The 60,948-nt window shown below is 33.2% G+C and overlaps 2 protein-coding genes across 2 annotated transcripts; one reads left to right on the plus strand and one right to left on the minus strand.

The window, feature by feature from the left end:
• Positions 1-7,940: 7,940 nt before the first annotated feature.
• On the plus strand, positions 7,941-19,700 carry LOC126733596 (GPN-loop GTPase 2). The gene is made up of 4 exons (XM_050436949.1): positions 7,941-8,970; positions 14,308-14,618; positions 14,682-14,918; positions 19,536-19,700. Exons 1-4 carry the CDS (start codon positions 8,730-8,732, stop codon positions 19,644-19,646), a joined length of 900 nt encoding a protein of 299 aa, XP_050292906.1. The 5' UTR covers positions 7,941-8,729; the 3' UTR covers positions 19,647-19,700.
• LOC126733575 (nuclear pore complex protein Nup155) lies at positions 19,690-46,986 on the minus strand. The gene is made up of 19 exons (XM_050436926.1): positions 46,421-46,986; positions 44,499-44,750; positions 44,291-44,442; positions 43,958-44,229; positions 42,138-42,386; positions 39,376-39,520; positions 39,147-39,321; positions 38,904-39,095; positions 36,553-36,818; positions 36,184-36,487; positions 35,882-36,087; positions 34,692-34,966; positions 34,482-34,632; positions 27,335-27,594; positions 27,036-27,276; positions 20,541-20,775; positions 20,360-20,480; positions 20,089-20,217; positions 19,690-20,039 (listed from the first exon to the last, which is right to left on the minus strand). The coding sequence occupies exons 1-19, from the start codon at positions 46,707-46,709 to the stop codon at positions 19,913-19,915; spliced, it is 4,041 nt and encodes a 1,346-aa protein (XP_050292883.1). The 5' UTR covers positions 46,710-46,986; the 3' UTR covers positions 19,690-19,912.
• Between the last annotated feature and the right edge of the window lie 13,962 nt (positions 46,987-60,948).

Here is a 60,948-nt window from a genome sequence, read left to right on the forward strand (position 1 = left end):
CATTATGTCTATGCCAAATACATAACATACTTCCAAATAACATACATGCAGAAGAAAATAGTTGCCTCTAATACATGTACGTTTCTGTGATTTCACGAATAATAATTTATTATTGGTGAAGATAGATATAATAATATACATCATTTTATAATGAACTTGTAAGTAGGACTATTAATATGTTTTAAGAGGTTTTTAAAATCTGTGGCATTGACATATTTTTCAGCAATACCTATTCTCTCTTTGTAAGATTTAATTTTTTTTTCCATTCCATATATTTCACTCCTCCAAGATGTTAATTTGGTATATAATTTTTTGGCCTTCGGTATCAACTCAATGGAACATGAGCATTTAAACTTTTTAATGAAAACCTTCTTTTTTCAAGACCTAAAAACATATTTTTTAAATATTCAAATAATGCATTTGTTTAAAGGAATATCAATAAAATTGGCAATAAAAAAACGAATAAGAACTAGTGAGGAGAAAAAAATAAATAAGTATAATAATAATAAATGAATTATATAAAATAGATATAATAAATGTATACATTTGTAAGTATACTCACGTTTCTTAGCAGATTCCTTTTTCCTTGAGGCATTAGGCATTAGGTACAATTTGTAATGGTACTTTTTCAATATCTATTTGATGGTTGGAATTTTCTATTATAGCAGTTATTTCCATATAAGATGAGGTATTTTCTGGAATATCCTTTTGATTTAAAGCATATAAGGATTTCTCATCAGCTATTTCCATAGGTACCTCTAAGATATTTTCTACCATATTAGTTTGGCTGATAGGTTCTAAAAGATTAGTGACTTTAGAACATATGGACCCATCGACGGAACCTTTAAAAAAAATGTATTATATATTTTTAGATACATATGAATAATTTTTTGGTGGGAAGTGCTAAAAAAAACTTTTGGGAAAAGGCAATAAGCAGTACTTGTTATTTTAACAAATGTTAAGTTAAATGAAAAGGTTTTAATTAAAATATAAATAAAATCCAAATCTAATTGAAACATAATTAGGTATCAAAATGCATTAATTTAAAAGCATGGTCGACGTCTTCTCAACGTTAATTTTAAAAATAAATATTTCAATAATTATAACATTAATTCGTTAATGTCATCATTAGTTAATAATCATTATGTAAAACATATATTTAAGCCATTTCATATATTAGAAGTGACAAAAAATATGCAGAAAATATCAAAAATGTATATAAATATATTCTATTCTGACTTTTGAAGAAATCTTACTTTATTGCTTAATAATAGCTCAGCATTATAAGCACCATACCCTAAAAAATAAATATTGCTTTAAATATAAAGTTGCTTCCCAGATGATATAAATTAATGTAAATAATTTTTACTCTCACAAAATCAAGATGTTAAAATTAATTTATTTATATAAATAAGACCTTCATATATAAAAAATCTTGCAAAAAAATGTTTTAAAGCAAATTAAAATGATTCTATTAAAGCTTAAGCCTCAAAAATTAACATGATATTTTGAACCTCTCCTAACATAATTTAATGAATCCCTATATAAATTTGATACCTAAACCAAAATTTTATTGTTTTGAATGTTTTAATCCACCTCTCAAACTCAGGATTAAGTCATATCACTCTAAAAGATATAAGTCATTTTTTTATAAAGTACCTACTTGATACTTTATCATTTGTTTTCAAGTTTAAAATCTATAGCTTTTCATATTTTTTAAAATCAACTAAAGACAGATCCATTATCATTAATATTTGAAATTTAATAATTTTAATTTTATATTTGAAAAGCTGCTCTTGGAAACAACAATTTGAGGTAAGTATATACTATGTAAGCCCCCAGTTGAAGATGCAGGGTTTAAAATATCAAGTTATTTTGTTCCCCTCAGCCAAAAGGTAATATTGAGTACAAGATACAAGCAATGTTCACTTTTTCATAAAAAATACTTTAATGCCCAATAATCAAAAATTTATTTTTAATAACTCAGCATTCTGTTTTATTAGTATAAAAAAAAAAACAGTTTTCAAGGTGAATGTTTTATATCCAAAGCCCCCAGTGGTAAGAGGACTGAACTTAAGAACTTGAAAGATCTTTTGCTAGTAAAACATAATTTTCTATTTAAAAAATAAAATAGTAATATCATTCTATATGTAGATATATATAAGTAAAACATGGAAATTTTAATTGCAATAAATTCAATATGGAAAACCCTGTTCATTGAAAAAAAAAATAAAAAATATGGGTCCCATATTTTAGGTTTGCCACCAATTTGTGCCAACAATTTAAGGAAAAAAATTAAATAATAAAATAACTTACATAAGTATATATGTAAATCTTACTAAATAAGATTTACATAGATATTCTTTTAATAGTAATTCATTCATTTACTTACCTTTAATGTTAAGACTAGGTATTGCTGCTCTTTTGAGTCCTCTCTTACTGGTTGGCACTTTGCAGTACTCTTTAAAGTGACAATCGCAAACATAAAAATGATTATAGATTTGTTCCAAGGATAAACAATGATAATTAGGTGGATTAATAATGGAAATCCATACATTGTATATTTCTGGGTCATTTTTTGGAAATCTATGCCTCTTATACCATCCTGAATCAGACACCCAGCTACACAACATTTTTTTGGGTGTGACTGTGGAGCAGTAGAAAACATGATTATTTATAGAGAAACTAAAATTTTAAAACCTTAATATTAAAATAAAAGAGAATATATAGAATCTTACCTGAAAACTAGGTCTTTATTAAACAAATAATAATAGTTTTGTAAATTGCAACCCTAATCTGGAAATTTACCACAGGTTACAGCACTATAATCTATTCTATAATGTCCTGTTAGTTTGTTTTTTTAATAATAAAACACAACACAAATTGTCACAACAGTATATAATATAATAAGAAACTAATCACTATTCACATAAAAAGAAAGTCACTTGCGTGGGGCATAAAATAAAGACTGTTACTAATTACTAAACTGGTTTATTGAAAAAGAAAAGACACCAAAAAGCGCCCCAAAACGAACCGTATTATGTAAACCAAAACTGCTAAGAGACTAAAAAAAAAAAGACCCGACGTTAACCTCACATTTTTACAAAACATGTGTCATTAAAAATAACTTTTTAGTACTAGTAGCGTCATCTCTTGAATGGTATACTAAACTTAACACACTAGCAAACTGTAATATTATTTACCATTGTATTCTAACACCCCCCCTCAATGGTAAATCCCTTATTCTAACCCTAACATATTCCTAAATTTACAAAATAAATCATTTCCAAGTGGTTTTGTCATAACATCAGCTAACTGCAGATTACTAGGTATATATTTAATGTTGACAACCCCACCGTTTACCTTTTCTCTAACAAAATGAAATTTAATGTCTATATGTTTTAAACGTTTATGAAATTCAGGGTTTTTAGTAAGTTTAATAGCGCCCTGATTATCTTCATAGATAATTACACAAACAAAGCCGTTTAGGATCTTAAAGTCATTTAAAATATTTCTTAACCAGCACGCTTCACTTACAGCTAACGCTAATGAGACATACTCTGCCTCAGTCGATGAAAGAGCCACGTTACACTGCTTTCGCGACGACCATGAAACCGCACAGTTAAAAATTCTAAAGACATAACCTGAAGTTGACTTTCTGTCCAGTTTATCACCGGCCCAATCCGCGTCCGCGTACCCAACAACGATGTCACTTTTATCAGTCACTGATTTTCTTTTATATACTAAACTATAATCTAAAGTACCCTGAATGTATCGCATTACCCTTTTAAGCGCCTGATATAAATCTAAAGAAGCACAAGATTGATATCTACTTAAGATACTTATACAAAGACATAAGTCAGGTCTTGTGCAAAGCATGGCGTACATTATCGACCCTATTAACATTCTACATTTATGTTCGATTTCGGTACTCTCAGGACAATCTCTTTTTAAAACATCATGGCTAAAATTCAAGTCCATCGGAGTTTTACAAGGCTTGCAGTCTTGCATACCAAACTTTTTAAGAACGCCTCGTAAATATTTACTTTGATTTAAAAACATTTTGCCCTCAAGAACATCATGATTCACCTTAATTCCTAAAAAGTTACTAAGTCTACCCAAATCCTTCATTTCATAACTCTCTTTTAACCTGCATTTAAGATTTTCAATCTCATTAAAATCATTTCCCGATAATAAAAGATCATCCACGTATATTAGCAAAAACACCTTAGACTTTTCAGTAATTTTAGTGTATAAACAGTATTCAAATTCAGATCTCTTGAAATTTAAAGCCAACATAAAATTATGAAACTTTAAGTTCCAATTTTTCGGAGAACTCTTTAAACCATATAAAGACTTTTTAAGTTTGCAAATTTTTCCCTCATTATCTTTAAATCCCTTTGGTAATTCTATAAATACATCATCATTGATATCCCCAAAAAGGAAAGCACTGCAAACATCTAACTGAAAAATTTGCATCTTATACTCATTACATATAGCTAGAAACACTCTTATGGAGTTTAACTTAGCAACAGGACTATAAATGTTATCTAAAGACATGCCTTCAGTTTGTTGAAAACCCTTAGCAACAAGTCTCGCCTTATACCTCACAATATTTCCAGCATCGTCTTCTTTGCGTGTAAACACCCACCTGCACTGGATAGTCTTTTTGCCAGCACTGTCTTCAACCACATGCCACGTACTGTTCTTCTCTAAGGACTTGATCTCCTCGTCTATAGCTCTGGCCCACTCTGCAGCATCACTTCCACCCATGGCTGCCTCATATGTCACAGGTTCACCCTCAACAATACAAGCTGCAGCGCCTAGTATGTAGTCATTGGTCAGACCCTGTGGTGGACGAATCACTCTCCTTAAGTTATATCTGCCTTGCCCATCTCTGACTCGCTCTCGCTGCGCCTCACTGTCTCCCTCTTCAGTAATTGAGTCCTCGGTTGAGTCATACTCTGAATTTTCAAGCTCAAATTCAGCTACTTCAGGTTCTTGGCCACCATTTTCCTGAGGCTCCTCTTCAACATCACTATATGGAACTTCTAACATAGGGGGCTTGGGTAACTCACTAGTAGGGATCTTGGTTGGTGTTTCTTTGACATCTGTAGAAAGATCTGGTAAAAAGATTACATCTCTGTAAATTTCAACTTTTTTTCTATGAGGAAAAAATATTCTGAAGCCCTTAACATCATGGCAATACCCAACAAATATACCAACTTCATTCTTAGCATCCCACTTTAATCTTTTCACCTTTGGAACATGAACAGACACTCGACTACCAAAAATGTGAAATTTTGACAGCTTACATTTTTGTTTCGACCACAACTCACATGGTGATTTGTCTTTTATGTATGTGCTGCCTGACATATTGAGCACATATACTGCACAATTTAAGGCTTCAGCCCATAATTCCTTCTGACCTCCATTTAATAGAGTTCTAGCTGCCTCAACTAGAGTTCGCATCTCTCTCTCAGCACGACCATTTTGCTCAGGGGTGTACACAACTGACCTCTGATGTATAACACCCTTACATCTCAAAACTTCAGAAAGGGGATGGTTTATAAACTCCAAACCATTGTCCGATCTCAGCACCTTCAACTTACACTCGGTAGAGTTCTCAGCCACAGCCATAAAGTCCTCAATGCATCTTTTGACCTCATCTTTATGTTTTAAAAAATAAACAAACCTATATGATGAAAAATCATCCTTCAACAACAAAAAGTACCTGGAACCACCCAAAGATGTCACCTCCATGGGACCACAAACGTCAGCATGAACTAGTTCCAAAGGTTTGGTAGCTCTAGAGCTGCTTTTAACATAAGGAAATTTATGTTGCTTACCCGCCAAGCACTGCTCACACAATTCTTTATCCGCAACATAAGGAATGTTGTGCTTCTTGAGTAGATTCTTTACATGTCCATAGCTTTGATGCACCAATTTCCTATGCCAGCTACTCAAACTTTCCACACTTTTGGCCTGATGACACTCTACAAAGTTACTTGTACCCCTATTTGCACCTACAAATCTCAACTTGTACATATTATTGTCTCTGGTTGCGACAACACAAACATTATTGTCCTTGTTAACAATTTTGCACCCTTTATCATCTGAGACCATCTTAAAGCCCTTGTCCAAAGCACGACCCACAGAAAAAAGATTGAATTTCAGCTGCGGTACATAAAACACCTCATTTAATGTAATTTCTCTCCATATATTTCCTGTATAAGCTTGAACTCTTATAATTCCAATGCCTTTAACCTCCAAAAGATCACCATTGCCAACTCTCACTTTCTGGCTACTTTTAAGTTCTCTCAGAGTCTCAAACATGCTTATATCTTTACACATATGTTCACTAGCCCCTGTGTCGAGACACCAATCTTCACATACCTCGGTTTTGGAGTTACCAACTAAAGCAACTGGCTGGTCACCATCCTTTTTGCCATTTTGATTCTTATTCTTCCGGTGCCAACAATTTTCTATCTTATGGCCTGCTTTTTGACAGAAAAAACATTTCCTTGAATCACTTTTCTTTTTACTTGGGCACTCCCTTGCCATGTGACCAACTTTATTGCACGTAAAACATTTCCTGGCTTCGTTTCCTTTAAGTTTTATTTTACTAAAACCAGCAGCTAAGGCTGTATGCTCCTCTGTGGACTTATACCTGTCTTCCTCAACCAACAACCTTGAGGTAAGCTCTGCCAATGTTTGACTCTCTTCTGGTACAGACTCCCAAGCACTTCTAAAATGCTTAAATCTGTCCGGAAGGGACATTAACACCTTTGTAATAATCATTCTATCTGACAAAGCTTCCCCGGCTTGTTTCAATTTAGTCTTTAGCTCTTCAATTTGTGAAATGAAATCAGAAACAGTCATACTGTCACTAAAAGACATATTGAAAAATCTTTGTTGAAGTAAATGTATGCTTACTTGAGATTCTCTCTCAAACACTGCCTTCAACTTTGTCCACATCTCACAAGAGGTTTCACATGATAGCAGATGTGTTAACGGACCTTGGTCAACCCTCAATACAATAAGCTCCTGTGCCTTGGCATCCTTGCTTAGCCAACTTTCCAGCTCATCCCCAGAGGCTGGTTTCTGTTTTTCACCACTTACAATCTCATAAAGCCCTCTGCCTTTTAACATCACCCGAATCTGGAACTCCCACAGAACCCAGTTTTCATTGCCACATAATTTGACCGTTGCACTTTGCTCTTTCTCCATGACTATTTACTTTGAACACGACACAACAACCGCCCTTGAAACCAACAGCAAAGACGTACTTTTTATCGACAACTCGAAACTGCCAAACTACCGGCTCGCGCACTTTTTTAACTAATTCACAACGACCAGTCTTAATTTCCGGCGATCCGCGATACCTGGGCCCATAACCACTTGCGTGGGGCATAAAATAAAGACTGTTACTAATTACTAAACTGGTTTATTGAAAAAGAAAAGACACCAAAAAGCGCCCCAAAACGAACCGTATTATGTAAACCAAAACTGCTAAGAGACTAAAAAAAAAAAGACCCGACGTTAACCTCACATTTTTACAAAACATGTGTCATTAAAAATAACTTTTTAGTACTAGTAGCGTCATCTCTTGAATGGTATACTAAACTTAACACACTAGCAAACTGTAATATTATTTACCATTGTATTCTAACAAAGTCTATTATGCGAATAAATATAAACTCACACAAAAATATGAATTCTAAATGTTTTCTGTAATTCCCAGCCAACTATAACCAGGAAACGAAAAGTAAGCACACTTGTTTCTGTTTGCATATAGTGCTGCCATCTGTCACTCAAAATAGAAAAAAGAAAATAAAATGGGACAGTGTTACTAGCGCCAAAGTGGACGCGATCCGAACCTTTTCCGTGGCGCAAATCCCCATTTGTGTTTTTTTTTCTATTTTTTTCTTTGTGTTCTGTGATTTGACTATTTAATTAATTTTCACAACGAAACCTTGGTTTGTCCGACATAATTTAGTTATTCATTGTTAATATCTGGATACAAAAATCTTAAAATCGCTTGGGAATTTCAGGAGTTATGGGCATTATATTGATTAAGTAAGAGCAAGCGCGGACTATACATAGGTTGTTGGCAACCGACATATGCTGCGTTCTCGATTTTGATTGCTGAATACGATACGATAGTCATTTCGAATATAACCTAACTTTCGAATATTTTCTTGTTTTGTTTTGTTTATCGCTTTTAACAAAAAAAAATCCTGTTTAAGTCATTTTTGTTAACGCACGATTACCAGAGGCCCTTCCTAAATAATACGGAGCCCTATGGCCTGCCTTTAAATAATGGATCTAACCGAAAACCTCAGTTCAGTGAATATTTCTAAAGAAACCCCATTAAGCACAAAAATATTCGCCGCTAATATCGATAATACTCACACCGAATTCGTTATTAGTTACTTCACGAATAAAATTAATTATATCATAACGCAATTTGGTAAAATCGGTAATCTTTACTCAGTGGAAACTGAACAAGTGCAAAACGGAGTGATAGCTGAGGATCCGGTTTACAATATCCGGTCATTACTAGGGGCTGATAGCATTGAAGTTGAGGCTGCGGTCAGATATATTGCTGAGCAGTTAGATATTAAGAAACCCCTAGTTATTTCTTTAACTTTAAAGAGTTACAGAGTGGCCCATATAAAACTTATTGTTAAGGCGATTCAGCACTATAAGGCATAATTAAGTTTATTATGGCTCTAGTAAAAAACACTAAGGTGGCCCAGAGCTACTTTGGGCAAGTAGTTATAGGCCCACCGGGAAGTGGGAAAACTACTTACTGTGGCAAAGTTTATACTTTTTACAAGGAAAAACTGAGTAGGCAAGTGGAAGTTATCAATTTAGATCCGGCCAATGAAAATATGAACTATAGTCCTAAAATTGATGTCATGCAGCTTATTACAGTGGAAGATGTCATGGAGTCTTATAAATTAGGTAAAAACTGCCTTAGCTATAAAATTATTGCTTAAATAACATATATAATTTTTTTTTTTGTAAAATACATTTTAAGTTTAAATCCAAGTTCCAATAATAATAAATGTAAATCTAGGATAGTACAATTTTCTTATTAGCAGTGGACCAGATTCTATTGACTGGGCAATAAAGTAAATAAGGTTCTACAGTATGGAACATGCAGGATGAATTGGTTGTGATTCTGGCAAGTTGGTACATAAAAGTTAATAGTCACTCATTACAATGACCTTATTAAATGACTATCTATTAGATATTTTTCTATATACCTATTAACCACTTTCACCAATTAATGGAATTGGGCTAAGGTGTTAACTTTACCACAGAAAACAACTGTAGTTCATATTCTAATAAGACCTATTTCTATTTTGCCTCCATTCTTTAAGGTATTAGAAAAAAATTTGTGTTTGCAAATTAGAGATCATATGGATAAGTTTGGTATATTGCCAGATCGGCAATCTGGATTTCATCCTGGATATGGTTGTACTCATGGCCGAATTAAGGTTTTATGGGGCTCAGGGCTAATAAAGGATCAAGGAGCCCCTTATAAATAAAATGCAAAAAATATTATTTATAACACTACATACATATTACTTATATAAAAGAAACAGTTTTTTTGAAAATAGGAATATTAAAATAAACTCTTTGCCACCCACTTTTTATCTGTATTTAACAAGAATACTAACCCTTCTAATGCCTCTGACGGTCTCGATACCTCATGTAAATTTAACCATATCAACCACGTGTTCCTTAGTGCTACTACAATTGAAACAGCATTAGCTAAACTGGACAGCAGAAAGGGAGCGGGTCCCGATGGAATTCCAAACAGGCTTTTGAAAGAATGCAGCCATTCCCTTTTCCTTCCACTTTTTCATATTTTCAATTTGTCCCTAACTTCTGGAACTTTTCCAGAGAACTGGAAGCTATCTCATGTATGTCCTATTTATAAATCTGGGAATAAGAGTGACATAACTAACTATCGTCCCATTAGTATCCTCTCGGCAATTCCTAAGCTGTTCGAGCACTGTGTAGAGGTGGTTCTATCTGGCACATTTCAGGAAATAATTGGAGATCAGCAGCATGGATTCACCAGAGGTCGTTCTGTGGATACAAACTTGTTTGTTTTTAGCAACTATATCTTCAAATCTTTTGCCGACGGTAATGAAACACATGCGATATACACGGACTTTAGTAAGGCCTTCGATAGGGTCAACCATAATATTCTTATCTCTCATATTTCAGATCTCGGCATCAGCGGATCTCTTTTACTTTGGATCAAGTCTTATCTGATGGATAGAGAGCAGCGTGTTAAAATTGGTGGTTTTTTGTCCAACCCATTTTTGACAACTTCAGGGGTCCCTCAGGGCTCCCATTTGGGACCATTGTTATTCAGTCTCTTTATCAATCACCTCGGCTCCCTACTGGAGTCTGAGTTTTTGCTCTTCGCTGATGATTTGAAAATTTTTCGGCGGATTTCCTCCTCTCAGGATCAGTTGGTGCTTCAGAGAGATATAAACAGAGTGTTTTCCTGGTGTAAGTCGAATGAAATGTCATTGAATGTTAGGAAATGTGGGTTTATGAGGTTTACTCGTTTAAGGGTCTCCCCTCCTTGTCAATATGTTATTGATGGTATCCCCTTGAAGGAGCTTGACTCAGTCAAGGATTTGGGTGTCTTTCGGGACCCGAGTCTTACTTTCTCCCACCACTTCGAAAATACTGTAAATAGAGCTAATAAACTGCTTGGTTTTATCAAAAGATCTTGCAAAGACTTTACTAATGTGTCAGCATTGAAGACACTATATATTTGCCTGGTGAGATCTCTTCTCGAATTCTCCAATATTGTTTGGTCACCTCATTTTCTGATTCACATTGAGAGGCTTGAAAATATCCAGCACAAGTTTATCAGGTTTGCCAGATATACTCTTATGAAGTCAGGCCTGGATCTTACCTGTTCAGAGACCATGTCCTACCTGAGCATAAACTCCTTATCAAGTAGAAGGCAGTTCTTTGATGTTTGCTTTGCGTTTAAGGTTCTGAATGGTATTGTTAGAAGTCCGGAATGTCTGTGCCTTTTCTCTTTGCATGTATCTTCTTACACAACACGAGGTCAGGCGCTTCTCCACATTCCCTTTTGCAGAACATCCTATCTACTAAACAGTCCTATAAATAGAATAGCTTCTACAGTGAATAGATTTGCAAAAGATCTTGATTTTTTCAGTACATCTTTAAATAAATTTAAGTCGTCAGCTAGGGCAACTATCTTGGGATAGTGCCCTACTCCCACTCTTTGGATTATGTTTAGTACAGTATTGTTTATTAGTATTATAGTTTTTACTTAAGACTACTGTTAATTATTAATAAGTACTTGAAATGTTATATACGTTGATGAATAAATAAATAAATAAATAAAATACCTTTTTTCATAATTTCAGTTTTACAAAATCTTCTATTACGTCATTAAACTCTAAATCCTTCAAAACGTCCCTTTCTATACACATTAATGTTAAAGAAGACAGACGTTCCTCCTGCATTGTGGCTCTATATTTATTTTTTATATAAACTAGCTTGGAAAAGGAACATTCAGACTCACAATTTGCTGGTATCTGGATTGGTATCGATAGATAAATTTTCAAAAGCGTATATACGTTAGGAAACGTGTCAATTAATTGGGGTTCTAAAATATATCTTAAAAGATCAAGTGGATTGCATATTTTTTCGGAAGAGGTTTTAAGAAGTTCCGAGAAAAATACCAGCTCATCTGTTAAATTAATATTTAGGTCATCTGCGTACACGCTTATTACTTTTGCAGAAAACTTTTCAACTTCTGATTTAGATAAACATACATTAGAGCTAAGTTTTGAAATCAAACCAAACAACTTAACAAGATCTGAATATGCATTACACCGTCGTTCTAATTCATTGACCAGCTTATCTACTATTACTAAAAATGACTGCGTGCGAAATAATTCTCTTTCATTCAATAATATTTCATTTTTACCGTCCGGATATTTTTTTTTGTCGCTTTGACCTACCAGTAGAATACTCATATTCTTCCTGTGGTAGTAAACGTTTGGCTTCTTCTTCAAACAAGTCAAATTGGTCTCAGAAACAGGAAACACTTCTGATTAGCCCTTTTAAAATGTTTTCACCAAACAACAAATCTAGACCTGGCTTTTGAAGTATATTGGAAGCTTCCCCAAAAAGTCTTAAAATTTTGCTCCAAAAGGTAGCCATTACAAGAGTCTCCATTTTTATCATTTGTTTAGAAAGTCCCATGGCTTCTAACTTGGTGTCTTTTTTTTCTGATGGATCATCCGACATCATTTTTAAGCAGCTGTTTATTTGGACATAGCTTGTTACTAACGCTTTTGCTGCATCTTCTCTACAGCTCCAACGAGTGGTACTTAACTACTTGACAGTAAGGTTTTTGCCAATATTATCTAAAAGCAAATGCCATCGATGCGTGGAGGACCCAAAAAAAGCATACAATTTTTGCAAAAAATTAAAAAACTTTGTAGCATCAAGGCAATTGTCAACAGCACATTCTCCAACTAAATTTAAAGAGTGTGCAAAACATGGCACGTAAAAAGCTACCTTGTCATTCAGAGGGGTCCCTCTGAATGACGGGGCCCGGGGCTCCAGCCCCTTTAGCCCCATGGGTAATCCAGGCCTGGTTGTACTATGGAAATGGTTGTACTACTTAAATAATGGATGATATTGTAAGGGACTTTAACATGGGTGATTGCCTGATTTTGCTGAATCATTCAAAGGCCTTTGATAAAATTAAGCATACATTGCTTTTTTCCAAATTACACTATTTAGCCTTTTCACTTATTCAAGAATATTTAAACAACAGAACTCAGTATGTTACAATGAATAAGGGTCGGTTAGAAAGAGGTGTTATGTGGTGTACCACAAAGGTCAGAGCTTGGGCCCTGGCTGTTCTGTTTGTATATTGGTGATATAACAAAATATATTGAGTACAATAAGTCATACCAAGATGCTGATGACACTCAGCTTAGATTTAATTTTGATTGAAATAATGTTTGTATGGTGAATACTTTAATTAATAATGATTTAAATTCTTTAGCTGAATTTTCTGTAAAATATGACCTTTTGATTCCAGCAAAATGCCAAACTGTGTTATTTGGTAAAATTAAAAAAAAAATTAGAGGCTCTAATTGATATATCAATTTATGGGAATCGGTTGTCCAATGTACCCGAAACTTAGGTTTAATATTAGATAACGATCTTCGTTTCTCCGAACATGTCACTAATTCGCTAAAAAAAGCTTATACAAACTTAAAAATGCTGTGCCAAATATATTAAATCATAAATTAAAAATTTTGTTGACAGATAGTTTGGTATTGACTATTGTCCCTCTTTAACACTTTTGTGATGTGGCCTATGGTGCTTGTTTAACCAAATTTAAAAAAAAATCATATTCAAAGAGAGCAAAAATCTTCTCTTAGAAATATTTATGGTATCAAAAAATTTGACTCTGTATCTGTAAGCTATAAATTAAAAGACACTGGTTGGTTAGATATTTTTGGCAGGGAGTAAAATTACATAGCTCTCGCCTTTTTCGTTTAACAATTATTAATAAGACTCCTTCATACTTGTACAATAAAGTAAAGTTTAGAACTGATGTTCACTCTCTGAACTTCTGTTTTAAGAGGTTAATTTCTCCACTTCCTCATCATGCTTCAATTTTTAGGAGATCAATTAGGAGAATACCCAGTTGTTTAAAAAAATTAAAGCTTTGTGTTTTCCGAAGTTTCCATAGACGTATATTTTTAAATACCTGATAATATGTTTTTGTAACCTCTTAAATTTGGCTAAATGGCTTTTGTTTATTTTTTATTTTTGGATTTTTTTTTGGTAATAACTTTGTTTTTTTTGTTGTACCAAAGCACCAAAGAAATATGTACCTGCTAAGAAGTGCAAATTATTATATTATTAATAACCTTTGAGTTTGAACAATCTATTGTACATTTTCGTTTTTTAAAAAGGATCATAATAATCATATCAGGTTTGCTGTCTTATGATCCTTTTGTGTGGTACTATATGAATACTGTAAAAATTATTTTAAATAAATAATGGGTTTGTACTTTTCAATAGTGTACATAGGCGAAGTCTAGCCAAAGGCTAATCTACTTCAAATTTTAGTCTACATTTACTAGTTTTTTTGTGTTTTTGTTTAAACAGCTGTCAACAAACTGTATAATCCATAAGTTGTACTAGCACAAATAAATATTTTTATTATTAATTGCGTAAATGTTTAAAATAAATAAATTTCAGGTCCAAATGGGGCACTAATGTACTGCATGGAATACTTGGAGGAAAACTTTGACTGGCTGTTAAGCCAGCTAGTGCAAATAAAAGATAGTTATCTGATATTCGATATGCCCGGTCAGGTGGAGCTGTATACCCATCATTCTTCCATAAAAAATATTTTTGCCAAACTGGAAAAGCTCAGCTATCATCTTTGTGCTGTACACTTGGTGGATTCTCATTACTGTTCAGACCCTACTAAGTTTATATCAACCCTACTTCTGTCTTTGTCTACCATGATGCAAATTGCTTTGCCTCATGTTAATGTTTTAAGTAAGGTAGGTGATTTTTGCTTACTTTTGCCATAACTTTCGAATTCCTACATGATTTTACCGTTTTAGGCGGATTTACTAAAAAGAAACTCATCTAAGCTGGAGTTTGGTTTAGATTTTTACACAGATGTGCTGGATCTGGAGCGTCTTCTAGAACTACTGGACGATGGCCAGTTTACCCGGAAGTACAAGAAACTTAATAGGGCCATTGTGGGTTTGATTGAAGATTACAGTTTGGTGGCTTTTATTCCGTTGAACGTCGGTTCGGATAAAAGTATGTTGGAGTTAAAAGGTGCCATTGATAAAGTAAGCAATCAATTATTAGAATGTTTTTTGAATCCCAGAATCTTCCTTAATTAGAACTCGTTTTGTCAACTAATTTTGCCATACAGGACATTTTTGGTTATAACTTGAGACTCAATTCAAATATTTTTTTTTGCATTAATATAGAGCGGTTCCTGGCAATGAATTTGAAGCTAAAAAATGTTCTCCTGTGTTAAGGATTTGGGTATTTAGAAATGTTTTGTTTGAACTATTTTTGGCAAATTTTTTTTTTGCACATTTTCACTTTTTTTGAAATAATAGGGATTTTTTTAAAAGGGTTACAGCCAAAGATCGAGCATTTCTTAGCCAATATAATGATATGAGAACGTTTTGTACTTGTACAAGAAGTCTCTGAGTTAGGGGCAGTTTTGTCCCATCAAGGTCCAAGAGCCACCTGACTCTTGGACTGTGGTAGTTTGATAGCCCCTATAATGGAAGTGAAGGTTTGCTTTTGCTTAGGTAGTACCTCTGCATGAGGGAGGGGACAAACCAGAAATAAATAATTACAGCCTTATCTTACTAATTCTAATGTCAAAACTAATGGAGAAACTGCTTAAAATACATGAAAATTGTATGGAAAACAACAACATTTTAAAGTAAAAGTCAGAGAATAAGTCTACATCTATTGCAGTTCAAAAAGTAATATCTTACATTAAGTACTCAATCAATCAAACAAATCAAAACCACCTATGAACGTGAATCACCTTTCGATAGTGTTAATCTCGAGGTGCTATAAGAAAAAAGGTGTCGCACATACCTGCCTTGCTGTCTATTCGAGAAATCGCAGAAAGAGAGTAAAATTCTGCAATATGAATGAGTGAACACACTCCAAGAAGAGTACCACAAGACCGACTCTATTCCTATTGTAAATAAATGATTTACTTTGTACAATAATAGCTGCAGATTTCATTGTTTGCAACCTTACAGATTTTTCCTCATAAAACAAAAAGAGCAAATAAAGACAGTGACTTCAGAAATTGGCAGGTGGTGTATACAAAATGGAATAGAAGTCAGAAATAATATAAGGCTGTTATGGTTCATTTTAGACAATCTGGTAAACTGGAGAAATCATATTGTGGACCATTCTGTTTTGCAGTGTCTCAACTGATTGGCAAATAGCAACTCAAACTAATGCTATTCAACTCTTACCAGGAGTATAAAGACATGTATCTTTTAAAGCAGTTTAAATTCCTAACTGTATCTTCATTATATACACGTTTGGCGAGTTGAATCTTACGGATTGAGTTTTAATGTATTAGACCTAATAGATAGAGAGTAGACAGAGAACGACTGCATCGGTAACCTCCCACCGATAGCGACGCGGATTCTCCGTACCGCTCGCAATGTGAATTTAATTTCGGCTTACTCGTACTCGCAGTGATGTTTAGCAAGCGCTTGGAGATGGGGAGGTTAGCCTCGAATCAAGTATTGGAATTTTACGCGCACACGAAAGATAAACATTTCTGTTGTTTTTTAACGTGCTCATAATCGCAAGTCAAAAAAACAACTTTAATATGCTCAAATCTTAAAAACCTTTGATGAAAACTAAATACAATATTCTAAAATAAAATGAAAAATAACTCTTAAACAAAATAATAATTCTAATTAAATGGATTATTTAATAAGGTGTTCAAACACAGATCTTGAAAAATATTCCAAATGGTTACTGTGCAATAAATTAAAAATTAATATTCTTAAAACTAATTATCTATTTTTTAAACAAAAAAACAAAGTTTCTAGAAATCCGGTAGTAAAAATAAACAATATTTTAATTGAAAAAGTGTCACACATTAAATATTTAGGGCTAATCATAGATGATAACTTGAACTGGAAAGAGCACTTAATGCTAACTTAAATAATAACTTAAATACTAACTTAACTAATAAAATTATACCAATGCTAGGAGCTATATACAGGGTTAGAGACTATTTAACGTTTAAAAGCAAGATGCATATTTACAATTCCTTTTTTTTGTCGCATTTTAGATACCTTCTTCCTTTGTGGGGCTCTTGTGGTCAGGTGGATTTTAGTAAAATGCATGTATTGCAAAATAAAATATTAAAGGGATTATTTAAAATTGATTGGCGTACAAGCACTGTGGACCTACATAGAGGGTTGGGTGTCTTAATGCTGAGAGAGTTACTTATATTTGAACAGGGCAAATATATGTTTAAAGTAACTAATAACATCCAAAAGACTAATGTGAGAATGGTCTCTACTGAAAATATTCACGATCATTATACCAGGGCTCAACGTGACATCTATTGGGACAATAATATCAGGACTAATGTAGATTTACGTAATCCAGTTTATCAGGCTATAATAGTGTATAATAGTCTTCCAGTAGTCATTAAGAACATGGACTCGGTTGAAAAATTCACAGCGAAACTTTTAAGTCATATTAGAATAGTTTTTCTTTTTTTTTTATTTTTTCGTTTTGCTTGGTTGCTATAAATATACTTAAAGAAAAATATCTAAAATTACACTTATTGTAGGTATTTAATTGGATTTATAAGGGTAGTGATGTAATTGACATCGTCAGGGATTTTGATTTGTTTCGTTTTCTTTTTTTTCTTTGAAAGGTTTATAGTATATTTAATATATCTGTATATATGGTTAAGATTGTTGTACACTCTGAACGTTACATATCCTTGGTACCAGTGCATTGGCACTGTTTTAAGGATTTTGGTTTTGTAAAGATATGATTGTAATATGTTTGAAAATAAAGAAATTTGTAAAAAAAAAATACACCTCCTTGTTGGGCTTCACAGTATCCCAACCTGTCGTAAAATTCTCTACGTACATTGGCTAACATTTCAGGTGTAATGGACCTAGAAATATTAATAATTCTAAGTCGCAATTCGTCCAAATTAACGGCTCTTTCGTGTCGGTGTTGGTAAAGAATTTCCGTCAAATAGCCCCATAAGAAGTAGTCGCAAGGCGTCAGATCTGGAGATCGCGGAGGCCATGGTATGGTACCTCTTGTGGAAATAAGCCGTTCAGGAAAGGTGTTTGTTAAATAGTCCCGCACTTGTCTAGCGTTGTGAGCGGGACATCCGTCTTGTTAAAACCAAATTTCCTCAAAATTAACATCCAAGTCTCGTACAGCGGGTATAATATTTTGTTGCAATAAAAATAAATATCTCTCAGAGTTTAAGGTACCATCAATAAAAAAAAGGCCCTACAATGTGATTGGCTAAAATACCAGCCCAAACATTTACCTTTTGCGGGTGTTGAGTTCGTAATGATACACTCAAATGTAGATTTTCCCGAGACCAATATCTCACGACTGAAGAATTATGTCGACCTAGAAGAGAAAAAGATGACTCGTCTGTAAATAAAATATTACTTGTAAAGTCGTAATTTTGATCAATTTTTTCTCTTAAGGTTTCACAAAACTCCAAGCGTTTTATTTGATCTTCTGGAAAAATTTCAAAATAAGTGTTTTTAATTTTATAGGCTTTGTACTTATTTCTTTTCAAAATATCACGCACTGTACGACTTGGAATATCAAGTTCTTCAGAAATTTGGGAGCTAGAACAAGGTTCACTTACTTCCACAAAAGCACACACCTTGACCTCCTTTTCAATCCTAGCGTCAGGTGTTCGACGAAGTTCCTGATCGCCACTAGAACATTTTGCACACCGATTTACACATCCCGACTCCTCAAACTTATGTAACCAGATATTATAAATTGTTTTAGCAGTAGGGACTTGCTGATCAGGATATGCAAATATAAAACGGCCGAGAACTTCTTCTGCACTATCCGCATGACAATATCATTTAATGATATTAATCTTTTGATCAACAGTGAAAACCATTTTTATTTTATTACTGTGTCCGTTTTCGTACCAAAGGTTGAAATAAATTGTAAACATGATCGGCTAACACGTACATATAACAAACATTGTAGGTATGCGAGGAATTGCAACCGAACTTTAACCGGACTGATAAGCGCAACGACGACGCGATAGCCGCCCAGGGTGGAGCCAAGTTTGTTCTCGCTCTACTCCGTTTCCTTCTTACACATTACGCAAAAATCATATTCGAAATTTTTCAACCGCCGAACGTGTACACTGAAATGTCTTATGTTCGTATATAAAAACAGAAACCAGTTGACATTTGCTCTCCTCCACCACCAGGCAAAGACAGAATTTATTTTTATATCGTAGTAACCAATCCACCTTCTTTCAAAAGAGCCTTTAATGATTTACTAAACCACTGTAAAAATTTAAGCATCTGAAAATTCAAAAATTCAATAAAAGCCCCGTTGATAAAGAAGGCATATTACTCTGTACAAGAATTCCCTGGAGGATACATTAAATTAATATGGCAATTTTAACTGTCTTTACGATTCCTAAATTTTATATTATACGTTCTTTTAATATAAAATTCCATACAGCTTATGTATCTTTTTTTTTTTAATTATAGTAAAACTGTTATTACATTGAAATTGAATATGGAAGAACTATCTGCAAATACTATACCTGTTATATACATATTTTATGAATATTGCTAAGCAGGCACAAGCCCAAGAACATTCATAGAATATACTCTGCTGTTACAACAAAAATTATCCGTTTTTGTCTTTTTTTGTAGGCAAACGGTTACATTTACGGAAGCGGGGAAGAAAGGAGCATCCAGGCATTACTATCGTGTGCAGTTGGGGCCAGAACCTCAACCGAAAGATTCGATATGGACTACATGTAACTTATGGTAATAACCAGGAATATTTTTCATAATTAAAACAGGATTTTATTAAAATTGTATTTTTCTTACCAAAAACGATGTAAAGAGTACAAAACCGTACAAATAGCTTTTTTCCCTACTTAACATCAAAGTAAATGATTTTTTAAATATTAACATGCGGACTAAAACAATAACATTTAGTTACAAAAAAAGGCAAAATATTAACTTTCTAACGCACGTTTAACTTAACTAAAAAAAATTATTAATTACATATATAAAAATAACTATTAGAGTCTGGATAATCGAGCTTGGATACTCCGTATATCATCCACCAACCTCTCACTGTGAGGTTTGCTGTATAAGTTCGAAAGTAACGTGGCAACAGTGTCTTGGCATATCGCAATAATTTTCCTCCTAAAGAAATTAGTTAAAGAGACATGAATTTATGAAGAATTACACTTACTTTTCGACATTATTGTACGAATCGCAATTATTGATGAAACACATTATTAGTGCTGCTGTGGCCTCGCACAGATGAAACTCGTTCTCCTCGGTTTGCCAGAAGTCGAGATTAATTGAGAGTATTATTAAACTGCAATAAAAACAATAAGATTATTAAATAAAATGGATAGAAAGTGTAGCAAGCTAAGAACATTATAAAAAGAATTGCAGAGGTCCTTAACCTACTACACTCTCCATTCAATACTAAGAACTGTATCAGTCGCATAACTTACTGGCTGTAAACCTGCAATAGTTTATCAAAAGGAACTCCCACGGAGACCAGCATGTCCGGAACTAAATGCTTGTTTGCCCTCAGTTTCGCCGAAACCATTTCTAGTTCACCAACAATATAACCTAAGCACAAAAAAAGACACGAAAAATTAACCTAAAATCACCAGAAAAAAAACTCCTTACTTAACGGAAAACACGTATTAGAATTCAAATATCTCCGGGCAAGAAGTTTCACTTTGCTTAAAACCTGGCTCAGTCTGTCGTTTCCCGTTCCAGAAGTTTTCCTAAGTTCATTGGCCATTATTTGTTGCCATATGGCTTTCACTAGGGTGTTATCCTCGTCCGCAAAAGTGGCACAGTCTATTATGGCCAACTGGCACTCTAGCAGGTTAAACGGTTCGGCAAAGTTCTCGTACAGCTGAAATTAACGGCAGTTTATTAGTTCAGTATCCAGGATAGCAGAAAATATCTTGAAAGAGATGATTTAAATCATTGGAAGATGTAAAAAAATGACCTGAAGCGATCTAGAGCATAAGAAACACACTAAAAAGTCCAGACAAATATAAGAATTTGCCACCTCCTTAATTTATGGCTCCAAAAAAAAATTGAGGTGGTTAAAAAGAGTGCTAGGCTAGCTGTTTGCCGGAGAGAGGTCGTACAAGTTCTTAATCGTAAAAACAACTATGACATGAAGTACTCAAATGACTGTGGCTGACATAGAATAAGGGCGCCAGTGACCAATTTCTTAATTATCTCTTAACACTCCGAAGTTAAGTACCTAGTCACAAGCCACTTTATATTAATTGATGGCCAATGCTATGAACTCTTCAAAAAGGACGTAAAAGTGATTCTTTTTCTTGCCAATCAAGCAACCTTGGTATTTTGGTCGGATGACAAGGTCAAATGCCAATAGATATAGGTAATCATTTAATTAGCGAAACCATAAATACGTAAGTATTACCATATTAAATTAATTATCTTATTAATTATCTTAAATTAATCAAATTGCTTTGGTCAATCCACACATCGCATACTTATAAAAAAATTAATCAACGTTAAAAAACTGTAAATCTCAATAGCAGAACGTAATAAAAAAAACCATCAGTATTACAAATAAATACAAATCAATAAACGCCTGTTATCAACATTCCATACCCCATATAACGTTTTCAGTTTGCAAAATAAGTAATAGAAATCAGATATCAAAAAAACATTATACAATATAGCCGCACATTAAGCTCAGAAAATACTCGTATATAATTAAATTAAAATTTCGTTCTTCAATAATATTTTATTTTTCTTTTTGTGAGACTTGATAAAACAATTCTGAACTTGTCTGGGATATCACAGACTATGATTTTCTGGAACACAGGAATCCCTTCCGTACTTTAAAGGTACGTTATGTTTGAAGCGCGCTGTTTGAGATATATATATCATAATATGTATCTTCATATATGGCTAAAACAGCCTCGAAAGCCTTTTCTTATGCCTGTTTTGTACGTCCTTAAAATTTGTTACAGGCCCATATCAACTTAGGTAATAGGCCTTTTCTCTTTTACGTATTACATTTTTTTTTGTCCCTAGCTATTTTTTGAAATGTATTTTAGTTAAAAGCATAAAAGTTTAGTTAACTCTTTTTAATAAAATACCAAGATAAAATAGTTACAATTTTAATAAGGCTAATTTCTACACTGCCTAATTTAGTGTGGACTTTAACAATACGACGTTAAATCCCATAGCTTCCAAAAATTATTAAAATAATAAAAGAGGTTTCTTTTTAAATGAATAATTTTTCTCAAAATTTCAGAGACTAAGCTAAAATAAAATCGAAACTATGTACAACTCGAAATTAAAATTATGATGGGCGTACCATGGCGAGGAGTAATTTTTAGCCCCAAAATATCCTATTTATGGGACCAAGGTTGATCAGTAAATATCAAAGAGTTTCGAAAACCGAAATCACTTAATGTGCTATTTTTTTGAAGTTTATCTCAAGATCATGGAAACGTAAATTCAACGTTTAAGCTTACAAAAATACAGCCAGCTATATCGAAGACTCGCAATTTTACTCTGTCATCAAGCATTTTTTTAGAAAAATTTTAAATGGAACGCCCAAAAAATTGGTAACAAGTTCTCGACATATAGTATCTCGATAGATACAGAGTACCACTAAGATTTTATTGGAAATAATTCTTTTATCATTAATAGTGTTAAATAGTAATATAATAAGGAAATAGAAAGAACGAAAATGTGCTATATTACAAAACAAAATCTTGTGTACAAGCATCCTAAAAACTAAAAAATTCCAAATTTACTTTAAATTTCAAATGTCAAACAAACATAACATCTAAAACATTTTACCATAAAATTTACACACATTACCAAAATTAATTATAATAAAACAGATTGCAAAAATAAAAATAAAAGCATCTTCTTGATAAATTTGATTAAAAAATAAGTAAAGCTGTCAATGAAACAGAATTTAGAGGAAGTAAATTAAAATATTTAATAGGAAACAAAACTAAAACCCTAAAATGATGTCAGAGCACAGGTCAAAAGGTATCATTAAAAAAATCGTCAAGGCTATAATATGCCCTGGATAATAAAAGTGATTTTAATTTCTTTTTGAATTTCTTAACTTCTAAAATTTGTCTGATAAATAGAGGAACATGATTGTAAATTTTTTTGCTAAGGTATATAAGTGAGTTCTTGGTGAGGGAGGATGTAGGGATTGGTAAGGGAAAATCGTTAACCTGGCGAGTCATATGACCAGTGTTAGAGGGAGGTTTAGGTCATTTATGAATAAGAGTAGCTGTTTCTAAGATAAAAAGAGAAAAAAGAGTTAGGATTTTTTGAGATATAAAGAGAGGTTTACAAGAATCTCTTAACCCAGCCGAACATAGGTATCTAACTGCCTTTTTTTGAATCACAAAAATTATGTTTAATAATCCCTTGTTGCTTAAACCCCAAAAAGGCAAGCCATAACGAAGATGGGAGTCAATAAGAGAAAAGTACACTGAACGTGCAACTACCCCTCTCAGCTCATGCCCCGCCATTCTTACTGCAAAGCATCCAGAGGATAATTTTGATGCAAGATTTAGGATATGATCTTCGAAGCGAAGGCGACCATCAATGGTAATACCAAGGAACTTACAGCTTTCTTTGTATTGCAAGGGGGAGTTTTCACTAAACATAAGGTCCTGAACGTCACACTTAAATCCCATAATAAAGGTTTTGCCCACATTAAATACAAGCCTGTTTGCAGCACACCACTCCGATAAAATCTTAAGATCCTTAAAAACCTGGGCTCCTAAAACATTATCAGAATCTCTATGATTCCATAAAATGGTGGTATCATCAGCAAACTGAACCACTTTGCCCTGCAGTTTTAATGAACTCAAATCATTTACATAGAGCAAAGATAATAGTGGTTCTAACAGTGAACCCTGAGGTACTCCAGTTTTAAGGGATCTGAAAGCGGATAAACATCCAGATACTGTAACTCTTTGGGTACGATTAGAAAGATAGGATTCCAGCCATTGCAATGCCACACCTCTAAAGCCATAATTATTGAGCTTAGACAGCAGTATTCCATGATCTACACAATCAAATGCCTTGGATAAATCGCAAAACACTGCCGCCGCGGACTCTCCAGATTTAAGGACACATAGACACTCTCCAAAAAGCCGAAAACAGCGTCATGAGTCCCTTTTTCCGTTTGAAATCCAAACTGATGTGCAGATAAAATGCAATTATGTTGCAAAAAAGAAAAAATTCTGATTTTTGCAAGTTTTTCAACTATCTTGGAGAGGGTAGATAATATAGAAATTGGACGGAAATTACAAGGCTTACTCAAATCTCCACTCTTATAAAGAGGGATAACCACTGCCTCTTTCAAACATGCTGGAAAGATGCCATTATGAAAGGAATTGTTTATGGCAGAAGCTAAGGCATTCAATGCTGAGTCAGGCAAAAGGAGTAGTAATTTTGATGATATTCTATCAGCTCCAGCTGATTTATGGTTTTTTAAGCTTTTAATTGCATCTTTAACGTCAGTAAGGCTAACAGGATAAAAGAAAAAAGAATTTTGAACTGACACTTGTTGAATATAATGCAAAGTATCAATACTAGTATTCACATCCTTGAGCAATAAATGAGGAATATTACAGTAATAATCATTTAAACTATTTGGTCTTACTTCTGGTTCTGAAACTTTCTTGTGAGAATGCCTAAAGTCATTTATAATTGACCAATATTCTCTCTGCCTATTTGAGGACACATTCAAGCGGTCACTATAATATTTAACCTTTGCTGCTTTTATCGTCTTTCTGTATAGACTACGATATTTCTGATTAAATAAATAAAGAATAATGTTTGCATTAGTTGTATACTTGCACAACTTACCAAAAAACGGAGGTTTTTAGCTGAAGTTCTGAGGCCTGCTGTGACCAATGGTTTTCTATTTTTCATTTTAAGTCTCTTTTTAAGAAAAATCTGATTGATCTTGTCACATAGCACATGAAATAACAGAGTAAACGGGTCAGGAGCCATTTCAACTGCATTCCAATTAACCAAAGCTGTAGTAGAAGAAAAAGCATTAAAATTTTTTTAATGCTTTAAAAATTTTTTAAAAAAGCATTAACATTTGCTCTGCTGAAAATTCTTCCTATATAAATGATACAGTGTTGCATGGAATCCTAGCGAGAATGGCTTCATGGTCAGAAATACCAGATGAGAGTACTCTACATGACACATCATTTAAATTTGTACACAAATAATCAATAGTAGTTGCAGATGAGGATGTTATACGTGTGGGTGAAAGAACATGCATCTTTAAGTCATAAGAGTCCAATATACTTAAAAGGGATGTATGATATGATAGCAAGCTTACATCAGTGAAGTTAATATTAAAGTCACCAGCCAATATAATTATGGAGTGCAGAGACAATTGGGATAATAGAGAATCAAGTTTGTCCAGGAACATACCAATATCTCTTGTGGGTGGTCTATAAACACAAAGAACATATAAATTAAATCGCTTACAAAAACAAAGGGAGAATTCAAAAACCTTCTCAAACAGAAAGCTATCATACTTATTAATTTTACAGAAAAAAGCTTCAATTGTTTGTTTAACTAAAATAGCTGTTCCTCCATGTATGGAGTGTTGCCGACAAAAAATTGATATAGGAATATAATAAGATATTAAGAAACATTCGTTAGGCTTTAACCAGTGCTCAGTTAGTAACACAATATCAGGAAAATCACATAAATCAAGTAAAAGATGAAGCTCGTCCATTTTAATTCTTAGAGACTGTATATTCAAAATAAACCTGCTGAAACTTTTCGCATGCTTATTTTAAATGTTATTTATAGAATGTGAGTGAGCTTCATCTTCTGTGTATTTATCTATAAAAAATGAATCCCTATCACAGTCAGTTGAGGTTGATTACTTGGTTTCATTGTGGACACATTTTTTGATGAAATGCTACTTTTGAAATGTTTTAAAATATGGGTATACAGTAATGATGCCAAATCTGATCCAAAGTTGCTGGCATGATTAGACTCTAAAATTCTATTTAGATTAATATTATTTGCATGAAATATTCTATAGAGAGCCTTATAATGAATTCATCATAATATTATAGATTTTATTCAAGAACTGTGCCAAAAATCCAGGCAAATGGCATTAAATACTAGGAAGAACATGAAAAGGGCTTACAATGGCTGAACTAAAGAGAAAATACCTCAGTGTCTGGTGTATATGAGGAATGACCCTAAAGGTTCAAGAACAAAAGAACATAACCATAAATTATTTAGAAAAAATGCCTGGAAAATGTTAAAAAAGCTTTTAAGAGGTTCAGGATTCAGGAAAAAGTATTTTAAGAAGCGAGAAGAAATAAAAAATGGTTTCAAATGCCAAGGAAAAATTAAATCTAACAAAAAATGCCTGGAATAAAAATTAAAACTGTTCTAAAAGTCTGAAATATATAAGAGATGATTTTTAAGGTTTTCCATCTAGACTGGCTTAAGACTATCCCATATCAAAAATTTCTGAAATATAAAAGAAATTATTATAAAAATTCTAGGACACAAGCAGTGTCGCAACAATGCATCAAAATTTAAAAAAATGACTCCAAATGCGTGGAAAATGTAAAAAATTACTTTAAAAGGTCCAATAGGAAGAAAGAAGAATTTTATCAAGTCAAAAAAAGGGTTTCAAGTACCAGGAATAAACTTTAAAATTATTTAAATGCCCGGAATTAAACTTAAAATAAGTCCAAATGCCTGAAATTTATAAGAAATAAATATAAATGTCTAAAAAGACGTCAGAAGTGTCCCAGAAAAAATAGATAACTCAAAAGCCTGGAAGAAAATCGAAAATTATCTTAAAACTTTGAGAAATTACTGGAGGAATCTAGTATCTGGCATAAATGGCTGTAAAGATGAAGAAAATCTGTTTTAAATGTCTGGATATCATACAAAAATTATGTGATTATTGCAAAGACTTTTATAAAAGAGGGATCCTGGAACAATAAATTACTTACAAGTATATCTGGAATATGTAGAAAAATAATATTCCATTGACTTGGAAAAAAATCGTACTAAAGGTACGCTGTTTCGATACTTTAAGGCTAAGAATTCAAACTCATCCACTAGAGGCACACATAATTATCCTACCTGTGAAATTTCATAAAGGCCACTATTCAAAGCCATAATAGCTTCCTCGGCGTTCTCGATCTGACTCCTTAAGTTAGTGATTTCCTCTAAAATCAGCTCCTGCACCCTCGCCACCTCCATTTTATCCTCCAAATCTCTGAGGAACACCCCCAAGTATGACGCCATACCGTTTTTGTCGCTACGCAAACACATTATCGCCCTCGCTAAGTATGCCAGGCGGTCTTTCAAACTTATGCTCGTACTGAAAGTCATTGATCAATATTAGCAATTTAAATAGTTAAAGAGTGAATTCCCCTTACCCCGTCCTAGAAGCTAAATTGTTTAAAATCTTAGCGGCCGCCCCATGGTTATTGTTGCTCTCGTAATATTTCCATAGTAAATCCAACACGAATATGTTATCGGGACTCTGGATCGAACACCGTTTTAAATAGTGCTCTAGCGAGGGCAGTTTCACTCTCAACAGGTCACCAGTCATCCGCCTGGAGACCATCCATTCGTATAACGCCACGTGTAGTAGCTCGTCTTCGCGGTAAAGTATCTGATTTATTACTTGTTGCATCTGGAAATGATGGTTAATTAAATGCTTGTTGTTTTACTCGGTTGTCAAATCACAAAACAGTTTTGACCACTAACAAAAACTCTTTAATTTATTCTCGACACGTGTTTCGCTAATAATATTAGCATCTTCGGGAGAAGATCAAAACTAAACTAAAACTACTTGCAAGTGGCCTTTGATGTGAAAGCGTAATTAATAGAGCAAAAAATCCAAGGAAGCATGGTTTAACAAAGTTTAAACACTAACTAAACTATACAGGGTGTCCCAGATAAAATGATTCGACAAATGGAGGTTATGTCGATTATTTACTGGCAAAAATTCACAATTTTTATTTTACATTTATGTTTTGCATTTTATTATTTATTCGAAATCTATTAAAGCAATGTAAATAGTTTATGAATGTCATTTTTTTGAGTTTATTTAAAACTTTGAATGTTAATGTCTTAAGAAGAGTTAATCGTAGCAAGATTTTTGATGTATACCTTTTTTGAGCAAAACTGCAAAATGCATTTTTTAAACAAAAAATTAAATTATGCCAAGCTTAAAAAAGAAGGGAAATTTAAAAAAAAAATCAAAATTGGCCGTCTGTTGACATACATAGTTTCAAAAAAAGCTTAATTTTTGCCATATAAAAAAACTCATTGGCCAAATTTTGTTATAAACAACGAATGCAAAACGTATGACCAAAATTCAAAAAAAATTAATTGTCATAAAAGTAAATTTGTTGACAAAGCTGTAAAAAAGAAAAACATATACACAAACATGTAAAAAGGTTATTTAGTATGCTATGGTCCATCATCCTAAAGGCATTCTGCTTCCATGAATATGGTTTACCTATACCAGTAAAACCAACAACATCCCCATTTTTCAGAAATACTCCTCCAAGACTCTGAACCAGAACATACAAAGCTAATGTAATGTCTAGAGTATCAATATGTATAACACAAACAGATATTATTCACTCCCGAAATATACAATTTTATTAAATGTAAAACTGTAAAAAAAATGAATCAGAAATAAATTAGGCGAAATGATATGGTGTAAAAAATATAAAGAATATACCTAAAGTCCTACAAGAAAAAGGTAAAAATGACTAAAATCTATCCGACAAAAATGCAGTTATTTCATAATAGCCCTTTGCAACTAAGAGTTTTTTACCATCAAATATAAAAATTCTTTTGATCAGTGAACTTGTAGGCATAGGCAAGAGCACATCATTAGCTCGTCGACTACTATATTCATGCCTATTAGTTGTGTTCACATTTCTAAATTTCTTATGAACGAGGCAAACAGATTCCAATATAAATAAGGCAGGTAGGGTTAGGATTTTATGAGTGATAAATAGCTGTTTGCAAGACTCTCTCATACTCACATTACACAGACGTCGGATCGCTCTCTTTTGCAAAACAAAAACACTATTAAATATGTAATGTGTGCATGCACCCCAGAAACACAAACCATACCTTAAATGGGACTCAATTAAAGAAAAATAAACATTTCTCGCCATGTCAAAATCAACCTCTCCTGCGACCACTTTAGGAGCATAACAATTGGCTGATATTTTTCTACACAATTGCATGATATGGCCCTCAAATTTTAGTTTATTATCAATAAATAAACCTAAAAATTTATTTTCGTCTAAGTTGTCTAGAATGTGATTTTCCAAAAACACATTATTTAAATTGCATTTAAAATTCATAACACTAGTTTTTGAAATATTTAAACACAGTTTGTTGGAATCACACCATTTCTTGATTTCAACAATATCTCTGTTAACTGTGGTATTTAGATTCATCGCACTCGTGTCATGCCATAAAATTGTTGAATCATCCGCAAACTGAATGAATTTGCCTGAGATCCTGAGATTGGCCATGTCATTAATATAAATGAGGAATAGAAGTGGCCCAAGAACTGAACCCTGAGGAACACCATGAGTCACAAGCTGCTCCCTTGAAAGGGCACCATCCACAGAAACACTCTGCACTCTAGTATGCAAATAAGACCCAAACCACTGAAGAGCCCGACCTCTGAATCCATACCGCTCAAGCTTCCACAGCAGTATTTCGTGACTAACACAGTCAAATGTTTTGATCAAGTCACAAAACACTGCTGCAGCAATATCATCACTGTTCAAGCTCAAAAATAAGGACTCAAAGAATGAAAAGATTGCATCTGATGTTCCCTTGGCACTTTGAAACCCAAATTGCTCCGATCTTATAATTTGCTTTTCAGCTAAATACGACATAAATCGCTTTTTAACCAATTTCTCGATGATTTTTGAGAGGGTGGAAAGCAATGCTATTGGTCTGTAAGAAGAGGGTGATTCTGAAGCTCCTCCCTTAAACAAAGGCATGAATCTGGCTACTTTAAGACAATTGGGAAATTGGCCATTATTAAAAGAATTATTATGAAGGTCAGAGGGTGAAGTAATTTTAGGTTACAAAGTTGTCCTCCTGGACAAACCTTTTGACGTATTTCGGCGTTTTTTTTTAACAGTGGTTTTCGATAAATCCGTGGTGGGCAGTTTTCAAATGAACACCCTGTATATTCCACAATTCCTACAATTTGTGTTAAAAATTGTACTTATATATGTTGTGGTAATTTATAGTCTTATAATTATTTAACGTTATTTGTGAGACACACTGTATAAATGATATCATTTATTGAGCAATACGTTAAATTCGATACTTAACAATATGGTTTTTTAAAAAAAATATTAGCACTCTAAGCACAATTTTAATTCACATAAACATTCTCAATTCAGGAATTATAGCTGTTACTATTTTCATTGATCTATGTAAAGCCTTTGATCTCGTGAGTCATGACTTCTTGCTAGATAAATTGGAAAAGATAGGGTTTCGGGGTACCATCCATAAACTAATAAAATCGTATTTAACAAATCCAAAACAATATATTCAATGAAACTTGATATATTAAGTTTCATTCTTAATAACACTAGTGGAGATCCGCAGGGATCTGTATTGGGACCTTTGTTATACACATTATTTGTCTTGAGTTTAAAGTTGGCGGGTTTGATGTTGTATGATTGAGTACCGGAAAGCACGGTATTTTACATTGGCTCATGACACAGTATTACTTTATTCTGGAAAAAAACACTGATGAACTCTGTGATATTATTAGCAATGATCTAAAGAGGTATTATTTGTAGCTCCTTCAAAATACATTACCATATAAATGTAGATAAGACCAAGTATTTGATTTTTAAGCAAAAAAAAGCTTTAGGTGAATTAAATAACTCAATAAGCACCTGTAATTTGGAGAAAGCTGACTCAATTAAAAATTTAGGTCTTATTTTAGATGAATATTTAAACTGGAAGCTTCATATTGAGTCCATCAAAAACAAAATTATACCTATTAGAGGAGCTATTGTTAGATGTAGAGATTTTTTTAGTTTTAAGGCGAAAATGAATCAATTTTTCTATTTAGAATTCAATTTTTTTTGTCAATTATGAAATATTTAATTTCTGTATGTTTTGTGGCATGTATGTGCATAACTAATTTAAGCAAAATTCAAACCCTTCAAAGTCGTGTAATAAAAAGTATTTAATTTGTTTTACAGAATACAAATCTATTTTATCAGTCGTTAAACATTCATCATTTGAGTACAATTTTAAAGATTGAGCAAAGTAAGTTAATTTTTAAAATTATCAACAATCAGCTTAAATGTAACACTACATTGGTATTTACTAATACTGTGCATGAAATTAATAATCGACAATGTAACAATATTTACTTAAACCATGTTAGAACAAATAATGCTTTGCATAATCCACTGTCTCAAGCGTCCATTACCTTTAATTGCTTACCTGTAGATATAAGAAACGTTAGTACAATACATAATAATAATAAAAATAATAATAATAAATATTTTTTATTTGCAAACTCAACATAACTACATAAAAAAAGAGAAAGAAATACACATTTATTATTTTGATGCAAATAAAAGGCCGACAAATTCAGAATTCTGCCAAGGCAGATTCTGGTCTTTAACATTGTGGCCAAAACTTAAAAAAAACTAACTAGAAAAAAAATGTAGAAACGCTTGTAACATACTAAGTTTAATTATACACACCTACCAAAAAAATTTAGAACATTAACATTAACATAGTACCTCTCACAAAAAAAAAAAGAAAAACACGCACATTAGTTACCCACACTAAACACAAATTTTCAGTCTCCACCCATACCCAAACTAACAATATTGACCCTTCAGTATTTTACGCAGACAGCTGCTGCCTCATCAGACGCACCATCATTCCCCTGCGAAAAGTCTGAACAGACACCAAACCCAACTCAAAATTTATGCCCAAAGAGTTCATCTGATATGCAAAATTATACGTGAAAAAAACGTGTTGATGAAATCGCAAATCACTATCCACTATTAAGCCCAAACTTTTGTTATCTACAACAGGAATATTAGCATCACCCATCTTAATATTAATAGTGTTGTTGTTTAAAATATGGTTAATTTTTTGCTTATTACCAATAAACATTACATACGACTTAGAAGGATTTAATTTTAGAAAATGCTTTGAAGAAATATCACATATGGCTTGTAAGTCTTGATTAATTTTTGCTTCCGCATTTTTAGCATCTTCTGGCAGAAAAGAGTAATACAACTGAGCATCGTCGGTATAAAAATGGTAAAGGCAGTTTTTTAAATAAAAATAAAATCTAAAAGTATAAATAATAAAAAATAAGGGTCCTAAAATACCACCCTGAGGCACGCCATTATCAACTTCCAAGTAAAGTTCAGTGCAACGATATATTAGAATGGTCACCCGTCAAAACACCAGCATTTTACTTCTCAAACAATGTAAATAGAAGGTGGATGACATTGTTTGGCAGGTGGAATGCTGGTGTTTTGATGGGTGACCATTCTAATATATCGTTGCACTGGACTTTATACAGTTGCTTAATCTTCCAATTAAAAAAAATTATTTTTAAATCTGTATCTTGCAATGTCATAGAAAAATACAGTTCTGATACCAATGATTAATGCATTGTTTAGGTTACATTGTTAGGTTACATGATTTATTTTAATGCGTGTCAGATAATCAGTTGCAAAAATGCAGAAATTTTTACTTGGATAAAGAATGGAAAAAAAAAAGTTTTAAAAATCCAAATTATTTATTGTAAGCTAATGATTTAAAAGTTTTTATGAATGATGTTTTTATGATGATGAATTTTATGTTTTTATGATTTAAAAGTCTTGATAATCTTCGTTGACGGCTTTAGTCTTGACAAATGTATTATATTATGTACTTACCTGAAACTGAATATTCCTTTAAGCGAATTTAAAGATTCTCTATCTCTTGTGTTATTGCATGTACATCGACTTACACGGGTAGTAATTGTAGACAATTATATTCTAAACTTTTTTTGTCTAAGAATTTTTTCTTTAAAGAGAAGAGTTTTCGAAAGAAATAGAATCCAAAAGATTTTTAAATAAGCCAAAAATCATCCAAGGAGGGAAGAATGACATAATTTTTTTGGTAAATTACATATAATGCGATTGTTGGAAATAAATGCGCTGTATCTCGATAACGAGATATTGAAAACCACCACATCCTTTTTTTCATTTCACGCTTTTCACAGATTCATCTTGCCAAGATTTTATTCCACTCCCGTTTGAAAATATCCAAGTTTCATCTAAGAATACCACTTTCCTTAACTTTGATTTTTCATTTTGTGTATATTGTCTTAAAAATCCTATTCGTTGGCTCACAATATATGGTAGTTCACACAAATATCTTCTATATCAGTCTTTTTTATAGCGAAAACCTATGCTTTTAATTAATTTTGATAAAGCAGAAAGTCCATTTTCCAAAGTGTTGCTTTAAAATATCCCTCAGAAATGGCAGCGTTATATTTGTTTTTAGCCGATATAGTTCATAAATCCTATCCCTTCCATTTTTACACATTCACTTAAATCTTCAGTCTTCGGCTTCTTCCTTTTACACTTTTTTTCCTTCTTGGGAATAAGATTGTTCTTGTTTTCATATACAACCTTTTGCACCATTCTTATTACACGCGCACATTCTTATTCTTATTCTCACTAATTACAAGCGCTTTAGCTACTTCTTCTTGTACATTCTTAGGCAACCCTTTATTTTCTTTTTCGTTCTTGAAGTAATTAATAACATTAAGTGCCATTTTTTTGGCTTTAGGATTTAGAAATCCACAAAAAGGCTTTTTCTTTTCCATAATTTGAAATTTAAATTATCTTGTGACAAATAATGTCATCCGTCAATCGAAACGAGACAGGCATGTTTTTTATGAAAGTAATTGTTTTAGAACCACTGACATTTATCATTTTATCTTCTTTTGATACATTAACGCTGCATATATCTGTTTCGTTTATCTGACGCGTTGTAGTTAAAAAACGTTGTTGCGCAAATTGAAATGAAACGTAACTACAAAAGTTTGTCGTTGATAATCCGATACACCCGCACGATAAGAGCGATTTTGACTATATAAGCATTTTTTATTTCGGATACTTTTCCCTAAAGCCCAGGGTTTTCGCAAAAAAATCGACTACAAAAAAATTTTGAGTTTTCCAAAAAAGTACGAGAGGAGGGATCGCAACTTTTTGTTTTTGGGCTTTGTATAAAGAACACTAACTTTTGGCAAGGTATCCAGATTTCGCCAATTTTTACCGAAATTGACACTTTTCAGATGACAGATTAACTGTACTATTAACAGTTTTAAAGATATTTCACTTTTTTACTATATGAGTTATTTTGACTATGTGAACTTAAGCAACTTCAGCATTAGTTCAAAAAAGCTCTATATTTTATGAATTAATTAGAGGTATTTAGGTGGACGTTTCTACTAATTATTTGTTCATCCTCAACACATATTCTTACCGTTGAACTTAGCTTAGAAGGCTCAATATCGCTCAGTAAAATCTGCTTATCGACCGAAAAGTCGAACTCTTGCTGTTGCGTCGGTACCGCCGGTTCTTCTTCATTGTAAATCGTATCTAACATAGCAATTATTTCCTTGTATATTTCCATCCTGAAAAATAAACAACTTTAAGTATTTCATGACGAAAAAAGAGCCCCTATAATTTATACCGTCTATGGTACATATTTAACCCATCCTGATCCCCGCCGATTTCGTCGCTTTTAAAATAACTTTCCGCGATCTTTTCCGGGTCGATTTTCTTGCCGCAGTGCACGCACAACTCTATTACCGCCTTATAAGCCTTTAGGGCGGTAAACTGTTTACAAACTTCCGGTAAATTCACGTTGGGCGCGATATTTTTGCACAACTGTAACGCCGTCACTAACATTTCCTCTTTTTCGTCGGTGTTTTGAACAGATCTGGTGGATTTCAGCAATTCGTTCGCCTTGAAAAACAAAAAGAAAAAAAATTAAATACAGAGTTCCCAAATTCGAAGTTTTGGTAGGGCAACTTTAAAAAATGTTAATACTTCCTCAAATATCTTGGAAAAACAAACAGAATGGACCCATCAGTAATTTTAATATCAGTTAGAATATTAAAAGCAAATAAATTATGTAAAATATCTGGGTTTCACTAAGAAAAAAAGTAAATGGTGATCTAAGAGAACCGAAACGTCTTTGAATACTCAGCTGACTCTCTCTCTCTCTCTGACTCATCTATAAAAAAAAACTTAGCAGCTTTCATTTGAAACTCGAATCGTCGCATGACTTTTCAAAATATTAAGATTTTTCTAAGTCTTTGACAATATCAAATTTTTTTCAAACCATTGAAAAACTACTCAATAACTCCAAAACTGTTGCGACTTACAAGGACTATTGTAAGAACCTTTTTCGTAAAGAACCTCATTAGCTTTCACATAGAACCAAAATCTATAAAATCGTTGCATTCGTTCTCAAAATGTTAAGATTTTTATAAAGCCTTTAACAGAATCAAGATTTTTTTAATCCGTTGAAAAGCTACTCAATGACTCCAAAACACTTGTATTTACAAGTAAACTTCTAAGGACCTTTTTGCTAAAGACACTGATCAGCTATCATATATAACCAAAGTTAGAAAACCGTCGCATGACTTAGCATATTAAGATTTTTCTAAAGCCTTTGACAATATCAAGACTATTTCAATCCATTGAAAAACTGTTCAATAACTGTATTTTCAAATAAATTTGCATATAAGTTTTTGTGAAAGAAGTTCATTAGATTTCATATGAAACTAAAATCAATAAAATCGTTACATATGAAACCAAAATTAATAAAATCGTAATATGATTTTGCAAAAGATTAAGATTTATGAACAGTATTACCTTAGAGAATGCAGCATCTTCAGGCCTATATAAGTGAGGACAAACTTCCATCAGTTTATTGCTGATAGAATCCACAGAAGCGTTGTCTCCTAAATAACTATCTACTAGCGTATTTATTAAAATAGAGCAAACGTCCTGCCTGTAAAGGAACAATTCCTTAAAAGTCGTTCCCTGCAGAATTTGCTGTTGGTTTTCCGGGAGTGAACCTAAAAAAGAAATATTTCCTTATAAAAAGGAGAAGCCTTGAAGATCATTCGAAATCAAAGATTCGAAAAGTTATTTTTAACTTCCTAATCACTCACCAAGCAAATCGTGAAACTGATGGTCGCACAAAATCCTCCACAATCCCATAATTTGACAACAATGACAGACGAAAGTCTTTAAGGCGTCCAAGGATTGTCTCTCCTCGAGCTGGGCATCTTGAACAGTAATATTCATTGAATTCTGATTAAGAACTGTGGAGTTAAAGATGGTATTCTGCTGAACTGGCGCATAATTCGTACATAAAGAGGTAGATAGTTGAGTGTTATGGCAAAGAAAATTGTGCAGCGCATTGAGGTTCGTTTGGATTTGAACACATTCTTCCGCCGTTACTGTACTGGCATGCTACAACAACAACAACAACAACAAAATCATTAATAAACCCAAAAAAAGACTATTACTACGCTTACCAATAAAGTTTTTCCGTCAGGGCATAAGCATTCCACGCAAGGCCTATTCCATACCGGCCTTAAAATTCGTGATAAATACAAATAAAGTCCATTATGTTTGGCTGAAAAGGTGATTAAGCTGCTGGGATCAAAGGGCTGTTGTCCCATCGTCTGTTGATATCCGGGAGAATAGGGCTGTAGGGCCCCTTGTTGGCTGTACGAGTTTGGCTGGTAGGGCCCCGCCGGGGTGGAAATGATGTTGGGGTTGAAGAACGAGCTGCCCGAAACTAAACATTTACGTGTTATGTGTATTATTTTTATAAGGTTGTCAAAAGAAATAATTTATTTGGCTTGAAATAACTTTGTCCTTTGGAAGCCAGTACGAAAACATTTGATGACGTATTGTAAAATATTGAAATTCCTGCAGAATGATCTTTGACTCTGGGTGTTGTATACGCACGCCATGCTTATTATCTTCCCAGGAATAAAGGAAGTTAGTATGCCAAATTTCGTATTGTTCCATTTCCGTACTTCTTAAATTATAACAAGTTTTCACATTTATATTTACGAGGCAGTCGAGTCAGGGATTTACCAGGATCCCAACTGCCTGGAATTCTGAACAAAAATTATTTACTCCAGGCAACGAACTAATGAGTTACTCATTTTATTGGGTATTACTTCACTTATATCAAAAATCAATTTAGCAAATACTATCTCACATGCTCAAAAATTGAAAAGAAGAAGAAAATAGACTTATTCACGTATTTAAAATATGAACATAAATCTTTAATGATACTATACTTTAATTTAAGTTTAATAAGTTTTAAATACAATAATTTACTTGAGGTATAATAGATTTTTTTATATACCTAGGAGCTGAGGTTTAATCTATTAATCTCTGAGCTCGTTTCTTCTTTTCAATATCCTACCTAACTTTTTTATGTATATTAAAATTGAAAACGATAAAAACAACGAGAAAACCTACTTTTGTAATAAAAATACCTAATTTACGTTTCGGTAGTTATAAGATATACAAACCTACCGGCCAAATTACAACTAAACCAACTAGAAATAGACTGGGTAACAAAATATAAATTACTCTCGACTGCAATATGAAATGGACAATACACATAGACAACTGCATAGCCAAAGCAGAAAGAGGCATTAATGTAATGAAGAATCTAACTAGAGTATGGTGAGGGGCAGACCCAAAAATACTGCTTACAGTATACAAGGCAATTGTCAGATATCACCTGAAATATGAAACAATATGCATATGGGCGCTTTTCAGAATCCACCGGTGGATATACCGGGTCGTATCGGCAGTAACCGAGGCATTTCAGAATTAACCCGGTACAAACCAACCCACCTTTCAAAATTAACCGGTGAAATCATCTGGTTGCCACCGACGAAATATCGGATTAACCGGGATTTTAAGCTAGGCTAGAATTCATAACTTAGCTTTGTATTTTTTCTGCCTTAGTTTTTGTAAATTTATTGTTGCACAACTTTCCTTACAATGGAACTGGGTCGTTTTTGTTTGGTTTTAGGTTTCTTAAATATCAAAACAGTGGCAACCTTTCAATCTTTTCATGGAAAATGCTACCATTGTTTGTTTGGTTTGCTTTGAAAACATAAACAGAAATCGATAATATTAAAGCTGCTAACTGTCAAACAAAAGTGTTCCCGAATGTTTAAGTAACCGAACGGCAACCTGAGATCGACCGAAAAATGTTGGTTAACCGGTTAAATCTGAAAAGTGCCCTATATAAAACATCAAAGGCAAACTGAAACAGAATAGACAAAATACAGTATCAAGCACTAAGAACGGCCTTAGGATGTATGAAATCAATCACAGTAATGGTACTTCTATCAGAGGCAGCTGAAGCTTCTATGGAACTCAGAAGAACATGACTAGTAGCAAAGTTTGCAGAGAAAATCATGTCAATATCAAATGATACAATGTGTATGCGAGTGTGTACAGTAATAAAAGAGGACACAATTATTGGATAAGGCAACCAACACCAGCCATAATAGAAGAGGCCGACCAAATACTATAATATTACAATTAAATCTATAAAGAATCCAAACTACCATGCAACAACAATCCAACGATGTAACATCCTCCACAAAACTTTATAATAATACACTGACCCAACTTCAGAATAGACTTAGATGATCTTTATTTGGAGTTTTAGGTAAAGCTTCGAAATCTAATTGGACCATTTTCATGAAACAAAAAGCAGAATATTCGGAAGAACATTCTTTATAAAATTTGTAAAGGGTCCAATTATAAGCAAAAATATGCTTGTTCAGTTCTTCATGAATATCCAATGAAATTAATAACGAATGCCTTCTAGGACAATACTTACATATATTCGTTTGATTAAGGTTCATCTGGGTGACCTGTGGTTCCCCGCCAAACATAAAAAAAGCCCTAGTGGCCATTTCTGCCACCTCAGCGTTTTCCTCGTTTTCCAAACATGCTAATATCAAACAGGTGGCGCAGGCCTGAGCCTCTCTTTGGATCGTGAAAAACGCTTTTAATGCCGTAGTGTCTTGACCTAGAAAACCATGAATAATTAACCTACTTCGGTTAAAATATTCCAACAAACCTCTGCTGTCCTTTAATAGTTGATGCAACAAATCTACGGGACGTAGTTTAACGAATATTTGCACACTATGAGACGTTAGAACGACGTATTTCTTTGGGGGTTCCGCGTGTTGCCTTACGACCAAAGGAGGGTCTTCTTGGTCATTCAGGGGGTGGCCCAAGGAATGATCTCTAACCTAGGCATTAATTGAATTTTAATATGAATAAAGGAGAAGCCTCTTTAGGCGTACCTCCGCCAATGCTAAGGCAGGCCCTTCCAAGTTAACGCTAGTGTAGGCTTCCATTAAAGAGGAACTGAAGGGAAAAAGGTCAGAGCTCATACACCAAAGTACATCTTTGTCTTTTACTGTGGATATTAGTAACAGGTTACGATCCCTGAAATATAGATCAGTTCACATGTTTGTAAAATTGAATATACCTTTAAAGAAATTTAAATCATTTATTGTGAAACAAAAAATTACTGACCATTTTCCATTTATAATTGACGTTGCAGAAGATTCTCATTTGAATGTGCAAGAACAAATTAAGGAATCTTCTTGAAAATCAAAATGGAGTGTTATGGCACCTATTCTTGACATAGCAACTGAACATTTTGTCTCATGTCTAAACAAACACGTTTGCGTTTATTAAGCCATGAGACAAAATTTTCAGACCTCTAAAGCCTGTCATTGGTAAAAGGTCAACATTAAACACGAAGTGGCATGAAAACACATTTTCAAGACAAAAAAATCCGATTAACTTTGTATACTCTGTGGATGATACTCCATGCAGTGTTAAAATGGAGACCTCTGATCTTGGCGTCCTAATGGATTTTAAGATTACTTTTTCTAGTCACATACACCAAATTACTTTAAAGGCAATAAAGGTATTGGGATTTATCCAAAAGTCTTTGACCGATTTTTCAACATTTACATTTAGGGGGTTATACTATTCTCTAGTACATCCCATTTTGGAATACTGTTCTGTTGTATGGTCTCCTTCATATCACTGTTATGTCCATCAAATAGAAAGCGTGCAGAATACATTTTTAAGAATTGTAGCTTTCAGGTCTGGTTATCAGAGAGAGGAATATGAATGAGTGGGTTAGATCAAGAGTGAATTTACATTCTTTGCAAGCAAGAAGAACCCTAATTGACACGTGTTTCTTGCATCGGGTTCAATGCTATCATTGACTGCCCCCAATTGTTGGCCCTGATTAAGTAAAAAATACCCTCTGGAAATAGACGAAGCGAATGTTTTTTTGTTTCTATCGGACTAGCAATGGCGTCAATGAGCCCATTTCACGTTTGGTTTCTAAGGCTAATAGTTTGGCTAATCAGATAAATTTTTTGACTTCAAGCTTATAGGCTTTAAAAGAAATTTAAATAACATTTTGTGATACCCACCTTACAACTTGTCTAAATGATTAGTAGTGTTGCAATTTTTATAGTTTATGTAATTTTGAATTTGTATTGATTTTAATTAGTTTGGATACTTGTTTTAATTCGATTTTTTTTCTGCTTCGGCAGATTTTAATTGATATATGATGGTGTTTTTATATAAAGTGATATGTAGTGTGATATTTTTTACAGGCTTAGATGTAATTTATTATATATTTTCTATAATTATAATGTAAATGGATTCCGTTGATAAATAAATAAATACATATATTTAAATCTTCCCAATTTGGCAATAGAATTTAAAAAGTATTGTAATAAGTTAACTGAAATTTTGATCAAGCATTGATTATCACAAATCAAAAATAAATAAAAATTTAACGAAGTCGTATATACTTTGAAAAAACGCTAAACAAAGCTTAGATGAAACAAAGAAGGCCCAAACGATCACCAAAATTAAACCATCAGTTAAAACTGTGATAAATATAGCAAAAAATAATCCAACCTCTATTCCTGGAGCCATTGAAACAAAAATTATTAAAATATTAAATTCACTTAAAACCTTTTAAATCCCAGGTCAAGATGGATTGAAATCTGATATCTTTAAACAATTTTCAGAGTATTTCGCTAAATTCCTTGTATTCTTAATAAATAAAGCTTATTAGAGGGCTATTTCCTAAAGATTAAAAAAAAAAGTCATTAAACTATTGCATAATAGCGGCTCACAAATAAATGTTGCAATCTATAGATCAATTTCTTTATTGAGTACAATTTGTAACATATTTCAGAAAGTTTTAAAGTGTAATTTGGCCAAATTCTTAAATAAATAAGACATTTTATACAAAAAAAAATATGGATTTAAAGAGGGAATATCGACCGAGGATGCTTTGGCCAATCTGACAGATGGTCTATATTCTTCGCTGAAACAGTTATTCTTATCGATAAAGTTCTAGAAATCAATTTAACTAAAAAAATCAAGTATCCCAGCGTAATTCTCGACCCAAATTTAAAATGGAATAATCACATTCCATATGTAACCAATAAGTTAAGATCATGCATAAATAAATTTAAAGACCTACCTAGCTTACCAAGCTTAGCGAAAAATCACAACACAGTAATTTTTTTTATTCAAACATAAATAAAATTGAACTTTGTTGCTCTACATTTGTCGGATAGTGTATATGTATTTAGATGTTTTTACACGGCTTTGATATTTATCAAATATCAAGTAGTCTCTTATGTATACAGATCTTTCTCCTAAATGGTTAGTTGAATAAGGTTAAATCTTAGTTTAATATTAGTTAAGTTATTATTATTGTCTATGTTTTCAAATTCGATTTACATATACGTTTATAATTTAGAATTGTTGATTTTACTTATTTTATAATCTACCACTGACAAGATTAACCTTTTGTGGATTTCCTTTATTTATTTTAATCATATATAATTAACCTGTAAAAAAATAACATTATGAATGAATAATTATATTATTATTATTATAAAAAGAGTGTTTTTGTGAATTCCATTACAGAGACATGAGCCATAACTCTACTTCTAGCGCTCGTATTACATAACATTATGCTCTAACAATCGATTAATTATTGCAAAATATTTACCTATATTGGGCCAAATGCACCTCTCTAGGTCTGACAGTAATATTCGCTGAATATCCCGGTGGTAGTCTGACATGTAGCAAAGTTAAAGTGTAAGGCCTCTGGTTCGGTTGCTGATTCGATAAGCTGACCACTGACAAATAGAATCTTACTCCTGTCTGAGTCACTGCCACCAAATTGATGTTTCCTGACTCGGATGATTCTACTGCTGATATGCTGACAATCGGTCGGAAGTTTTGACTGTCCAGAGTTCTAAAATGAAATGGTTATCAAAATAATTTCAATTTCAAAACAATTAACGTAAGAAAACTGAAACAAAAATATATTTTTTTTTCTAAAAACATTTTTTATAATAAAAATTCTTATGCATACATATTATAAACTTTGCTTTTCGTCCAAGATGGCGGGCGAGTCAAATTGCGAATCGGAGTATTGTGCTAAAGATGAAAAATTTACAGATTTTCAGTGCTGCGCGAAGAAAAACTGTAGTATATGCGTATGCATAAACTGTTTCTCTATATTTCACATTAGTTGTGTCAAGCGAATGGGTAAAATGAAACGAACCATTGACGATACAAAAATTGTGTGCTGCACGCCAGATTGAAAGATTTGGCGGAAAATGACAACGAAACCAAGTGGTTAAAATCGAAAAACAAGAGTTAAACATGGAAATTGAGTACTTTAAAAAATTAGTTGATGAAGTGTCAGAGAAGAACAGTATTTTAAAGCAGAACAACGATCTATTAGTTGAAGAAATCTCTAAAGTGAAAAATGGTGAGAACAATAAAACTATACATAAACAAACACCAGCTGATGGTGACAACCAGGATATGGCAAACTCGTCAATCCTTATAACGCTGATGGAACCCAGCATAAGATTAGACAAGTCACCTACTATTGAGGACGGACCGCTACATGCGAGTCATATGCTAAAATGCTTTCAGCCTCTGTGACTCGGCAAAATCGACAACAAAATCTTCAAATCATCATCGCCCATTCGTTGGAGTCCGAAAATAAAAAAAAAAGGACAAAAACAAAAACGAAAACGGTACTCCCACTTTCAATGCCATTTTTGTCCATTTAATGACGATTGTTGAAACTGTTTAATGACTATTGTTTTTTATCATGAATAAATCTATTGTCCATTGATATTGTCAACTACGCGAATTTCTAGATAGAAAATTACTTTTGATAATTTATAAGTCACTACTTGAGTTCTTATTAATTTATGATATCTTGATCTGAGTCTGTACAATAATGCATTGGAGCAACTTAATATTATTCAGGAAACAATTCTATAAATAATATTTTAAAAAAATAGACTACCCTACTGATCTATTATTCTGTCAAGAAAATATTTACAATATTTAAACACCTTGTATAGGAATTTTGGGTTCTTTTACTGCAACCAGCAGTGAATTAATGCAGCATACTAAGCATGTTTATATAACTAGATTTAGAACTGGCAATAATCTAATCTTTCCATCAAGCTATAAAAGAATAAATCAAAAATTTGTTACTTATCTGGCTCCTTAATGTTATAATCCCCTTCCAAATAGTATAAGAAAAAAAATATATAAGAAAATTTTTACAACTCTAATGAAATATTATGTCAAAGACCATTTCCATCTCTTTATATCATTGTTTCAATTTAAATTAGTGGTTAGGGTATAAATTTGGTATTTAAAGATGTTAGTATATAAAAAATATGTGTATATACACATATTATTGTATTGAAATTTTTATATTTCTTTGTGTTGGGCTCTTTATGGGCACATATGAATGTTCACATCTAGGTGCAACTTTAATGGTAAACTACTTACTTTACTGTATTCATAGCCTGAGAAATCAAACTACTTTGTGAAACCTTTGTCACTCTAGAGAACCCATTGCCCTTTTCACCAAGATCACACACTTCAATGGCGCCTTTTTCCGTTAAACTGTACAAAATATTTCTGCTGTTGTCTATACTTATTTGCACAATACTATCCTCGTCAGTCAAGGCAGCATTTAGGAAGGAAGGCACCAAAAACGAGAGGGCACTAGTGGATAAATTCACCATTTTACACCGTTTGCCAAACCATCCACTCTCAGCCTTAAATATAATGAATAAAAAAATATAAACAAATAAATGTAAAATTTAAAAGTTACTTTACCTGGTAAGAAATTTCAAACAGTGCCCCCTCTTTACTACCAAAGAATATTCTTCCATTGGAAGTAGCTGCAATGGTTGTAATTGTATTGCCATCAGTTGGCAGTGTAAATACAGGATCTGGTATTAGATGGATTTCTTCTTCTCCTGTACCAGCTAAAATGTAATAATACAATAACACCAAATATTTGAGTTGTATTAAATTTTCTCACATTCTGAAAAAGTGAGTCCCAAAACAATTACATCTACTGCAGTTGTAAGTATCAGTAAATACTTGATAAAAGCATGGAAGACCCCTGGTTTTGGTTTAACTAAGCCAACACATAAAATGGTCTCATTAATTCCATCGAAATATGCTAAGTCAGTGTTTTCTTCATAAGTCCATATGTAAATATCACTGTCCACAGTAAGCCAGGCCCTGTTAATTTCTGGAAATAGACCCATCATGCAATGGCATTGTATATCTAATTAAGGGAAGTTAAGGAGCTTTAATTTTTGAAGATAGCTTACATAACATGGCTTTACTATCTCTGACCTTTATTGTGAGAGACTGTAAAGTAATAAATTATAAGGAATATTTTTGTGATTTTAAAAATGGTGATTTTTTTTCAATTCATAATCATTTGGCTAGCTGAGAATGGGAGGTTTTATTATCAATAAGACGGCTAATAAAATAGTAACTTTATTTTATGATATAAATTACTACCTAATAGAACAATTCATTCATGAAATGTAAAGAAATATAAAGCTTCTGCTTTTTGATATCGATTTTCCTCAGAACTTTGCCATTTGATTATACAGAAAAAAGAAGTGTCAAGTTTTAAGAGATCCTTGTTATGGACAGTATATTAATAAAATAGAAAATATTATTTCTACAGATACAAAGCAAGAGAGGCTTATTTAATATTGCTTCTAAAATGACATATAATTTCAAGATTAGCTTGGATATGTTAGCCAAATATTTTTCATTGCCTTAATCACATGAAGGTCTCAATATTATGTGTTTTTTTAACTCTGAAAATTCAATTAGTTTGAGTAATGTATCTTTAATGACATACCAAAGGTATTATAGTATAATAAAGTTTTCCTGCACCATGGAAAAAAGGTATTTAAGACCTATTTTTAAATTTGGGAATAAGTGATATGACCAACTACCATGCAGTATGTAAAACTAATCAGAGTTACCAAAATTATTAGATTATCTTGTTAGTAAGAGATTAGAGTAAAGTTTGAAAACTATTTTTAATCTGGAACATTTTGCAGATATAATAAGGTCAATTTGGCTTTGTACATTAACCATATAGAGTCTGGAGAAGGGATTCCAGGTTGACTCAAGGCAGAGAAAACCTGTAAATTTTATTAACAAAATCTAAGGCTCTAAAACAGAAGTTTCAGACTTGGGAATCTGGATGGATTCAAAATCATCATTTGGGGGTCATATCAATCATGTAACAAATAGGGAGGAATAAGAGGGATAGAATGCTTTATTGTTCCCTTGTTTGACCAATTTTAGAGTATGGATCAGTTGTTTCGTCCCCATCTTACAACTGTTACATTGAGCAGCTCGAAAAAAGTTCAGAATAAATTCTTGAGAATTGCAGCATTTAGAAGTGGATATCACAGAGACAAACTATTAGTGGATGAGGGATAGTCCTAATTTGCCTACATTACAATCAAGATAAACTCTACTAAATTTGTGTTTTTTATATAAAGTAATAAATGCTTTTATAGACTGCCATCAGTTGTCAATTTTTAAACTTAGAATTCATTCTCGAAATATCAGAGAATCTGAAACTTTTGTAATATCATTCCATTATCCTAATTACAGCATGAATATAACAACTATACAACTGGTTCAAAGCACTAATGGCCTGCTAAGACAAATAAATCTGGTAAAAAATCATGGTTCAGTAATTTGTGTTAGATAATATACTTTTTGCTTACTGTGATTTTGAGTGATATGATATGGAGTTTTTTTATAGATATCGAGTGTGATACTTGCCACTAAACCTAGATGTAATTTGTTATATATTTCTGTAATTAGAATGTAAATGGATTTCGTTAATAATAAATAAATAAGAGAATAATGTGTCTTTTATATATTGAGTTGAAGTTTTAATTTTAAAAAGGATACGGCTAAAATGATCTACAATTTCTGGTGGAAGAGGTATGGTACTGACATTCTTGATTTGCGTCAAGTTATTTAACGCTAAGGGAACTCCATTTATCGATGGATAGTCATGGTCCACCAAACCACTGGCAGTGGATCCACTCTGTGGGTTTATATTCATTAGTTCGATCAGTTTTGGCGAGTTACAGTCCATTGCCGAGGACTTATCCACATTTTTGGCGGCCACTTCCATTTTTTGAATGGGCAACTGATTTTCTATGGTTTGGTTCATTATAGTGCTCGAGTTTAACATGGTTTTTCCAAAAACTGAACTTTTTGTGGGGGCTGAGATAACCTGAAAACCCTAACGATTGGCGGGTATACGAAGATTAACCTAGGGAACGTTTTAAAGGTTTTACGTGGATAATTTACAAAAAGTTGTAAGCGTTTAGGGTTAGTTTTAGTAAATACTTAAGCAAAATAAGCGAAAACAGTGTTTAAAAACCGGTTGGAAAACAGTTCACACACACCACAACAGTTTGCATTTTTCAATTTTGAAGTTTATTTGACAGTTAGTTGACGTTTGGTATTGGACGTGGCTAGGGCTCCGCACGAATCCTAACCTATAAATTATCCTAAATTTTAAGATTTTCATGTTTTTACTATAAAACATGTTATACCAATTAGATGATTTTAGAACAATTAAATATTTATTAATGTCAATAAATTATGGCTTATAGAAGAAAATATTAAAATGGTGGAGCGGCGACATCTTCAAAAAATGACTCTGACAATTGACATTAAACTAGCCAGTGTCTAGGGTGTCGCGAATTAAGCCTCTAATTTGAAGTAAATTTAAATATTCTGTTTTAAAGGGTATTTCCTATAAAAAAAGTTTAACATAAGAACCATTTATCCCGAAAGAGTGACAGTTACCAATTTCCAAATAGTGCCGTCTTGGAAAATGCCATTGATAGCTCACATTGAAATCGGTCATGGCTACACTATAGGCGTGGCTAAATGCAGTAAAAAAAAAGGATATTTTAAAATGACAGTTGAAAGTTTCAAAATAGAGAATGGGCGCCATCTTGGAAAATAAATTGAAATTGGAAAGGGCTCTTTTGATATATCATTTTAAAAGTATTTTCTTGAGTTATTAAGACTGGTATTCAAAAACAAGATGGCAGCGTTTTTCCTTGGGTTTTTAGTATTCTGAAGCACTTTTCATGTTTTACTGCAAATGTATTCATTACAGCTTATGAAACCCTAATGCAGCCGTATATGAGAAATGGATTAATTATTAAACTCGCCCTCAAAAATCCGAGAAAACAATAAAATCGCCCAGTCATCTCTCTAACGACTCGAAAAGTGCGAATATCTGAAATCATAATCAAGCAGCTATACGTGGGAGGTCTATATTACCCACCCCACCATATCCCCAGTAGGAAATCTCCCCCGGCCTGATGACCGACGAACACTGCATTATTATAGGGGGGAAATTCATTAATAATTGAAATTATTTTCCACTCGGAGGGTTTATGACGTTGACAAATACGATTTAATTACTTCTTAGCTTATTGAGCAGAAATTATTATATAGAAGTAAATAGTTTAAGAGTTGTGATTCATTAAAAAAATGGGGTTTAATTAACTATCGTCGACATTTTCAGTTCATTGTCAAAACTCTTTTAAATAAAAACGCTTTTCGCTAAAGAAACTTCAGTTTTAAAAGTTCAATTCTTGGCGCCATCTTTGTTAACAGATCACATCAAAATGATCTATAGAATTTTAGAATATAACCGGTAACTTTGGATCAAAAATGGCATCATTATTGTCGTATGCACGTATATTCAGATATTTTATAACATTAATTTTTCGTCAAGTGATTTCGATACGATACAATAAAATTATTCAACTGAACTCATAGATAAGACTGACTATGTTATTACAGTCAATTTTATCTATGAGTATCAGAATGGTTTTTTGTAGAAAAATTCACAGAAGTTTAAGTTCATTCATCTATTAATAACATTGAAAATAACCATTCAAAGAGTTTCAGCAGTTTTATTCTAAATATACAGTCCCAAAGAAATAAGATGGGAGCTTCATCTATTACCTACTTGATTAATGTGATTTTTTTGATATTGTATTATTAACTGAGCACTAATTAAAACCTAATGAATGTTTTTTAATATCCAATCATGTTACTATGTCAGTTTTTGTCGTCAACACTTCATTCTATAAAATTGATTTGATTTGAACAACTTTTTTCTGTAAAATTGATAAGTTTGATAATTTTTTGTTGGAGAAAGTGTTTCAATTTTTCCTTTTGCAGACGGTTTAATTTATATGTTTCACCCTTTTTACTGATGACAGGACGGTTGCATGTGCCGAGGATTCCCATTTTGAAGCTGTAGAGAAGAAAATGAAGATTTTGCAGAAGGAAATCCTGTAGTTGTTTAGTATGAATCTGCACCTCAACGCAAACAAGACAAATAAAGTAATTTTTACCCTAAGACCGGCTGACGTATCAGCGGACGTAACTGTTCAGTTTCTGGGAGTCTCTCTTGATCCTCTTCTTCAGTGGCATTCTTGCATTGAAATATGTTGCTGGAAAGCTGAGAGGGTCTATATATGCCCTTAGTTATCTAGCTAGGCGTTTATCTTAAACAGCTTTAAGAACGGCCTATTTTGGCAACTTTCCTCCTATAGCCACATATACAATCCTGGCATGGGGTCATGTCCCACAAACTAAAAATATTTTATCTCTACAGAGAAAGGCAGTTAGGATTCTGGGAGGGTTAAGATATGGGATAAGGGTATACTTACCTTAATATCAGTATGTGTTCTGGAGAACCTCTTATGGGTGCACAGGAATCAAGATATGCATAGTTGCATCTGCTATACAGGGTGTCATTGAAATGGTGTAAAAAAATTCGGGGGGTGATAGTACTCCTAAAAATTTAAAAAAAAGTTCCTATAACTATAGAACGGAAAATGCATATTAAGGGAGTTAGGAGCACTGAAAGGGTAAATTTAAAAAACGGTTTTTTGAAATTGTAGGCTTAAAAAACGAGATAAAATTTCGAAAAAAAATCCTCTGCCATAAATTTTGACCCAAAATCAAATGGTGATACTGAAAAATAATTTGGAAAATCGGAAAGGGTAGTTTTTGCAAGGGTAGGGGGTTAATTCGTGAATAACTTTTTTTAGGTTATTTTCTTCGCAACGTGGGTTCATTTTTTAAAAACTACATACCTTTTCCTACAAAAAAGGTACTCTTGTTGCACATCCCCCAGAACGATGGTTTTCGAGAAAATTGAAGGCAAAAAGTTTGCTCTGATGGGCTGCTAACTGGTTAAACAACATAAACTTATGAAAGTTATGGGGTTTCAAAAGTAAACAAGTAGTTATTAAATAATTAATTGAAAAATCTAAATTTCATGATTTTTAAAACATCGTATTGCTTTAAAAAAACGAAATAAACCAATTACCAAAATTCCTTATTAAATGCATACTTATTTGATTCATTAGCCTAGTTTACACCGCGAGTACCAAATATTCAATACGCGGACCCAATCCCCTATTCTCAAACTCAACGTGCGCGAGTTGACAAGTTTACACGTAAATTATTCCAAATTGTGACTTTGATCACCAGAGCTTAATCCATTAGATTTCTACTTCTGGGGCCACTTGAAAACTTTGGTTTACTCAGTGCCGATTAATACTGAAGAGCAACTACGTCAACGCATTATCGACTGTTCCAATCAAATTCGTACAACCCCAGGGATATTCCACAGGGTACGCAGATCATGGAGAAGAAGAGCAGATGTCTGCATTGAAATGAATGGTGGTCACTTTGAACATTTACTATGAATGAATTAAGAAATGCATTATTTTAATAAGGAATTTTGGTAATTGGTTTATTTCGTTTTTTAAAGCAATAAGATGTTTTAAAAATCATAAAATTTAGATTTTTCAATTAATTATTTAATAACTACGTGTTTACTTTTAAAACCCCATAACTTTCATAGGTTTATGTTGTTTAACCAGTTAGCAACCCATCAGAGCAAACATTTTGCCTTCAATTTTCTCGAAAACCATCGTTCTGGGCGATGTGCAACAAGAGTACCTTTTTTGTAGGAAAAAGTATGTAGTTTTTAAAAAATGAACCCACGTTGCGAAAAAAATAACCTAAAAAAAATTATTCACGAATTAACCCCCTACCCTTGCAAAAACTACCCTTTCCGATTTTCCAAATTATTTTTCAGTATCACCATTTGATTTTGGGTCAAAATTTATGGCAGAGGATTTTTTTTCGAAATTTTATCTCGTGTTTTAAGCCTACAATTTCAAAAAACCGTTTTTTAAATTTACCCTTTCAGTGCCCCTAACTCCCTTAATATGCATTTTCCGCCCTATAGTTATAGGAACTTTTTTTAAAATTTTTAGGAGTACTATCACCCCCCGAATTTTTTTACACCATTTCAATGACACCCTGTATACACACATCTGCTGGCATAGAAACATAAACAGGCTAGTTCCAATATATCAGCGCGCGACAAGGTGTCAGAGTGGGTTTCTGGCTGTTAAGTTGTATACAATCGGCTATAGGGATTTAAACTATGCAGGTTTTAAAAACAAAGTAAAACAAATTTTAATTTCAAATGTTTTCTATTCAACTGATGATTTTCTAAACTTCACATTCTCTCTGTGATATTGGTACCTATATATTGCATTTATTTTGTAATTTTTGTGACTATGTATTATTGATTAGTATGTATTTCACTGTGTTTTCATTTTAATGTGTTTTTTATGTAGTGTAAGTTTGGCAATAATTGTTGACAACTTTGCTGGCATTAATAAAATTATTTGATTTGATGGTTTTAAAAGTCACTTTTTCCTAGTTTTCGAAATGCTCTCATTCCCTTAGTTCTTTTCGAATCCTGTTACTTATACCGTTGATTGATAATATGGGAAAAAATTCAATGGGATAATATTCAATATGGATAATATTCAATCAACGCTTATACCCTTCGTGTTCTTCTGATGAAGGTGATGAGAACAAGACGATCAGTGTTGCCAGTTTGATTTTGCAAGGGGTAATAGAATGTCCAATGAAAAGGTAACAGATTTGAAAAAAAGGTAATAAATTTTCAAAAAAGTTGTGATTGTTGGGTTAGGCATATTCTGGGCTCGAATCTATATTTAGTTTAAAAAATAAATAAATTTTGACAGTTTAACGGATGCCGATATGAAACGGAAATATTAAACCATCATGCGCGAAGAAAAAGACGCCTATTATGAAGTGTACCACCATTCAGTTTTGCCTCGCGTGAGAATTTCAAATAATCAGGAGTCGAAATATGAACTCAATTCATTATGTAGGTAGACCGCTTTTATTTTCTTTTTAAAAGGTAATAGGTAATAGATTTTAGCAAAAGGTAACAAGGTAATAAAAGTTTTGAAAAAGTAATAGATCTATTACAATTGTAATAGACTGGCAACCCTGAAGACGATGCTTTGATTAATGCGAAATCAAATTCTCTTACTTTGACGTATAATTAGGGTAGGATAGTGGCTAAATTAAACGTCATTACTGTCACTTTATTGTGATGCTTGCTGTCACTGTTGATTGTCACCTTAGCCAACACAATTTAAAATAAAGTTGCGCTTCTGATGAATTTATCTCGGATTCTAAAATCCCGTATAAAAGATTTCATAAAAAATTCTCACTTATCTAGAAACTGTATGTAATTCTGATATATTTGGGTAACACCCCATCAGATGATAATAAAGGGGTGGCACGTGAACTGAATTACACACACACACACACATATATGCGTCAGAATGGGGAACATGACCGAGTGGCTGTACAACTGGATGATATCAAATCGCACTTTAACAAGGAAAACCACTAAAGGCCAGCCGGAGAAACGCCGAGACGAACTCTTACTTATTTAATTGATGGAGGTTTCGCCCTTAATTGCCTTAAGGAAACCACCTTGACAGCCAAAAAAATAAGAAATCTTTGACTTAACCACTAATACAAATGGCCCTCAGTTAACGTTATTAATTTAAACTATAACGTTCAACTATAACGTTATTAATTTAAACTCGATTAAAAATTTAAGTTGCTTCATACTTGTCCGAAAGTTAAAGTTCACTTGCTTAACTAGGAAACGCAATTAACAAGGCGGTATGATACAAAGAAGACACCGGATTAGTTAGTCTATATGGATCAGTAAACCGAATTAGCTCCAGATATTCAAGCCTATTCAGAAGGCAATTAAACGTCTTCTGTAAGATATAAGATAACGTTGTTAACAGTCGTCCTTTGGGTTATTTTCAACTGACGAGCGATAACTTTCGCCTGGGACCGGTATATTCTTAAGACATTATTTTATTTCTTTGGTTAACAAACTAGATTAAATAAATAGGTTAAAATTGCCTTATTTTGGCTTAAACGCTTAACCAAACCGGTTTTGAAGTTATAGTACGGCATATTGCGATTGGCCGGATGTTTAAATTTAAATAGGTTGGCGGGAACATTATGGGTTATTTTTAACCGAAGAGGGTTAATTTTCAATGCAGGCCGGTATAAGATTAGGATGACCCTGAAATGCAAAGTAGTTGGCAAAAGACGAAACGTCGTATTCAAAATATAAAAACACTATCGAAAAAAATGGCAATGCAAAAGAGCAAGAAGCTCATAGAAAAATAAAACCGAATTTTTTCGGTACCATTCGGAATTTTTAATTTTTTAAACGGCATATTGTTAAGCTCAAAAATTGTTAACCTTGCATTCATTTAACTATCTTCCTATCTCTTCCGAGAACCCCATGTTGAGGGTCGAATTTAAAACACCCTGTATAATGATTATTGCAGAAATTAGCCATGTCATACGATTTATATCATATATTTTTTATGTTTATTCAAGTAGTATGTTTCTCAATCTCATATAGGGCATCTTTTACATATTATTTTGTAGAGGGCTTTTATATTATTCCTATATAATATAAACATATCGAAATCAACATTCATTTGATTTCGATATTTTTTATATTTTAATCCTAATTGTTCCGAAAATTCTTTTAAAACATTTCTCATTCACTTATGCGGTGCAACCTGTCCACTTAAGCCTAAAAGCGACTGCAAAGCACCAGTTTCCAGTTGCATGAACCAATTACCAGTGTAATGTGCATAAATTGTTCAATAAACTATTATATCGACAAATTTTAGTAATACCTAGTGTATCAGATGTGAAAAATGTCCTGTGGCTCTTGAAAGAGTCAGTCAATGAGCAAATAGGATATAAATTGTCAATAGTTTTATCATACCGCTTCATTTGAGCACCTAGCACAGAAGGAATTATCTCTTAGCAAGACCTTATGCTCTGATGATTTTGTGATTCTGAATATGGACTGTATAATGGTTCACAAAGACGTTTTAGTCAATAAATGTCTAGAGCACCAAATTTGTTCATTTAAAAATTTCAAATTTGTTGATTGTTAGATCTTGGTATAGTATAGCTGCAACATACAAGCGCAAACAGTATGTATGCGTATAATTTATATATGAAAAAACTTCTTCACTCACGCACTTGGACTCAGTGATTTATTTATATCTCAGGAGCGATTTGGTCTGTATGGGTATGTCTATATGAAATGCGAAGTACATCGATAGTACCTGATTTCAAATATAAAATCTATTGATGATGAACTGGTAAAATTTTTGGGCAAATGGAATACTTGATAAATGAAATTATTTTGTTAACGGACAGCAATACCAACTCTTTTTTGTAGATGTGCCTGCGGAGGTGAAGCTTTTCTGTGTGCTATTCTATTAAGTATCCAATCTTTGAGGAATAAGACGAACGAAATTCATCTTCTGCTTATCAATTCTGATCCTCCTGACACTGTTTTATTGACCGAGCATTGGATGAGACCAAGTTAATGCGGTTACTGATTTTCCAATTAAATTGAAATTGGTTGCTATTTTCCAATTTCAATTTTTTGCAAGCAAAATTCGATACATGTGGGTACTGCTATTTTACTTAGAGAGACTCTTCGATCCTCCTGCAATAGGACAGATAAATCCGACAGTCTTCTTTTGGAAAGAGTGTTTGAGTTCTCAGTGTATCTTCTGTAAATATCTTAACTTATACATTATTTGTATCTCCAAGCCTCCCAGTGGGGATGTGGCAGTATTCTTGGAAAGGTTTGATTCTCTTTTATCCGAACTTTCATTCCACTTTAAAGTCATACTAGGTGGTGATTTTAATATAATTGACATTAAAATGATTTTTTGTCACCCCAACGAACTTTACTAATCAGCATAATTCAATCGTACGGTCTTAAGATGCATGTCCATGCTCCCACACGTATTACATCCTCCTAGGCTACTATCATAGATTACTTCTGCACTAACGTAAACGATCTAATATGTTCTGTCTTATCGTCTGGTATTTCTGATCATGAAGTTGTTCAGGACGATTTTCCATGTAGTATTGCATCCTTAAATAGATATCCGGCAAGAATATTTAGTAAGGCTAACTTTGATTAGTTTGCACAAATAACGATATCAATTTCTTGGGATGGATCAATGCTGCGCCGGATCCATTTATCTAGACCATTTGCCCTCAATTTTAGGTTCCTGACTAAATTGTGTCGCCTTATAAAAACGAATTTCTGGTTTCATATTGTACCAGCTATAGGAGGCTTTACAGAAAAGTAGTGAGGGTTGCTAAAAGAAATTACTATCAGAGTCGGTTGTATTCCTCAAGTAAGCATTCCACCAGAGTTGGAAGTAAATGAGTTGAATGACTATTTTTGTGATATGGTTAAAGAGCTGTTGGAGGTTGATTCTGATAGCAGGGATCAAGTTACATACCTTCAGCAGGTTTCAGTTTTTTCCTTCCTACAAACAACACTGAAGTTCTGAAGGCGGTTATGAGCTAATAAAACAACAAATCTTCGGGATCTGATGGTATTTCTGTGAAGTTACTTTTGTCTTTACCGCAGAATGCTTCCTCCTAGCATACTGGCAGATTTCCTGTATGTCTTAAGGGGGCATTCCTCTGCATAAGGGCGGTGATTTGAATCAGGTTTGCAACTATCGTTCAATCTCGATTCTATCCATACTTTTTAAAGTATTGAAGATACTGACGAAGATGAGAATTCTGACTTTTTTGTTTCAGAATCATATATTATTCGAATGCTAGGGTGTCGACAGCTGCAGTGTTATGTGATCTTGTGTTTGATTGTGTGGATTATGGGATGCTGTTGTCTAAGTTTGACAAATACGGGTTTAGAGGTGTTGCCCTGCAGTGGCTCAGGTCTTATCTGATTTATCGCACTCAGACACTTGCAGTTGGTGGATGGATGGAGAACACTTAAATCTGGTGTCCCACAAGGATCAGAGTGTTGGAGCCTCTTTTATTCCTACTTTACATTAACGACTTAAATTTTCTGTCACTTTGCCGCCAGTTGGTTTTATTTGCAGATGATACCACCATTTCTTGGCATCATAGAGGTCCTGCATATATTAGAAATGGTGTGCTTCAAACAGATTTATGTTCAATGCCAAAAAATCTTTTGTTTTAGGTCTGTGTGAGGTAAGTGTGACGAGAGGAATCTTACGTTTGATGAGCAGACCCTTCTACAGATTAAAGAGAGTTGTAGATTCTTGGGTATTATCACCTAACATCGAAGTTGTCTTGGCTGGCAAGGGTCTATTGAATATAATATTTTTATTATAAAAGAAGGCAGTTAGGCATCTCTGTTCCTGATTATTATTGATTTAAGAGCTTCATGTAAAACTCGAAACCTTCATGTTTATTTCGGAAAGGATCCTAATACTCTATTCATTATTTAGCTTGGAAACATCGGTACTGATTCACAAGTGTGTTCGGTCTTCTAGAAAAATCCCACATGTTACCCGTCAGTTGAATGACTTTCTCCTCCCTATACCCACTACTTTTCTTAGCAGGCATTCATTGATTTATTTTTGACAAAAAATCTATAACCATGTTCCTCCCTCCATAAGAAATATTCTTGGCCTGAAATCATTTAAAAGAAAACTAAAAAAATATTGCTGCCTAAGACAACATTTGACCTTGCCCATTGCTGCTTAAATTAAGTATTAGTTATGTTATTTATGTGTGCTGTATTCCAGCATCCTGTTCTATTTGATGCTTAGTGTTATGAATCTTTTAATGGACTTCTTGTGTTATATTTGTATGGTTATTTTAAATAAATAAATAAAATAAATATGTCTTTATTTGGTATCAAATGCACATTACATTACATTTGCCTAAAAAGGCGAAGATTAGCTAAAGCTATACTTTTATCCCTTAACGCTAATAATAATAATTACAAATGTTTTGACAAACAAGTAGTAATAATAATATAAAAATTAACCAAAGAACAAATTAACAGAAAAAAAATAATTAAATACATTTGTAAATCCGCAGACAACAAAAAACTAATTGTGCAATTGTTCCTCCAAGAACAAAGTTTTATAATCATTTTTAAAACGAGATATTGGAATTAAAAAATTAGGTCTAAATCGATTATAAATTATTACGGTAATGTAAGTATAACTACGTGAGAAAAGAGCTGTGCTATGGTGTGGCAATGTCAGAGTCTTATGTCTTATATCTCTATCATGAATCGCATTTCTTGGAATTAATTTCTCTAACAGATATTTTGGCTTTTGGTTTTTATAGAGCCGATAAATAAATGTAAGAAAATAAAACCTAAAAAGAAATGACATTTTTAACCACTGCAATAGATAGATGTATATGGACACATGATCAAATTGTCTTAAATTACGCACAAATCGACAAAACGTATTTTGTACACGTTGCAGTTTCTGCTGGGTTATTTTATCAAGACAAGGACAATAAACGATAAAACAGTAATTTAAAATGGATAACACTAACGATACTGAGAGTTTTTTTCTTCTCTTAAAATTTAAAATATGTTTGTTAGCGTAGAGCAAACGCATACGAAATCACTAATATGTCCTTGGAATCTTAAAGAAGAATCAATAGTTAAACCTAGAATCTTGACGCTCTTAGCAAAAGCTAAAATTTTAATTTTTGTTTGCTGTTAACACATTGTATGTACATATGTATTTTTGTTTTATTTTGAAGAGTAATTTGTGAGTTTTCTGTAATTGTAATATCTTCCGGAATACAGCACAATATTATTATTATTATTATTATTATTATTATTATTATTATTATTATTATTATTATTATTATTATTATTATTATTATTATTATTATTATTTACAGCCAGTTAAGGCTCGCACTTCCTCTAAGGGGGGGGAAATCATTTACTTATCCCAGATACCTGCGATATCAAAAGGATTAAGCTCTGTGGTCTGTGGGGGCCTTTTCGGTGTCCTTAAGTGACCTGAAATGTAGAGTTATCCCCTAGAAATTTCCGGGTGCTGCGAGCAGTTGCCAGTAGTACTGCCTTTTGCATGTGCTTATAAAGATGTTCGCCTGTTCCTAGTTGTTTAAGGTATTCAAGTAGACTTTTCGGTATTACACCCGTTGTCGATATAACAATTGGGATGGTCTGAACATTATCCATTCTCCATTGCCTTCCGGTTTGAATTTCTAGATCTCTGTATTTGGCGATTTTCTCAGTGTGTTTCTCTTGCAGATTATTGTTGTTCGGTATGGCTACGTCAATTAGAGTTGTTTTCCTGGAAATTTTATCTATTAAAATAAGATCTGGTCTATTATGCCTTACATGTTGATCGGTAAGTACACTGCGGTCCCAATATAACTTATATCGGTCATTTTATTATTATTATTATTATTATTATTATTATTATTATTATTATTATTATTATTATTATTATTACTTATTTGGTCTCTAGTTTTGATAGATGTATTAATTTCATTTGATAACCACTTTTTTATTTTTTTTTTTATAACTAAATCAAGTTTTTGTACAATCTAACATTATATTATTGTATGACTCAAGGAAAATATTGCTTGCGGTTCGAACATTTATTTCATTCATAATGCGATTCATTCACAAAACACTTTATTAATTCGAATTGAGAGGCAATTTTTATAATAAAACGAATGGAATTGTTCGTAACCATTAATTACATAACCGTCCTTCCTACAAGGGGAAAAATCAAACCGAAGTAAGAAGCCCAAAAAACACAAAAGTTAATTGATCTTATTGATTCGAAGCGTCAAGATAACCGAGAGCTTTTACACTCCAATTTTCCCCGGAGTCCTTCTGGTAAATTGCCGTCGCGGGATAAATTCCGGGACCGTTGAGTGATAGTGGGGGTAAAAAGGGGGAAGAGAGAGGGAGGGTGATGAAGGGTTCTTCACAGTCAGGTGGTTGTGTCTGCACCCTTGACTCCCAAATTGCACCAATTTGAACTACAATGATTTGAGCCACAACAGACCCCCACCGCCCCGTCGCTAAAAGGAGTCGGTCGTCCCATTTTCTTTTCGCAGTTTTACAAATTGCGCCCCGGCCGTGGTGGGATCTTTTGTCGAATGAGTAAATCGACAAATAATTTTAAGGTTAAATAAAGGGGCCGAATTTTTCTTGTGGATTTTCCACCTAAATGGTGCATCATCAAAAAAATTTTACACAAAAGAAAAATAAATAGTTTGAGGAAAAAATATCGCCCCGGATGTACGCGGGGCCATTAGACGCGATTTTCCACCCCCCTCTCTGCCCAGAAAAGAAAGAAAATCCCGTGAGACTTTCCCGGGGGATAAATTGGCCGTGGCCGCTTTCCGGCACGTCACCTCAGCGTCGTTATCTAAAGAGTACTGTTGTTGCATCTTTTCATTCATTAGCCTATTCTACACTTGGCACGAACCCTTATCGCTACGTTTTAACGACACACTTTTAAATATCAATATTTTTGTATATTTTGATAATTTTTAACAAAAAAAAAAGGTAGTTAAAGCTTTCGACATTCGGCTCGTACGGAAACTATGAAGACGCTGAGCTGGGACAAATCCAAGTCGAATTTGACATTGATGAAATTATGGCCCATCATTCCAGTGACCGAAAGAGTCGGTATGGCGTGACCTGTGAAGTGCAGTAAGAACTGTTTGTTACTCCAGCTAGGTATGCTCTGGCACTTTGTGTGTCTAAGATTTACAAATCTCGGAGAAATAGTTGAGGTTTTCCATAGAAAGCTCGGAAAAATTCAATTGCTGCATCGCTTTAATTCCAGAGTCAGACAAGCACTCATGATAATCGATGAAGAAACTGGTAGAAAGATCTTCTACCTACTTACCAAAGATGCGTCACATCAGAAGCGAACCTATAGGGATATTTGGGTCGCTTTGTGTTCTCTAAAAGAGTAGTTTTTTGGCGAAAATTTGAGAAGCCTAGCAATTCCTAAACGCGCATGCGCACTTGATAACTTGCAATGGATTGAAAGCTGATTCAGAGCATGTTAGAAGGTCCATAGCGTTGATTGTTATTTCTACAGGCGGTCTAGTTGCAAGAGAGGAACCTTCTATCGATATCAACATCCATCATCTTTGGAATCATTTCGGGACGAAATGAGCTTAGGGAGGGAGTAGTGTAACGATACTAGAACGCCGAGAATAGCAGCTGATAGCTGACAAGTAGCACACCGTACGACGTCTCTGGAGACGCGTGGAAGGTCAACGAATCTTCCGGAATCATGGTCAGCCGAGTATATAAGGAGCCGCGTCGCCCCTGGGAGTCAGTTGACAGGTCAGTCGAAGTTTGGCTCGAAATATTGGCGCGATATTTAAATTGGCCATAAATAGTAGTAAATGAATACGGTGAAAATAGATATTTCTGGTAGTCGTAAATGATCGTGTTTAGTCGTGTAAGTCTGTAAATAAATTAGTTGACTATTTTTGTGCAATAAAATTGTTTAATTCACACCTAACGAACAGTAAAAACGCCTCAACATATTTAAATAAATTATCATTGTCGCTTAGGAGGTCTTACTTAAGCAATTTTACCGTACCGAGTGAAATTTAAAGCAAAAACCATATACAATGATGTGATCATGATCAAAGTTGCCCCACATCGCATTTGAAAAACTGGAAATTAGCTAAATAAAATTTAGATATATGATAAAAAAAGAAGTATGCTCCGTACTACAAATTTCTGAAGGTTTTAAAAAAATTATTTAAATGTTAAAAGTAATCTTTCTTACCTTGAATAGCGAAAATCTCGGCAAATCACCCTAAGTTGTTAATACTCTCGTTTACGGATGAGCACTGAAATATATTTGGCATGTTGAAACGCGCCAAGAAATTAACACTATTGCCATATTTCGCCAAATTAAAAGTTTAGACGTGTGTTATCCTGCAATTATCAATGTATAGCCCCAGTTTACCGTAACAAATTATTTGAAATTTGAACAAAATGTGTTAAGAATTATTTTTAGATTTAGCTAAGGCTTTCGACACGGTCCCACATGTTAAACTTGTTCAAATCTTACAAAACTATAGAATTAGGGGGAACACCATATGGGTACAGTTAAAAAAACTATCTTTCGGAAAGG

Source organism: Anthonomus grandis, chromosome 1 (genome assembly GCF_022605725.1).
Source record: "Anthonomus grandis grandis chromosome 1, icAntGran1.3, whole genome shotgun sequence".
In the NCBI taxonomy this organism is placed as follows: domain Eukaryota; kingdom Metazoa; phylum Arthropoda; class Insecta; order Coleoptera; family Curculionidae; genus Anthonomus; species Anthonomus grandis.

Coding starts and splice junctions, on each gene's coding strand:
- LOC126733596 (XM_050436949.1), top strand. CDS start 8,730: ATGGCTCTAGTAAAAAACACTAAGGTGGCCCAGAGCTACTTTGGGCAA. Junction 8,971..14,307: donor CATGGAGTCTTATAAATTAG/GTAAAAACTGCC, acceptor AATAAATTTCAG/GTCCAAATGGGGCACTAATG. Junction 14,619..14,681: donor ATGTTAATGTTTTAAGTAAG/GTAGGTGATTTT, acceptor TTACCGTTTTAG/GCGGATTTACTAAAAAGAAA.
- LOC126733575 (XM_050436926.1), bottom strand. CDS start 46,709: ATGTTAAACTCGAGCACTATAATGAACCAAACCATAGAAAATCAGTTG. Junction 44,443..44,498: donor GGGACTCACTTTTTCAGAAT/GTGAGAAAATTT, acceptor ATTACATTTTAG/CTGGTACAGGAGAAGAAGAA. Junction 27,595..34,481: donor CTTCTAAGCTAAGTTCAACG/GTAAGAATATGT, acceptor CATCATTTCCAG/ATGCAACAAGTAATAAATCA.